The sequence below is a fragment of the Carcharodon carcharias genome, chromosome 6 (assembly GCF_017639515.1).
Source record: "Carcharodon carcharias isolate sCarCar2 chromosome 6, sCarCar2.pri, whole genome shotgun sequence".
Classification (NCBI taxonomy): Eukaryota; Metazoa; Chordata; class Chondrichthyes; order Lamniformes; family Lamnidae; genus Carcharodon; species Carcharodon carcharias.
In genome coordinates, this window is record NC_054472.1 from 33,407,648 (window position 1) to 33,479,736 (window position 72,089).

Below are 72,089 nucleotides of genomic sequence, written 5' to 3' on the forward strand. Positions count from 1 at the left end.
ATGCTTCCCCTACTCCTGTCTCCCCCAAGTCTCTGTGTTTACAAGTTCAGGCAGCCTGGAGGCTTTATAATTCTTCCCAATCTTGTCTTTATAAAAGTTGGATGAGTGGTAGACTCTGTTGTACTGGGCAAACCTTGTTGAATAGGAGGTTGCTTTGAATGTAGTCATTCTGGAAATTGGTTAGTTGTCTTCTATTCTCTTTTTGTTTTCTTTAGAGTTGAGCCACTCCTTGTCAACTTTCTTCTGATGTTATAGATGGTCATTAGTTTATCCCATTCCTTACAGGAAGAATAAACTCCCAACCCATCTGTAGTGTGCAGCCTGTGTTTCTTCCTTTGTGTGGTGTGCCATGATGCATGTTGGATGGTAGATGGTTCTTCCTATTGTGTGGGCTATGTTTTATCAAAGGGCTCACCTTGCAGCTTGGCTTTCTGTGCAATGACGTTCTCTTCAGTTTGCTTCCTTGGCTCACTGAGGAAAATTACAGTCAATTGATGGCTCCTTCCCTGTTCCAGCATCGGCCGGCAAACAGCTATATTAGTTCAAGTTGCAGCATCTGTGTCGTGGTGTCAAAGGGCATTGTACCAACAAATGTTGGAGCCAGAGGTCGATGCTCTTCTTGCTGCTAATGTTTCATGTCTTGGTTGCCTTCCACTTGAGGCATTGTGGGAACCATCTGAATGATTGGCTGGTCTAACCAACAAGGAGCAAAGAAAATGGATAAACTGGCTCTGCAAAGAGTGAAGACAATTCAGAGTTGAAGTCCCAGTCAAGAATATCTTTTTTATTGGGGCTCTTGGGAACTTGCAGTTCTGTTTAATTGACAAAAGGTTGTTTTGACATCTTCTGCTGTTATGAGAAGATTCAGGGCTACACGGGCATCTCTGCTCAGAAGAGAAATAGACTGGTCAAAGATGACATATATGACTTTTTTGCCGCCATACCTTAATGGTTCCAGAATCATGCCTATAACCGGATGTTAGATTCCTCCAGGACCATAGAGTGGTGTGTCTGTTGTTCGTAGCCAGACCTCACCCAAGAAGCATTGTTGTATCGCATCTTGTGATACCGCGACCTTGTGAATCATCTTGGGACCCTCTGTGCATCTAGCATTGCATAGCTTTCCGAAGTGTCCTGAGTGGTTGCAATTAAAACTGAGATTGCTGGGTATTAATCATGCCAGTGGGGTCGCTTAGCTCCGGAGTACTGGCATGGTTGTCCATCCTCTAGTGGTCAGTTAGGGTATTGTTTCCCTTAGCCTGGACTGCCCCTGCTCTTTTGCTGTTTTACTAGCTGGACAGCGGGTGTTGTTCCATACCATGGCTTGCTTTCTTCCCTTAAGATGGATCTGTGCTGTAAATGAATTTCGGATTGCCCGATAATTTAAATTGCCTTTCCAAGGATTAAACCTTCCTTAACTTTAAGCATGTCAGAGAGTGCATTGTCTGCCACTCCAACAATAATTCTGTCCCTGATTATCTTTGACTTCAGGTCAGCATTGTCACAGCCTTCAGCCATTATGTATAAGTCACTAATGAAGGAGTCAACAAGTTCTCCTCGCTGTTGGACACATCTGTTAAACTTTGCTCCCTCGAGGACCTTGTTACTTCTCAAATTAAAATATGTGTCAAATGATTCTAAAACTTTGTCAAATTTTGCTGAGGATTCATTGATTCTTTGTCTGGCTATTATGTCATTGGCTATTGGACCTACGGAATAAAGCAGTGAGTTAACCTGTTCAGCTTCTGTCTGTTAGTCTAGGCCTGAAGTAATCATGTATCATTCTCCAAAGTCCTTAATTTTGTGACTGGTCTGGGCTCGGATGAGTCCAAGCTGGTCTGGTAAGGTAGAATTTTGATCCATAGTCAGTACGTATTACTTGTGTTTACATATTTAAATGCCATGAGGAAATCCAAGGTGATGCTGTGTAAACTTGTTCACATTGTGGTTTCCCATGCTTGCCAGTCTTGGCAGACTCCTGCAGTAATGGCATTCATGATTTCTGTGTTTTAAATTTTCAGTAGCAACTCTCTGTGTTGACCTTTGTGAGTCTTCCTCATAGTAAGTATTTTTGGGTTGTGAAATCATTGATTCCCAGCTTCTGCTGGATCTTTCAAGTGCCAATTATTTGTTATTTATTTCGATTGAAGCAAGTATAGCTGCCACGTGTTCAGATGCCGATTTGGAATGCAAGGCAGTTTGCGGTGCTTTTAGAAACTGGCAACTCTGACTGCTGCTGATTTAAAAGCTTTTTATACTCATTCTGGCCAAGAACTTAATTTTTTTCAGCTCACCCCTGCTAGTCTTCTGACTCTGCACTCTTTGGGTATTGAGGCTGGACTGCCACAGGATTCAATGGAATCTTCGGTACAGCATGGAGTTTTATTTCTGCTTTCTGCTTCCAATCCTGCTTTGGACCTTTTTTCTGGTGATCTCCTTCTGCACCTTCACTTCTGGTGCTTTTTCTCAGGTGAGAATGCTGCTCTTTTAATCTTCCTGCTTTTAAATTTATTCTCCAGCTTCTGTGAAGTTCTGAGTTTTTCTGATAGCTGCCATCATGTTGCAAGATGTTATGTCTGGCTTGGTAGGTCTCACAAAGATGTTCCGAGTCTTGCGTAGTTTAACAGTATGTGTTTATCAACTACTAGTAACTATATACATATATACAGCATAAGATCTAAGCTATGAACTTTCTCCATGCTTGCTTCTACACATGTCTTTGTCCAGTCCAAGATTGCCTTCGAGACTCAGGTGATGTTTTCCTTTGCATCACAATGTGGGCTGTAGTGTACCCAGTCCCACGCTAATCATTCCTATTCTAGATCCTTATACAACACAATTATTTTATTTTATATGGCTGTCAGTTTTCTCCTGTAGCCTGGCCCATCAATATAGTCATCTGAGTCCCTCACAGCAGAACTGGGAAGAAAAAAATATCGAAAGAACCTGGTGAAATTGACCGTCACAACCTCTGGATGTCTGAAAGACCTTTACACAGATAATGAAGCATAGCTGAAGTTTAGACACTATTAGAAATGTGGTAGCCAATGTGCACAACAAATTCCCACAAACTGCAGAGATGTGAATATCCAGTTAACCTGTTTTTGGTGATACTGCTTGAGTGTGACCTCACCCTCTAGTCAGCCTTTTCCCCAACCTGGCTCTTGCGAAGGTGTTCCCAGTAGATGACCACATGCAAATTCCTCCTCTATGCTAACCTTTGATATCTGTGCAGTAACAGTCTCTGAATACCTTTTGTGGATCTGAAATGGCAAGCGAACAATGCTTAGGTTGTGCTGTACAGAGGGGAGAGAGGAAAAAGTGTGTTGTGACAGCATCTGCAGCTTCTCATTTGGAGTGTCTATGCTGAGGGTGAAGTGAGAGGAGAGGAGGAGGAGGAGGCCATGATCATTAATCCCTCCAGTGATCCTACTGACCACACCCTCTGCAATGCCCCTCCCCATAACGACCAGGACTGTCTTTTTCATGGGGATAAGTCTATGAAAACACACTGTGCCACCAGTTGCAGTCTGCTGTCTCTAATTATGTGCTGTCTTCTCCTACAAACAATAGAATTGTGTTAGTGAGTGATTTGTAATACATATGGTGATATGGTTTAACAGCTGGCAGTGAGTATGAAATGAGGCTTGTAAGTATTAAGTTTTCTATAATACTGAGTGGGTGAGGATCAGGTTAAATATATCACTTGAAGTGTTCAGGACTGATTGATAGAGATTAAAGCAAGCGGACAATGGGGTTGATGTAAAACCAACAGTTGATTAAAAAGCAACAGTTGATGAGACTTTGGGCACAGGTGTAATAAAAATCTGTTTGCAAATGGATCTTACCTTGATAATTCTTGTTGGATCAATGAGTTTTTCCAACACTACATCCAGGTATGTGGAGCCATACTCATTGCATTCATCTCAATTGAAACCTTCTCCCACTTTTTCCTCATCACGTCCTGGGAATGTTTATGCATCTCCAAAGAAGAAATCCTGTCACTCCTCTTCTCAATCTCCAGTGCCAAGGCCTCAGGTGCAGTGTTGGAGAACCTTGTGCAGACTCTCTCCAGCTTCAGCTATTTGACTGATAGGTTTTCCACAGTGGAAAACAATGCTTTTTGCTGCCATATCCTACCTCCCCTTTAAGACATGCTGGTTGCCCTCAAAAAGTGTTCTGCACTCCCAGATTTCAAGTCCCTTCCTGACACTTACACCAATCATTGAGATCAAAGGCAGCATGGATTTGCATTGAAATCAATGGGCAGGTTAATCATGGTGCTCCATCCATGGATCCCTAATCCCATTATATCAAATTTAACCTCCAGAACCATCCCTATAAATGTCCTAATACTAATGAAAGAAATTGTTAATGAAAAACATTAATATCAAAAGAATCAGTATTTCTCTTTAAATAGCATTTTACTCATCAGATATGCAACATTGTATTTGCAGGGTAATGCAGTCATCTACTGCACAAACAGCCCTCTGTATAAATCTATTATGAAGGAATTAAATCACGTCATTTTAATATATTCACTCATTAAAGTATTTTGGTTTGCCTAAGGCCAGTAATAAACAGCAATAGCTATATTCATTGATGGCATTTTATCTGTAGTCATCTCTTCAAGCAGAGCCGAAAATGAGCAAATGAAAAATGCAACTTCGTAATCGCTTTGAAGATAGGACCAGTACAGTCATGGAATTTACAACTGTAATGCTACTGGAGATAGTGCTACAGAAGCCAAATGCTCCCCTAGTGGTATCCACTGTGCCACTCTGGTGTGATAAGGGCATTCATGCAGGCATCCCCTGTGTGTGCTGGAAGCAGCTGAATGGTGCTATCTTGGTGTCATTCAGCCATACCAGCTGATGTGATGTCCATTTTCCAAATGTGATCCATGCAGGTCCATTCAACGAATTTGCTTGTTGCTTGAAGCAGATCAACCGTTCCGCTGCAAGAGGAACCCAGTACTTGTGTTACTTAGAGAACCAGACATCCAACTTACAGGTAAGAATCATTTTGAAAGACTTTTGCTATTGCAAAACCTCTGGAACTAGTCTAATCTGTTTTTGGAAGTGTTGTGGTGAGTGTCAGGTTTTGAGAGGGAGTGTTACTGCATTCTCAAAAGCGGGCATGGTGGGGTGTGGGGCTGTGCTTGCAGTGCCTTGGGGTCTGTAGGATGACAAGGAGATGGAACAGAGGTAGTGGAAAGGGCAAGTTCTGTGCCATGCCTTCTGCCATGTTGAAGTCAGACACCTCGCTGCATGATAGAATGCTGTCTGACAGATCAACCAATGCACCCTGCATCCTTGTCTGGATACCTATTCAGTGCTCTCTTGGATGCCGCCCCATCAAAGTCCTCATCTGGGTTACCTGGCTGCAGCCAAGGGAAAGTTGGGGCAAGGGAAGGAGGATGGGTATGAAGTGAGAAGCCCATGGTCATACCTGTAGTTCGCTCATCATGAAGGATAGCAGGGTGTGGGTGTGCTGGGAATTGAGAAAGGATATAGAGCATGAACATACCATCTTGCTCAATGTTCTCAAATGTTGGGTGCCACAGGCACTGTCACAACTGACCCCATGATGTCTAGGGTTCAAGAGACACATGTGTCCTTGTCTCTGGCCAGTCTGCTCTGCTTCCTTCTCTTGTGTGTCACCTTGCCTTTCAAGAGAGAGAGTGGAGTGTGAGTGTTGATTAGCACTGTGTTTGGGTGATGTGCCTGCCATAGCTGAACAGCTGGAGGGTGGGGAAGCAGTGGGAGCTGGGTTTTATGTTGGCATGCGTTTGAAGGTGAGGTGGAGTGCCTAGATGCTAGGTGAACCCTGATTGCTGGTGTATGAGTGTTGGGGATGTGGTGCATTCAGCAACATGAGCAGTTGGTGGAGCAGTTGGGAGATGTCACATGAAGATACATCTGTGTGAGGCCATTAGACTTCTAGTGATACTGCTGCCAGGTCCTTGGATCCAGATGTTGAGAACTGGCCTCCCTGACCACCTGGTCCCACACCTTTCTAAGGGTCCTCTTTAACAGCCACCTACCACCACCCCCCCCACCCCCCCGCCCCGCCCCTACTCCCCTTTTGTAAATATGGCATCTTTCCACCCCTCCGCTATAAAAGACAGCATTATTTTAATCAAAATTTGTGGTTGAGACTTGCAAGATGATCCAATACAGATATGTTGATAGTTTAAATTAAACACAGAAGCATAGGCTGTATACAGGGTGTAACAGTTGCAAGATGCTTTCAACCATCACTGATTACAAAATTAGTCAGCTATAAAATGTACAAATTATACAATGTTGAGCAAGAAGCAAAAAAAGTCAGAAAATAAACCAAACTAATAAGCAATTGTGTTTAAAACCAATGCTGCATTTTGGTGTCAAGCTAGAACTTTGGAGAAGCTTTATATTCGCAAAAGGCTAGAGGCATTGGGCTGGATTTTCCCAGTCCAGTGCAGGGCAAACCTACATCAGATGGGCAGAAAAAAAAGGGAGGTGGTCCCACATGTAGAATTCCTGACCCCATTCCTATCGCTTGCAATGTTGAATGAGGTGGGAAACAGGATGGTACATGAGCCCACACCTAGCACTCCTGACATTTCTGGTTCTATTGTGGGAATGGGCATTTTATACCTCCTGCATTTTTGATGAGGTCAGGCCAGCTTCTGAAGGTGATATGGTTCACCCCAGCTCAGAGGTGGCAAGAGGCACAGGGGAACCATAGACTACAGTCAGGGATCTTTTGACAAATAAGTTCAAAAGGTGTTGACAACTTTACATGTTAGATGTTATATGTTTTTGATGCAGTGATTGATGATAGGGCTTTGCTCTTAAAATATAAATTCACCAGCATTGTGAAAGTAGAAAGAGTTCAGATGCACCAAAGCAAGTTATCCAGTGGATAAAGTGTTCTTCTGAACAATAGTAATATTCAGAATTGACTGAGTCACTTGTCCCCTGTGATTTAATCTTTTCATTGAATGACAGCTCAAGTATCTGTTCCTCTGCTTTAAAGCTTGAACAGATGGCTGAGCTCTTTCAATTACTTCAAAAGCTTTAATTATTCAGCTCTAGAAGTTTTGTTGACAAAGTTGTGCAATTGAATCCCATTATGAAAGATTGGCTAAGTTCAAAACCCCACTAATTGATTCCGCTCACCAGAGGTTGTTGATACAATCATTCAATAGAATCTCATTTTGAATGCTTGGCTGGGCTCCAAACCCCACTAATGGATTCAGCTCATAAGCGGTTGTTGATAAAGTTATCAAGGAGGCTAAGAGTTTTTTTTTATCTTGGCAGTATAGTGAACTCCTAATTGGATAATGTTTTTTTCTAACTAGTTACTGATTGACTAGTTAACTTGACAGTTGTAAGAGCATCTCAAAGACTTTCCAATGTTATTATAGGGCTCAAGAGTTCTATGCACAGTGGATATCAGGTGAGCACGGGGAATATGGGGAACATGGATCAGAAATGGTAGATATGGGGTTACAGGGATATGGAGGAGAAATAAGAGAATTGGGGGAATGGGGATAATGAGGAATGGGGGAAATGGAGAAGATATGGGGGACAATATGAGGCATGGGAGTATGAGCAGGAGCAGCGGGTGAGGGGCTATGGTGGTTGAGAGTTAGCTGGCTTCACATGCACCTGCCGACAATTAAAAGGCCTGTTGAGGGCATTAAGTAATCAATTAAAATTTTTGCAATTTTTTCGAAACCTCACCCACGGGCAGGATGAGGTTTCCAATAGCAAATAAGTATAAAATAAAAGCCTTTCATTAATAACATGTCCCTGCTCATGTGACAGAGTGACACAAGGGGACATCTTTCATTACATTTTTTTCTTTCTTTTATATTTCTTCATCTCCCTGAGGCAGCTCTGTACCTTAGGGAAATTATGAAATGCTCACTTGCGCTCATGTGAGAAGTTTGCGGTTGCCTGGTTGCCATCCTCCTGCCCCCCCCATCCCCGCACCTCCCACGCGTAGGCATTGCTGAGACATGAAGCTCGCATTTCATGCTGCGTGGGCCTTAGTTGGTCTGCCAGCATGAAATTGCGGCCTGATGCTGACTGCGGGTGGCTTACCACCCACCACCGCCAAGCAACCCCCACAAAGGACAAAATTCTGCCCATAAGATAAGAGGCGGAATTTCACGTTTCCTAGGCAGGTGCGCACGCCAGACTCGATTGGGTGTAAAATCGTGTGAGATGATGTCGGGCAAGTGTCCCAGCATCATCCCCGCATGCAAGCAACCTTCAGGTCGGCGGGGGTGTCAGACCCGTGCCCTCCATCAATTAAAAGGCCGCTTAAAGCCATTGAAAAGGCAGCTGTTTGCGATTTTACATTGCCCGTGCAAATTCGCGCAGCCTACTTTTTACAAAAGCTCATCCAAGGCCAGGATAAAAAGGGTCTGCAGCATTGCCAGTGTGAGCAGTGAGGAGTTTAGGAGAAAGTCTGTTGCTGGTTGCTTATTTGAAACTGACAGCTTCATGTCTGTTCGGGTCTTCGTTCTTAGCATTTCCAGGCTTCATTTCCGGACTCATTGGTGCCTACAAGGCCCCCAGAGGATTTTGACTATGTGGACCCTTCCAGGTATCAGACAACCTTCTATAAACCTGGTAAAGGGGATCATGTACTCTGCTGGTGGCACCTCCTCTGAGGAGGAAGAGAGGGGCGGTAGGGAGAGGGGGCTGGTGTCCCAATGCAGCTTCCAGGGGAGCGACTTATGGGAGGAGACACACATCCACAAGGGGCACAGGGCTGGCAGGCAGTCCAAGGCAGAAGGGGCTGCAAAAAATGCCACTATCCTGCTGCCAGGGTTTACAGGCAGCGATGCAGATGCCTCAGTATGTTCGAGGCGCAATGCCGAAGGAGGCTCCGCCTCTCCAGGGAGACTGTGACCTCCATTTGCCATATGATTAGGCCTGAGATCAGCTCAGGCTGCGTGGGTGGACACCCCATGCCAGTGGCTTTGAGGGTCCCAGTGGCCCTCAACTTCTACGCCTCCGGCTCTTTCCATTGGCAGTGGGGGATCTGTGTGGAGTGTCTCAATCAGCTGCCCACAGATGCATCAAGCTGGTGACAGAAGTTCTGTTCAGACGGGTATTGACATTTATTTATTTCCGTATAGACGAGGTCAGCCAGGCGGTTTCTGGTTTCCCCCGCATCCAGGGTGCTATCGACTGTATACATGTGGCCATCAAGGCGCCAGCGGGGTAGCCTGGTGCCTTCGTCAACAGGAAGAGCTTGTACTCCATGAACATCCAGGTAGTTTGTGACCACAAGATGCAGGTTCTGCAAGTCTGTGCAAGTTACCCTGGCAACTCCCATGATGCTTATATCCTCAGACTCTCTCAGGTGCCAAGGTTAATCTGTGCTCCAGCCCGACTAAGACGGATGGCTGCTGGGTGACAAGGGCTGTCCATTGAAAAGGTGACTGATGATGCCTCATCACTACCCAAGAACAGAAGCAGAGCAGCATTATAATAGGACTTATGCTTTCACAAGGGCGGTGATAGAGAGGACCATAGGGCTTCTGAAGATGTGCTGCAGATGCCTGAACCATTCAGGGGGAGCAATACAATACCCCCCAGAGCAGGTGTCACTGATAGCAGTTGCGTGCTGTGCTCTCCATAACCTGGCACTGGTAAGTGTGGGACACCACAGGATGGAAGAGGATCTTGAGGCAGCTGCACAGGCCACAGATGATGAATCCAGCAGTGAATCAGAAGAGGAGCACGGTGAGGAGAACGCTGAGGGTGTGTAGGCAGACCTCTGTATCCTTCAGGGAGGCAGGGACGCCTCGATCCAATGCTCCTTTAACTAGGCTGCTAAAGACCTGCTTCCACCTCATGCCAAGGCAGCTGCCTCCATCCCAGATGCCTAAAATGACACTTTCATTTGAACCCAAAGTTCACTCAGTGCCTGTGCAATAAAGTTTAGAGCCACTCAGGTCCAGTATTAGATACTGGCGTACCCTGCACCTACAAAAAAGATGAAGCATACTCAGGCCATTAAGACAAAAGCAAATTTATATAATTATGACACAACAACTGAACATTACCATATCCGGTGTTAATGCCCACACCAGTAAACATATAAACAAAACATTGCAGAACAGAAGATCATACGTGAACAGTCCCCCTTGTGCTCATGGTTCCTTAAACTTATGTTTATGAGTGCTGCCTCTTGCTGGCAGCAGCACTGGAAGCAGCCTGCTGACTCTGCCGTCTTGTTGACCTTGATGACCTTGGCAGTCGTCCTCTGACTAGTGGAGCCTGTGCTGGCCCTGCTTGTGAGGGAATGGCCAGTGCCACGGCCGGCATCATCACAGTCACCGCAGCCTCTTCAGATGCCACAGCCATTGGCACAGAGGCAGAGGAGTCGCTGCCATCATCCAGAGCATCCTACAGGACCCCGCAAAGACAACAAGCACCAATGTGAGGTCATTCTGGACCTCCCTGCTTCCCATTGATGGATAGGCATCCAGCTGGGACACTGGGTGCCTCATCCACCCCCCACACTGGCACTGACCTCCTGAGGTCATTGCTTGTGTGAAGGAGTACAGCTCTGAGTGCAACACCAGGAATCCCTGATTGGGTTCCTGGAGCTGCCTTTCCATGAGAGTTGCCACTCTCTCAATGGAGGAGGCAGTGTGCTCGGCGATTAGGGTCAATGCAATGCTAATGCTCCGCATGGACTCCTCCAGAACAGAGACGATAGCATGCATAGCCTCATGAATTTCCACCAGATCCTCCCGCACATCCCACTGGACATCCAGCATCTGCTGCCTAATGGACAACTCCAGAGACTCATCATTAGCCTTCAACTCAGCACCATCGTGGTCCCCAGCAGTCCTCCGATTGCCTCTGCCTGCTCCTCAAGCGAGTGCTAAATCCCCTCACCACTGTGCACTGATACTCTAGCCAATGTTCTAACACCCACAGAGGTTCTGGTATCTAATTGGTGCCTGGCTCAGACAGCGGATGTGACGCAGGTGCATCTGAAGCCTAGCGGTGCTCTGGCATCAAGGATGGCTTTTCGTGGTCCTACAATTGAGTGCGTGCTGGGGAATCTAAGGGAGAACAAGGGCATGTCATTAGTTTAAGTCACACCCTCTGACTGCATGCCAGGTACCCTGGTGAGACAATGGAGATCTGCATCATGGTACCATCATCTTTCAATAATCAATGGGGACTCCAGGTCTGAGGCTCCTATTAATGATGAGACTACACAAGAATGTTTGCACAGTCCAACACTCTCACCTCTGTGCACTGCACTTTTACCGTTATCAGAGACCCCTGCCTCTCCTGACCAGCTGAACAATGTGGTTGGCAGCACTCCAGCTCCAAAGGATCCATTTCAAACCTCACCATGATTAGAAGCCTCCAGCTTGTCCTTGACCTGTCTGTGTTGCTATAGCTCCTTTTCTCCTGAAAGAACAGAGGACCATTGATTAGTCCACTGTCTACCCACAGTGCCATTGCAGCCTGGGCAACTCCATCTGAGGAGCACGTTGCAGGGCACATCTGAGTCGTGGCCCTCGAGCTGCAGAGCTCTCAGTTCAGGCAGCCAGGGCTCACCCCCTTGGCTAGCTCCAACGTCATTGACAGTTGGCAGTCAGACTCTAACACCCCTCAGCTCCACAGGGCAATGGCCAGCCCTTGACACTTCCCCACATTGATCCATGCCAACATGATACTCACCCTTGCTGAGTGTGGCAGGTCGTTGAACTCTTTGCGACACTGCACCATGTGCACCACCCAATGTCATGGCTGCTGACCTCGGCTGCCACATCCTCCCAAGCTTTTTTGGTCTGGTACGGTGGCCTCCATCTGCCATCCCTAGGAACAAGGGTGTCCTGCCTGACACCCACCTCCTCCACGAGGACTGTGAGGCACTCGTGTGAGAAATGGGGGACCAAGTGCCCACCTGACTTGCCCTCCCGCCTGACATTTCCTGCTGCTGGTGAGGCCATTGCTCCAGTCTCCTGACCAAAGAAAGATTCTCCCCTGGCAGCCTTCATGGAGCTGCCTCTGCCAATTTTAAACCACCTGCTGTATTGCCATTGGATCCTGCACCTGACAGGCCCCCACCCCCCGCCCGGCCCTTCCTAACCATTCAGAAGAAGTATTTCACGCTGGGTGGGCCTTAATTGGCCAGACAGTGTGAAATCGCAGTCATGGATCAGTCATGGACCCGGGCCCACCAATCGCACGTGCCCAATAAGGGAAAAGTTCAGGCCAAGGGATTAATATGTTTTAAAAATGCTAATTTGGGTGCTCTTAAATGTTTTGAAGGCTTTGAGCGAGAACACAAACTGATGTAGATTCATAATAATTCCTTTGAAATGTGGAGAAATGAGCAGACATGTTTCGTTTATCTGCTTTGTCAGGTCAGCTTTTTTTCTAGTTCTTCAAGCAACAGTTTGTAAGGAGTCAGAAACTAAATTGACTTCATTGTCCTGTGACTAGGAAAAGAAGAACTGATGAAGACCTTGCAACAGCCATGACAATGGGAAATTTCTGAAGGAGAATTTGAACATATGCTCATTGTCAAAAAGTGTCTAATATTGTGGTAGGATCAAAGAATTGGACAGTTCATTGGGCAATCGTAGCTTAAGCTTGATTTTGATAGGACAATAAAACCTTGTCAATGAAAGATCCTGCCCACATTGGAAAGAAGAGTATAAAGATTGTTGCAAAGGGTGATCCAGTGCTTATTCAAAGAAGGAGCTACCAGCAAGTGATTAACTGCTCATTGTTGATCATATGCAAGATTCTTTGTGACATATTTGTGACTAATGGGTGTTTTGCTAACGGCTATATAGTACTGGGTAACTTGTATTGTCAAGTAGTATTCCTGCCAATCTAGTAAAGACATTAGTGTTTAATTTGAGCTTTTAGTGTTGTCCCGTATTTCTTGTCGTTTTCATGTTCGAACCATAGAGTAACCTGTCAAGTGTTTAAGATTACTTCTTACATCAACTCCATCACTAAAGCCTCCAATGTTACACCTCTGAACATGGAGTCCCCTCTCTGCCCTTGGTGTTCCATTTTCCTTCTATCAGGAGTTGCAGCAGCAGTATTCAGCAGATAGTGGATTATAATCCGAATCAATTTTGGGGCTACACCTGATCAGGAGCACTTCCTTCATTTGAGTTCAGAATAGCCACCCCCTGCAGACTGGGATCTGAATAAATGGACTACTTCTCCCTCAAGGAAGGTACCCATCAATAAATATTACCTTCTTCCGGCTAACTTTTTAAAAAATAATCATCAGCTAGCTTATAATTGCCCGGATATCAGAAGGGTCCAGAGGTGTCTCGTCGTAAAATGTATCTCTCCATTTAGGAGTATACAGAGAGGGGTTCTTTAAAGTCGTATACAGAATACTAAGTGAAATGTTATAATTTACTAACATGTTTACAAATTTATTAAAGAACCATAACATGCAACATACATTAAGTGGCTAAGTACATTGCAACATTAAAGATTATAGGAAGGTGGGAAGCATAACCTTAGTTCTAATATAGAATCCAGCAGTGGTTTAAAAAGATTCTTACAATGCTACAGACAAAAATATCTTATAATAGCCATCAAATATTCAAACTATTACCTTAAATCCCCAAGTGGTTTAGCTGTCAGTTTAGTAGGACACCATTTCTCTCAATCAAAATTAAAGTGCCCAGCTACTCAGCCATCCTGAGAAGCATTGATTTGAAGTTTTCTCAACACTTCTGAGTTTCAATGGCAAAGGCTTCTAACTTTATACATTATTGAATTGAATTACTTCATCCTTAACAACTGTGGGTGCTGCTTCTTAGTTTAATTTCCTCCCTCTTTGATCATCCTGTTCAGGTTTTTATCAATCTCTATTATTGATAATTATTTAATTGTTGAGGATTGCCTTTTCATGCTAACACTATGAGCATTTACCTCGTCAATAAATGTTTGTAATGTGTTCTAATATCAATTCTAATTAATTTAACTTGTTTCTGTATTTTCATCAAATGATTTTTAAACTACAACACGTAAATGGTCATTTTAGAAGTTCTTTCTCTTGTAGATCATTTAAAGGCTGCACTCTCACAGCATCTGTCCTTTGTAAAAGGTGGCTGATAATATTCAATTCTGATTGGTATGAGCCCACCAGTCTTTGATGATGCCCTGTACCAAAGTTTAAGAATTCTTTCTTAATAGAAAATACTGCCAGGTTTGTAGCATGAATTCTTATTATTATTAATAGATGTTACTACCCTTTTAACATTCCTTTGCTAAGGAATAAGGCAGTTAAAATCACGAAAAGATAGTCCTTGTCAATACCAATGTTCTAAAAAGGGCTTTCTAAAATTCCAGTGGATTCTACAAACATGGAACAATGTCCAACTATCTTTAATTAAATTCAGGGCTATGCCTTTTTTCTGCAACAGCTTCTTAATAAAAAACCTTTTCTGCATATTAACAAAGAGTAACCATTTATTCAATTCTTAAGTATAATGCCCTAATTATATATGAATTCTACCTAATATTTATATTTTACCTAACTACTCTATATCCCTTACAAGCCTCTTGTCATTCAATTCATTGTTGCTTTAAGGGGGCTGGTCTGCCTTTAAGAAAAAAATTCAGGCTGCACCACAATGCTAAGCCCCTTGCTGAGTTCTGAAGCTATCAGCAGCATGGGAGCTGCTCAGGCTACCTCCACTTCTACAGGCACAGGAAGGTCAGGAATTGCAAAAGCTCACACATTAAAAACGTCAAAGACCAATTTCCAGCCTATCTGTTTCATCTAAACAAATTGTTCAAGAGAATCTATCTGAAAATAACATCTGGGGTTTAATTTGCTTATTTTATTGATGAGGTTGGGGGTGGAGTGGTAATTAGTTTTGATTGAGAGTTGGACCTACTTAACATTGTGCTGCACTAATCTGAGGAATGCTAAATCAAGTAAACTGGAAATTCATATGTTCTATGCTGCTTTATGATACTATTATATGCCACAGTTGACATCAACATTTCTGCTCCAAGGAAGGGAAAATTGATCCAGGCCTCCTGATTGTTATCCATCAGGTGTGAACAGCATTAATCTCAGATCTGTGCTTTCACAGTTGAATAACCTGCTGATACTCACTACCTAGCTTTATACCTGAGAAATGTTCACCTTGTCAGAAATCAGGGAGCTGCCAACATGTGTTGAGCTCTACCACAGGAAGAATCAAAATCCATGGAAAAGGAGGGGAGAGAAATAGAAAAATTAGGGAGGGTTGCTTGGGTAAATGAGAGACAAATTTTGTTATCTTATTAGAGCCATTTCAGTTTGATATAAAGCATTGAATGTTACGGGTCAATCAATTATTCATTAACTTGCTAGCTAATTCTCCTTCTTGTCAGCTATCAGGTAATCAATCTGAATCATGTTTTTTACACAGCTGTCCCAAGGGCTTGCATTTATTGGGTACTTCTTTCAAGATTAAGATTAAATTAAAATGACTTTTTTAAAATTATAGATCCAAGGAGGCAAAAGCATGAGAATTTAAAGGATCCCTGTCATCACTTTTGATGAGTTTGGAAAAAGCAATAATGTAACCTACTCAATGGAGATCTAATATACAGATACTACCCTATGGGTATATATTTAGGGGCGGGCTAGAAGACACTTGCACAGTGCTTAAGTTTGCAAATATTTTGCATCTGCAAATAAACATCATTGAAAATTTGCAGGAAGAAGCTTTAATAAATTTGCTAAAGGTTCTTGTATGAATGGCTTATAAAATAAACCAAACAAATTCACTTTTACATAAGGAAATTGACACCAGAAATAGCAGGATACATGATATGTATGAAATACTAAAATATTAGTAATGCTTTGTACAAGTCACAAACTGGATCTGCAAATTTGTACAAACATTATGGAGTGAAATCTTCTGAGAAATGGTAGAAATTTCTTGTATAACCTTTCTTATATATCTTTTCCGCAAAATCCTCATCTTTTATTGTTTGAAATCCAGTCTAGTCATGCATTTGCACAGTGGTGTCTCTAGCTTCAATACACAGACAAACAAAGCTTATTAATGAGAAGGTACGATTTGTACAGTTTGTTAAACAAAGTGCTGAAAAATGTTGATAATTTCATTGCAACAAAGGTACTTTATCTCAATATATATATTCTTTATGATTTAGATTGTAATATACATTTTACAACCTCTGGAGGTACTATGGTATCTCATGCAAGTCCAATGATGAAGTGTTAATATTCTTATGATCACACAACCGTGTTTAGCAAGATCGCCTTTATTCATGACATGGTGCTGCACACAAAACGTTTGTATATCTATTAAAATATGAAGTAGCTTCACACCAATAGTTTCAAGCAGTTCCTTGTACAGCACCTCACTGTTTAAAAACAAAATTCTTTCACAGCTCTATGTTTATTTTCATTTGCTCCAAACGACCATGTGCATAAAGATTTTCAAATTTGTTAAAGTTTGTTAATGAGGGTCCATTGCAGCAGCAGGTTAGATTGTATTGGGATCTTGCTGACTGACAATTGTAATGTTTTTTGAATGAGTGTCATTATTAAATTAGAACGCATTGGTATTCACTATATTTTGAAGAGCTACAGATTATTGCTTAGCAGCAAATAGAATTACAGGAGCTTCCAGCAGCAGATAATTTCCTGGAAATGGTAAAAACGTCATACAATGCCCTGGATGTTCTACACGTTTGTGCTGTTTACCTGTACTATTTATCAGAAATTGAACAAACCAGCAGTAAATATTGATGAACCTTAAGTTCAAGTTACATCTGGCGTAAATCAACATTCTGTAATATTCAGTGCTGGCTTTAAAAAACATCACATTCGTTGTTGTACTATGCTGATAGCGCTGATATCTTTTAGGAGCTCCTAATGCTGCCAACTATGTTGTATTATGGTGTGCAGTGCAGTCTTCATGATGAGATCTTGAGACTTGTGTATTTAAACATTAATGATTAATTGATAACCTTTAACAATTTACAGATCCAAGGTATTGTATGGTGTTGGCATCTTCATGCAGGCTGGTTCCAGAGTGTTCTTCCTATACACTCAGTCCCTCAGTCTATTACCATGTGACTCTATACATCATACCATGGGTGGTGCTCTTCTCCAGTCCTATATTAATCCTTGCTCTGCTGAGCACCTTTATATTACAAAGGAATGCAGGCACATCATGAAACATCCCCCTTTCTTCTCCTAAAAAACTTTCCCTTCCAAAGGAGTATAACTATTTGTAATACAATATTTACTTGGTATCCCTGCCCCCCCATCTCAAGTCTCTGAATTTGTAAATTTAGATGGTCTTGAATCTTGACAGTTATTCCACATTTTGATCTGTCACATTTGAGGAATTGTTGTAGTAGTCCACGTTTCTGGTACTTGGTTATCTGTATTTGATTCGTTTTTAGTGCTCCTTAGCGTTGCATTTTTCTCTATCAACAACCCATCTGTGTTTTTTGTACACTGGGGCTTTGGCCTGCTCTTCTAAAGGGAATGTGGACTTTGTTCATTCCGAGAGTTGTCTCAATTTTTTTGTTTTCCATGGTGTCCGCTAGACCTTGACGTTTTGCAAATGGAATTTTCATTTTTACTTGCTTCAGAACTTCAGCCAAACATTTGCGTGGTGTTTTATTTTCAAACCATTTCGCAAATTTATGAATCCTTTCATTCAGCTCAGCTTTTTCTTCTTGTAGCGTCTTGTGCTTCAGTGTCAGATTTACATTTTTCAATCTCATTTCTGTCTTTTCTTTTTCTGTCTGTAAGAGAACTTTGTCCTTGTCCTTCATTTTGGTTTCACTGTTAGCCAGGGCTGTCTCTGGCGAAGTCCTAACCTGCGTTCAGTTCTGCAATTGTGCTACTCATGGCTTCACAGTTCAGAAAGTTCTACAGCTTTTCCTTTCAATGCCTCCTTTTTCCCATTCAGCTCTTCAGTTTGTTCCTTGTAGCTTTCAGCTTCCTCCTGGAATATTGGACATGGTTGAGCCTTCTCTTGTCAACTGGTTCTTCAGTTTGTTCAGAGTGATGTCAAATTCATTTTTCTTCTCTCTCATTCTAGGAATGAATGGAGTCCACATTCCCTTTAGAAGAACAGGACAAAGCCAAAAAAAGAGCAGACAGGTTGTTGATAGAGAGGAGCGCTAAAAGCAAATCAAATGGAGGTAACCAAAGAATAAACTTTGTCCTAAGGGATTTTTGTAACATGTGAAGGTCTTTCAACAGGTTTTCCTTTTCTTTGCAAAGCTCACTTGCTTAATTTTGAATTTTCCTGTAATTCAGCATAGTCTCCTTGAGTTTTATATGCTGTGCTTCCATTCTGCTGTTGAAGACAGTCTCTAATTCTTAATGTTGCTAAATGGTTATGCATTCCTTTTGCATTTCATTTTGAAGGACAATAAATTATTCTTTCAACTGTCCTCTTCCTTGTTGATCTCTTGCTTACTCATTCTGGGCTTCAGTGCATTGTTTCATTGTTACTGATAATTCCAACTCAGCTTTTTAAGAGGTGATAGTCAGCATTCTTTTTAGCTCCTCATGTTTTTCCATTGCTACATATTGATTCTTCAAGGAGTCTTTCAAGATTGCAACTTCTTCGTGTGCCTTTTCTGCCTGCCATTTTGCCTGGCTATATCTCTTGGTTGAACTTTCCCAATTTCTGCTTTGACTTGCCAACTGTGGAATTAAGGGTCATTATCTCCTTCTGGTACCTTTATGTATTTGTTCAGATTTTGAACAACTTGGCTTATTGAAGACTTCAGTTTATCTTGTGTTTTCAAAGGTATATATTCAGCTTGAATCTTGCACTTTAAATCTTCCAGTTCAGCTCTGATGTGAACATTTTCCTGTAGAATAACTTCATTTTTTTGCACATTTTGAGGTACCTCAGGTAGCTTTCCTTCATGCATAGCCATCTGCTTACCCTGCACTACCATCTGTCTCCCTTGCTCTGGGACGTTTTGGCTCCCTCTCGCTAGGGTTGTCTTTCACCCTTTCTCTGGGGTCTTTTGTTGCCCTCAGTGGAGTTGCCCTCTCTCTGGGGTCTCATGTTGCCCTTGGCAGTGTTGCCCTCTCTCTGGGGTCTCTTTCAATTTTCTGTCCATGGCTATTTTCCTTTCTTTTAGTTACATCTTTAAATTGTGTTGCATCTTTAGGACTGCAAGTACAATAAACATTTTTTTCTCTCAGGCTGTCTTGCTAGGATACAGTTGGCTTCTCTCTGTCTTTCTTTTTGAGCCATGTTGCTAGGGAGAGGTCTGGTTCAATTTTTGAAAAAGAACAACTTTGCTGGCATTATATTCTTCAACAAATGTGTCAAACCACGTAAAGAGTATTCCAGCTCTTGCACAACACTGGGCTTGAAGCTTGAATCTGCTCTCCTTATTTTGAAGTGAGAGTATTTGAAGCTATGTCCTTTCAGCTTATGGTGCTTTTAAAACTGATATTTCAACATTTTGCTCTGTGCAAGAAGATAGGGACCCGACTGAAAAGGGTTCCCTTTCTCTTAAACTCTGCAGACTTTTTTCTTTTTTTTTTCTTACTGTGCTTTGCAGGTTTCTCTACTTAACTCTGCCAGCCATTTTACTTTACAGATTTGTTTTATTTTAAAACCTTTGTTTTTTTTTCTTACAGCTCTCTTTCAGCTGCCCTCTGTATGCTGAGCCCTTGGAACCACCCACCACCTATTCTAACATGTAAGTAGGACTACTTTTTTTGTATATTTAATCACCACCTTATGAACTGTGTCACCAGGTTATTGCAATTTTCTCTCATGGACTTCCACTCACACTAGTGGATTCCTCACTCCTAAGTCTGTAATGAAGATTTGTTAGCTGTCTCTTCAAATTTTCTTCTCAGGTGTACATCTCCCTAGTTAGGTTTCAGTTGTTTTTTATGGTTTTATATCTTGGGATACAGTTCTGGGTTCATGCATTTAGATGCCACCTTTCATATCACCACAGACCACCATGTCGAATTATGGTACTACCTCTGGTGTGATAACTTGTAAAAGCTCCCATCGATACCAACCTCGTAATACTATGCTGATAACACTGATATCTTACAGGAGCTCCCACAACTGGCAGCCACGTTGTATTATGGTATGCAGCAGTATCTCAATGCTGAGATCTTGAGACCTGTATATTTAAACAGGAACGCTTTGTTATTAACCTTAAACTATTTACAGATCCATGATATTGTCAATCATGGTTCTGTTACCTCCATGCAGCTGTTTCCAGAGCGTTCTTTCTAGACTGTTTTCTCAGTCTATTACCATGTGACTCTCTACATCATATCATAGGAAGTGTTATTCTCCAGTCCCACATTAAGCCTTTCTGCTGAGCACCTTTATATTACAATGGCATCCAGGCATGTCATTGAAAACTGGGAACTGGCCCCACTCTCAAAACTGGCCATGATCCCAGGTAAAATAACGAAGATGATGTGTATCTGCCAGTTGTGATCATTTGTAACCATTTAAGAAGGCTCTTGGAATGAAGCTGTTTTGTTTTAAAGCACACAACATATTTTGAAAGTTTTTTTAATATTAAAGAATATTTAATTTATGAAGAAACTGGCTAGTGTACACAAATGAAACTGATAAAAAATTCAGTATAAATTTTTTAAATCATTTTTGGTGATCCAAAATCACTCAGGTGGTGGACTAGGTATTTAAAAAAACACATTTTTTTTTTTTGAAAATGCCATTTTCCATTACATTGATGAAATGGCATCAATATACAATGCTGGTTCATGGTAGTTTTCAAAATACCAGTGGAAGATTATGAAAGAAACTGCTCCTCCAAAACAGGCTGTTCCTCTCCCGCATTTGCTGCTGATAGGTACGCTCATGAGCCAATCAACAGCAAATATGGGATAGAAAGAAGAGTCTTTTATTGGAGGAGCAGCAATACTGGTGGCAGTGAGCGGGCACCCAGAAAAGAGGTATGGGCTGCTGGAAGGCTGCCATGCCAGGAGGTGGATGGAGAGACTCACTGGCGTGGCATGCCGTGCCATACCATGCCATTCTGTGCTGGGAGGGAGAGAATCGCTGCCGAACTGGGCCAGGTTGGGGAGGAAGGGACTCGCTGGCATGGTGTGCCATGCCTTGCTGGATGAGGGAGGGACAGAATCGAAAACAAGCTGGGCTGTGTGGGGGAGGGAGAGACTCGCTGCCGGGCAGGGATGGGCAGGGCATTGGGATATTTGTTGTCAGGCTGGGCCAGGCAGGCGAACGAGAGATTTGCTGCTGCGCCAAAAGAGGCTGGATGCGAGGGGTGGGAGGTAAGGATGGGGGGATTGGTGGTGGGTGGTGCAGTGAGGATGAGCAGACTCGCTGCCCAGGGTTGTGGGAGAGAGAGAGAGAGGGAGTGAGTGATGAGTGTGGGAGAGGGAGAGAGTGTGGGAGAGGGAGAGAGTGTGGGAGAGGGAGAGAGTGTGGGAGAGGGAGAGAGTGGGAGAGTGTGTGTGAGTGTGGGAGAGTGTGTGTGAGTGTGGGAGAGGGAGAGAGTGTGGGAGAGGGAGAGAGTGGGAGAGTGTGTGTAAGTGTGGGAGAGTGTGTGTGAGTGTGGGAGAGGGAGAGAGTGTGGGAGAGGGAGAGAGTGTGGGAGAGGGAGTGTGGGAGAGTGTGTGTGAGTGGGAGAGTGTGTGTGAGTGGGAGAGTGTGTGTGAGTGAGAGAGTGTGGGAGAGTGAGAGAGTGTGGGAGAGTGAGAGAGTGTGGGAGAGTCTGTGAGTGTGAGAGAGAGAGAGTGTGAGTGTGAGTGTGGGAGAGAGAGAGTGAGAGTGTGTGAGTGTGAGTGTGGGATAGTGTGTGAGTGTGAGAGAGAGGGTGTGTGAGTATGGAGGAGAGAGAGAGAGTGTGTGTGTGAGTGTGCCTGTGCTTGGCTCACACACCGTTTCCAGATTCCCACTCACCCTCACCCCCACATGCAAACACACAATCACAACTGATCACGCAGTGCGTGAGGTGAGTGAATGAGCATCAAGGCCAGAAGTTTACATATCGTGGGCAGGAGCGCACCCGTCAACAAATAAAGGACCATTTAAGGCAATTAAAAAGGCAATTGATCCCAATTATACATTGCCCGGGCAATTTCGTGCTCATTGCACAGGCAAAACAGGCAGGTGGGCAGCCCGCTTTTAATGAAACCTCATCCAAGGGTGGGATAAAAAGGGTCTACAGCATTGCTATTGTGAGTAGTGAGGAGTTCAGGAGATAGTTTGCTGTTGGTTGCTTATTTGAATTTTACAGTTTCATCTTTGTTCTGAGCTTCAGTCTTACATTTCTAGGTTTCATTTCTGGACTCCTTGGTGTCTCCAAGGCATCCGGAGGATTCAGACCATTTGGACCCTTCCAGGCACCAGACAGCCTTTTGTTACCCTGGTAATGTGGATTGTGGTCTCCGCTGGTTGCTCCTCCTCTGAGGAGGAAAAGAGGGTCAGAAGGGAGTGGAGGCCAGGTGTCCCAATGCAACTTCCAGGGGAGCAACCTGTGGGAAGAGAGGCGCAGGCACAAGGGGCGCAGGGTCAACAGGAAGTCCAAGGCAGAAGGCACCACTATCCTGCTGCTAGAGTTTACAAGCAGTGACGCAGCTACTTCAATATGTCTGAGATGCAATGCTGAAGGAGGCTCCGCCTCTCCAGGGAGACTGTCACCTCCATTTGTCAGATGATTGGACCTGAGATCACCTCCAACAGAGTAGGTGGACAACCCATGCCAGTGGCTCTGAAGGTCACAGTGGCCCTCAACTTCTATGTCTCTGGGTCTTTCCAGGGGTCAGTGAGGGATCTGTGCGGAGTGTCCCAATCAGCTGCCCATAGTTGCATCAAGTTGGTGACAGAATCTCTGTTCAGGTGGCTAATGACATTTATTCATTTCCATATGGACGAGGCCAGCCAGGCTGAGCAAGCCAGAGGGTTTACAGCAATTGCTGGGTTCTCCCACACCTAGGATGCAATTGACTGCACACATGTAGCCATCGAGGTGCCAGTGGGTCAGCCGGGTGTCTTTCTCAACAGGAAGAACTTCGGTTTGCTTAACGTCCAGATGGTTTGTGACCACAAGACGCAGATTCTGCAAGTCTGTGCAAGGTAACCTGGGAGCTCCCATGATGCTTATATCCTCAGACACTCATAGATGCCAAGACTGTTCACTGCTCCAGCTTGGCTGGATGGGTCGCTGCTGGGTGACAAGGGCTATCCGTTGAAAAGGTGGCTTATGACACCTCTCTGCCACCCAAGAACAGAGACAGAGCAGTGTTATAATAGGAGTCATGCCTCCACAGGGGGTGATAGAGAGGACCAGAGGTCTTCTGAAGATGCACTTCCAATGCCTGGACCATTCAGGGGGAGCACTACAATACCCTACTGTACCCTAATATATCACTGATAGTGGTTGCATGCTGCGCTCTCTACAATCTGGCATTGGCAAGGGGAGATCCAGTGGAGGAAGAGGATGTTGATGCAGCTCCACAGACCAGAGAGGAAGAATCCAGTGGTGAGTCAGAAGAGGAGCCCAGTGAGGTGAATGCTGAGAACATGGAGGCAACTCTGTATCCTTCAGGGAGGCAGGGACACCAGGGACACCTTGATCCAAAGCTCCTTCTGCTAGGCTGTCAAAGATCTGCTTCCACCTCACGCCAGGGCTGCTGCCTCCATCCCAGATGTCTGAAATGACACTTTCATTTGAACCCAAAGTCTACTCAGTGCCTGTGTAATACAGTTTAGAGCCACTCACGTCCAGCATGAGGTACTCGCATGCCCTGCACCTAAAAAATAAGTGAAGCATGCTCAGGCCATTGAAACAAAAGCAAAATTTATATCATGTCGGCATTCACATCAAATGAACACAACTACATATGGTGTTAATGGTCATACCTATAAGCATAATAACAGAACATAGCAGAACAAAAGGTCACCCGTGAAAAGACCCTCTTGTGCTCATGGTGCAGGTGCAGATAAAGCCCAAAAGTCCTCTGGCATCAAGGGTGGCTCTTCAGGGTCTTGCATCTGGTTGTCCCCCAGCCTCACTGGCAGCAGCTGACTCTGCTGTCCTGTTGGCCTTGATGATCTTGGTAGACATCCTCTGGCCAGTGGAGCTTGTGCTGGCCCCGCCAGTGAGGGCGGCTGGCATCTCCCCAGCCCTTGCAGCCTCATTAGTTATCACGGTCACCGGCAGAGGGCTGGAGGAGCCTCTGCCATCACCCAGAGCACCCTGAGAGGAGCCAACAGAGGTGACAAGCAGCTTGTGCGCCAATGTGAGGTCACTCTGGATCTCCCTGTTCGCAATTGATGGACGGGGCACCTCGCTGGGATACTGGGTGCCTCATCCATCTCCCACACTGACACTAGCCTCCTGAGGTCATTGCTTGTGTGAGGGCTTGCAGGTTGGAGCACAACCCCGTCACCCTTGATACAGTCACTGGAGCTGCACTCTTTTTAAATTATCAATTTATTGCTGACGGCGCTTTATTTTTGCTCAGCAAGTTGCTTCTTTTCTTTATACTTCAACTTTATTTTGAAATTCACATTTAATGCTGTGCCAAATCTTATCTTTCTGAAATTTGCTCATCAGCCACTTGAGTGAGAATAAAATGGAAATGTGCCCCCCCCTCCAAGTTAAAGGTTTGGCAAGCCTGGTGTAGGCACCCCCACGATGCTGGTAGGTAGGGAATTCTATGATTTTGACCCAGAGGAATGAAGGAATGGCAATGTATTTCCAAGTTGGAGGGGAGCTTGGAACTGGTGCTATCCCTATATGCACTTGTCAGATTAGGTGACAGAGGTCACAAGTCTGTGAGGGCTGCCAAATAAATCTTGATGAATTGCTGCAGTGCATCTTGTAGATGCTGCATCCTGAAGTCAAATTGTGTTGATGGTGGAATGACAGGATATTTATGGCACTGGATGGTGTGCCAATCAAGCCAGCTACTTTATCCTGGGTGGTGTTGATTTCTTGAGTGTCGTTGGAGCTGCACTCATCCTGGCCCCACTTCCACCCCACTTCTGACTTGTGTTTTGAAGGTGGTGCAAAGCTTTAGGGGAGTCAGGTGGTAAGTCACAGATTTCCCAGCCTCTTGACATGCTTTCTCTGGCCTTGATATTCCTGCAGTCCAAAACTGCCTTTTTGATTCTTTATACTTTTGACAGCAAAATTCCAAGAAGGGGCCTGCTAACACCTTCCCAGGGCAAGTATGGATGGGTGGTAAATGTGTGAAAATAATTAAAGCTTGCACTGAATACAATGACAGCTCTAATGGACTTGATTTTCCAGACAGGTTTCTCATTAGAAACGTTGAACTTTATTTACAGGCTGCAGCAGCAGTTACATGCTTTCTTCAAGCTCCACAACTAGAAGAAGAACCCCCACTCTAAGGTCCCCCATGCTTAGAGCCTATTCATTCACACTGCCATGTGATACTATACAATACAATAAGTCTTAAAGCTATAGCCACTTCATTCCTTAAATAATTCCTTAAACAGTAACTAAATTCATCTAACTTCATGACACAACAAATGTATGCCCAGACCATGGAATTATAAGTTCAGTCTCTTAGGTGGTTTCCTGATCCGGGTGGAACCCCGTAGTTCCATGACTTTCGAGCCTCTTACAGGATCCACATTATCTGGAACATCAGGTACCTCTTTAAGCACAGGCAGTTCAGTGTTATCTACTCCAACAGAAACATTTGATATGTCTATCCTTGGTTGAACAATTTCAACAGGGACGATGGGTTGTACAAAGGTTACAGATGGAACATCATTTTATTGGAGTATCTCCCTTCTTCTCAACTGATCCACGTGCTTTTGGTTGATCCGGCCCTCCACTTCTAAATGGGACAACAAGGGTCCAATCACAGAAACTATTACACCACGTAAACAACTTGATCCATCACTGAAATTTTGTATACATTCTGCTTCACCAACAGTAAATTCTCACTCACAGCTATGCAAATCATGACTCACCTTTTGATTCCCTTGAAGAAAATACCCTTCCAAATTGGGGAGCACTAGGCTTAACCTCATTCTAAGGCATTGTTTCATACCTAGCACAAAGGAAGATGGTTGTGGTTGTTGGAGGTCAGTCATCTCAGCTCCAGGACATCACTATAGGATTTCCTCAGGTAGTGTCCTCAGCCCAACCATCTTCAGCTGCTTCATCAATGACTTTCCTTTCATCATAAAGTCAGAAGTGGGAATGTTTGCTGATGATTGCACAATTTTCAGCACTATTCTCAACTCCTCAGATACTGAAGCAGTCCATGTCCCAATGCAATAAGACCTGGACAATGTCCAGGCTTGGGCTGACAAGTGCCACACAAGTGTGAAGCAATGACCATCTCCAACAAGAGAATACCTTACCATCACTCCTTAATGTGCAATGGCATTACCATCACTAAATACCCCACTATCAACATCCTGGGGGTTACCATTGACCAAAAACTGAACTGGAATAGCCATACAAATACTGTGGCTAAAAGAGTAAGTCAGAGGTTAGGAATGGTGCTACGAGTAACCCTCCTTCTGACTCCCCAAAGCCTATCCACCGTCTACAAGGCACAATTCAGGAATGTGATGGAAGACTACCAACTTGCCTGCATGAGTGTAGCTCCCACAATATTCAAGAAGCTTGACACCATCCAGGACAAAGCAGCCTGCCTGATTGGCAACCCTTCCACAAACATTCACTCTCTCCACCACCAACACACAGTGGCAGCAGTTTGTACCATCTACAAGATGCACTGCAGGAATTCACCAAGGCTCCTTCAACAGCACCTTCCAAACCCATGACCACAACTATCTAGAAGGACAAGGGCAGAAGATAGATGGAAATACCACCACCAGAAAGTTCCCCTCCAAGTCAATCACCATCCTGACTTGGAAATATATTGCCGTTCCTTCACTGTCACTGGACCAAAATCTTGGAACTCCCTTCCTAACAGCACCATGGGTGTACCTACACCATAGGGACTTCAGCGGTTCAAGAAGGCAGCTCACCACCAGCTTCTTAAGAGCAATTAGGGGATGGGCAATACATGCTGGCTCAGAATATATGAATGAGTAAAAAAAAAGTAACTCCATAGGTGTTGAACCTCTAGTAATGTGGGGTTTTGTTCTGTTGTGAAACAGGAAACGTGATCCTTCTGATATTTTTTTCATCCCAGCTTTAAAAGTCCATACTGCTCTCTCAGCTAATCCATTAGACGACGGATGAATGGTGTATTCTTTACATGTTTGATACCATTTAGGCTTGCAAATCTTTGAAATCCAGTGCTAGTAAATGCAGTACGGTTGTCTGAGATGATTACTCCTGGCAACCCTTGTATAGAAAAGCTTTTCAATTGTCACACCTGACATTGGTGACCTAACCTCGCTTGCATGTAGCCATTTGGAATGTGCATCATTTATTAGTAGGAACATAGTGCTGGAAAAAGACCGATGTAATCTATGTGTGGTCTCACTCAGGGCCTACTAGACCAATCCTACAGGTTTCGCGGGGTTGCAACAGGTGACTTATGAAGTTATTGCCATTGTATACAGTGTTTAACCACTTTCTTGACATCACCGTCCATGCCCGACCACTCAATGTAACTTCGAGCGATCATCTTCATTCTTGAGATTTGTGGATGTCTGCTATGCAACTCCTCTAAGAGTGATTCCCTTCCTTGTGAAGCAACAACCACATTTTGACACCAATCCTCTGTGGATGATTCGAAGAGGTCAATCTTGCCAAAATATGGCAAATATGGTAAGTATGTCTTACTTTTCTCCTGTTTAAATAAGATACTCACAGTCCCTGGGTGAGGGATAACGCCGGACCTTATTTATCCTCATTGGCAGTTTGTTATGGACTTGATTTTCCAGACAGGTTTTCATTAGAAACATTGAACTTTATTTACAGGCTGCAGCAGCAGTTACATGCTTCCATCAAGCTCCACAACTAGAAGAAGAACTCCTACACTAAGGTTTCCCATGCTTAGAGCTGATTCATTCACACTGTCACGTGATACTATGCAACACAATAAGTCTTAAAGCTACAGTCACTACATTCCTTAAAGCTACAATTACTACAACAACTCTAAAGTCTTTTACAAATATATGAATAAAAAGAGTGTGACTAAGAGTCCTGTCCCTAAGGGCAGAAGTAGGCAATATTGTAATTGGAAAACAGGAAAGCAGACATAGTAAATAGTTACTTTGAATTGGCCTTCGCAATATAGGATGGGGATTAAAAGTCAAAATTAGAAGGAAAACTAAAATAAATCAAAGGGAAGGAACCAACTATATCGAACAAAATTGTGAATGAGATTCTAATGAGTTTACAGATAGAAAAATTCCCAGGACCCAATGGTTTCTACCCCAGCAATTAAAAGAACTAAAGAAAATGTTGATATATTAGTTCTGACCTTCCAAAACATTCTCAATTCAGGAATTGCCCCAGTGGATTGGGAAATAGCCAAAGTTCCTTCACTATTTAAGAAGGGTAAGAGAGACAAATAGGAAATAATATACATATTGGTCTAATGTCCGTTGTAGTGGCATTTCTAGAATCAGTTATTAGGAACAAAATGCATACATTTGGACAAATATGAGTTGAGAAAGAGAGCCAGAATGGATTTTAAAAGGGTAATTCGTGTCTAACGAACTTTGTAAAATTTTTTGAGGATATAAATAATATGGTAGTTAATGGAATGACTATGGATGTTATCTTATCTGGACTTCCAGTAGACGTTCCTCAAGATTCCACTTTGAAGCATGCTCATAAAAATGAGACCACATGGAGTTGGAGGCAAACTATTGATTTGGATAGGGGATTGGTTAGAAGATAGGAGACAAAGTGTTGAAATAACAGCTTTACCTGCTCCTCCCCCCTTAAACTAATGTAAATTCCATCACATCTCTACTTCTCTTTAGTTCTGAAGAAGAGGCTTACAAATTCAAAATGTTAACACAGTAAATAATGTAGTTAGGAGCAGAAACTTGAAAAGAGGCATTGATAGATTAAGCGATTGGGTAAAAGTATGTCACATGGAGTTCAGTGTGGGTATGTGTGAGGTTACCCACTTTACACCAAAGAGAGATCGATCAAAGTATTTTCAAAATGGCGAGAAGCTAGGAACTGTGGATAAGCAACAAGATTTAGCAGTTTAAGTAGATAAATCACTAAAAGCTAGTGGTCAAGTACAAAAGCCTAATGGGATATTGGTCTTTAGCTCAAAGGGGCTGGAGTACAAAGGGGAAGAAGTTATGCCATAGATGTATAGAACTCTGATTTGACTGCCATTGCATTCAGCCTGACACTGCACCTCAAGAAGTATACATTGCAGCAGAGTCTCCAAAATGATAATGTGGTTAAAAGATAAATTATAAGAACAGATTGTATAGACTAAGCTTAGATTCCCTTAAATATAGAAAATTAAGGTCTGGATTTTTTGGATGATGGGGTTTCCCATCCCACCATCCAAAGAATCAACAGGGGAACACATCCTCGCTGATCACAGCAGCCAGTCACATAGCATTGATTGGCTTTTTTAAAATTCATGCAATGTGGGCGTCACTGGCTAGGCCAGCATTTATTGCCAATCCCTAATTGCCCTGGCTCAAAGGGCATTTAAGAGCCAACCACATTGCTGTTGGTCAGGAGTCACATATAGGGTAGACCAGCAGATTTCCTTCCCTGAAGGACATTACTGAACCAAATGGATTTTTACAACAATCGACAACGCTTTCATGGGGAACACTAGACTTTTAATTCCAGATTTGCTTATTGAATTCAAATTCCATCATCTGCCATGGTGGGATTTGAGCCCAGGTCCCCAGAACATTAACAAAAACAAAATTACCTGGAAAAACACAGCAGGTCTGGCAGCATCGGTGGAGAAGAAAAGAGTTGACGTTTCGAGTCCTCATGACCCTTCAACACAGCTGAGTGAATATAAGGAGAGGGGTGAAATATAAGCTGGTTTAAGGTGGGGGGGGGGTGGGGGAGAACAGGGTGGGTGGTGTGTAGGGACAAGCAAGCAGTGATAGGTGCAGATAATCAAGAGATGTCACAGACAAAAGAACAAAAGAACACAGAGGTGTTGAAGGTGGTGATATCTAAACGAATGTGCTAATTAAGAATGGATGGTAGGGCACTCAAGGTACAGCTCTAATGGGGGTGGGGTGGAAAGACTAGCGGGGCATAAAAGACTTAAAAATAATGGAAAGTGGGAAAAGAAAAATCTATATAAATTATTGGAAAAAACAAAAGGAAGGGGGAAGAAACAGAAAGGGGGTGGGGATGGAGGAGGAAGTTCAAGATCTAAAGTTGTTGAATTCAGTATTCAATCCGGAAGGCTGTAAAGTGCCTAGTTGGAAGATGAGGTGCTGTTACTCCAGTTTGCGTTGGGCTTCACTGGAACAATGCAGCAAGACAAGGACAGACATGTGGGCAAGAGAGCAGGGTGGAGTGTTAAAATGGCTAGTGACAGGGAGGTTTGGGTCATTCTTGCAGACAGACCGCAGGTGTTCTGCAAAGCGGTCGCCCAGTTTACGTTGGTCTCTCCAATGCAGAGGAGACCGCATTGGGAGCAACGAATGCAGTAGACTAAGTTGGGGGAAATGCAAGTGAAATGCTGCTTCACTTGAAAGGAGTGTTTGGGCCCTTGGATGGTGAGGAGAGAGGAAGTGAAGGGGCAGGTGTTGCATCTTTTGCGTGGGGATGGGGTGGTGCCATAGGTGGAGGTACAGCACCTCATCTTCCGACTAGGCACTTTACAGCCTTCCAGACTGAATATTGAATTCAACAACTTTAGATTTTGAAATCCCTCCTCCATCCCCACCCCCTTTCTGTTTCTTCCCACTTCCTTTTGTTTTTTCCAATAATTTATATAGATTTTTCTTTTCCCACCTGTTTCCATTATTTTTAAATCTTTTATGCCCTGCTAGTCTTTCCACCCCACCCCAACTAGAGCTGTACCTTGAGTTCCCTACCATCCATTCTTAATTAGCACATTCATTTTGATAATATCACCACCTTCAACACCTCTGTGTTCTTTTGTTCCTTTGTCTGTGACATCTTTTGATTATCTGCTCCTATCACTGCTTGCTTGTCGCTACAACCACACAACCACCGCCACCGTTCTCTCCCCACCCCCCACCGCCCCCACACACCCCCCCCGCCACCCCCCCGCCAACATTAAACCAGCTTATATTTCAGCCCTCTCCTTATAGTCACTCAGTTCCGTTGAAGGGTCATGAGGACTCGAAACGTCAACTCTTTTCTTCTCTGCCAGTGCTGCCAGACCTGCTGAGTTTTTCCAGATAATTTTGTTTTTGTTTTGGATTTCCAGCATCCGCAGTTTTTTGTTTTTATCCCCAGAACATTACCCTGGGTCTCTAGATTGCTAGTCTAGTGACAATACCACTATGCCATTGCCTTACCTGGAGATGGAACTTCTGCCCCTCACCCAGGCGGATGTCACACCTCAGAGAGTTGCTGGCCAATCTGACTGACCAGCAGGGCCAGGACGGGGATTACAAGCAGCCTTGAGATCTTAAGCCTCAGAATTCAGGACCAGGTAAATATAGGGATTTTCAAGGTGGAGAGGGGAGGTGAGGCCATGGGGAGGGGGGAAAGCTGGGGGGGTACTGGGGAGAAGGTCTGGGCTTCTTGATGGAGAGGGCACAGGAAGAGGAAGCACCCACAAGTTGTGGACCTTTGGTGGGCACCCAATGTGGAAAGTGGGCCCTTGAGGATGGCCCCCCTCCCAACATTACCACCCAAGACCCATGCAGGATAACCTGCCGGGCTTACCCCCACCTCTGAACTCCTCCCACCAGCATCAAAATTGAGGCTGGGTGGGAAGTGGTGCTTACGTTTAAGGGCTTTAATTGGGATGAGGGTGGGAACCATAAATTTCTGCCCCAAGAGTTATTTAATAGAGGTGTATAAGATGATTGCAGGGTTTTATGAGGTAGAGAGAAGCTATGGCAGAATCTAATGCCTGGTAGGCAGTTGAGGCCCATAAATGGCAATTTAAGGGCCACTTAATGGCCTCATCACATTACCCCTGCTATTCAATCAGCAGCAGGTCACGGACTCACCATACGGGGAAACCACCCAGAAAACCATATTGGATTAGCCTGTGGCCTTTTGGGAAAAGGTCTCATTCACAAGGCCTTATTGAGGGACACACATCAGGAAGTGGAGGCCTGCAGGGAACCACCACCCCTGCTCTTGCTGTCAATGCCCCGCAGTCTGGTGCCCCCCCATTACCCCCTGCCTCTCCATCCACTTACCTGTCTCAGCAGGACCCACTGACGATCCTCTGGATAGGCTGCAATGCAATATCAACAGTTTTCTGTCTTACTGGGGCCCTAATTCAGTGGGAAGCCGACACTGTTCAGGTTAAGTGCCTGGTTAGCTTGAAATAACGTCGGGCCTTCTGCAGAAAGGTGATGCGATGCTCCCAACATTTTTCCAACTGGTGGGTGGGACCCATGTCACTGCTACTAAATTTCACCCTGTGTATTCTGGTGAGGGAACACAGAACAAATTAGAGTGAGGCTATTCAGGGGTGATTTAGAAAGCACCTCTTCATGCCAAGGGTAGTGAAAATTGGGAACTCTCTCCCCAAAAACTAAGTTGTGGTTAAGTCAATTGAAAATTTCAAAAATAAAAATAGAAGTCATACTGAATTGACAATACCTTCAGGAAAAACAAGTATGGGATTGGAGATGAAGCAGTCACACAATAGTAATTATGGGACACCCTCCACAATTGATAGCTGCATGCTCCAGCTTTGAAAGCTAACAATGAAAGAAAAGAATAATGATAAAGAATTATGGTTCCTATTGTGTTTAAGTTCTAGTTAGATGAGCGAATCTACTTTACCTAGTAACTTTAAGTTTGCCGTTTTGTTAACATTATTTTGAGCTATTTACATACTTTGAACTCAGGCTAAACTCCTTCATTGCTTTTGTTGGAAAGCATTATAGCAATCACATGAAAGAATCTTTTATGCTTTAACGAGTCTTCCAACCCTCACTCAAAATCAACATATCATTATCATATTGGTAGCTTGCTTTACTGCTGGGTACAGTGTAGAGTGAAAAATGTGAACAGCTGGTAAACTGCAGAAGAAAGCAGAACATTAGTTTTAATAACACCAGCTAGCAAAATAAAACTTCAACTTGTATATCAAGTATATGAGCTTGTTGATTGAAAGCATTAATTGCAGACGATGCTATCAGTTGCAAATAGAATTTCCACTTTGCAATTCTTTCGCGAAGGATAACTTTTTTTTTCTCTCTTTTTGAATATTGTACCTTTGTATTGTATTCAAACAGTAATGAAGGTACCTCTAGTAGAAACTGAGTAACGATAAAAGACTTCAAGTGATGGATTCATTCCTTCGTCCAACCTCTTATAATCAAGTTCCTAGTATAATACATTGGAGGAGCGTTCTTTATGGCTTCATTATTTAATTGTTACTTATTGATAGGTTTCTTAAATTCAGCTCCAGTGTTCTAAGATCCGAATGGGTGTTTTTTTTTACTTTAATATAAGGCGGAATCATCCCAGATTTGCATTAAGTGCAGTGGCGGGTGGGAAAAATGATGCTTTACCCATCGGCCGCAATGGCGGGTTTTCACACCTATTGACAATTTCCTGTCTCATTAATTATGTAGCCACAGGAAAAATGCTGTCTCGCTGGCAGGCAGTCTCTGAATTGCCCCACTGTGCCATAACCTCACCATTTGTTCACCCTGGGTGCCATAGCTAAACTGCAGCCAAGCACACAGTTCTCAATGCTTGCAGCTCAGGACTGCTCCAATGAAGACATGGCCCTGAAAGCCAAGAAAAGTTCAGTGACCCATCACTGGAATGCCTTTCAGAGACCCACTGTGACATCCTCTACCCCACTCTGGCTGCAGCAGGTCTAGAAATCCCGCCACTCCGGCTTGGGAGGCGGTGGCAGTAGTGGTCAGTGCCAATGCTGCGGAGAAGTTAGCCATCCAGTGCAGAAGGAGGATGAATGATCTCATCCAAACTGCCAGGGTAAGGCAATCATCTCATCACTCTAAACTAACACTCACAAGGCCATTACACATTCAATGGCATCTCACTCACTGCCAGCTCAAGGGGCATCACCACAGCCTTACATCTCAACGTGGCCTCATCTGCTCTGGAGACCACTTCTTCAGCCCTCACCACTTTGACGCCACTTGCACAGATCAACCTGTGTCCCCCCACACACCCTGGGATAAACCCAGCCCCAGTACAGCCCTCACCCTGCAGTCTCTTCCCTTGCCTGAGGCCACTTCTCCCATTTCCTCAAGCAAACCCTAGCCGTGCAGCCATTGAAAAGCATTGTGGCAGGTCTGGTAGATAGAGACCTGCCCATGAGCCCCCGTAAAAGTGATGTGGTGCTGCCTGCGAAACCTGACAATGATGTCCATGAGTGTTGCCTGAAGCAAAGTAGACAAACAAACTTCGAAGTTCCGAACAAAGCGCAGTTTGCCAGGTGCTTGTCGCTTACGTACAGTTGTGAAACACGTCGGTGTGCAAAAACGCTGATGTGCCTGGATGATCCAGCAATGGGGGATGATTTCGGCAAGCAAGGCTTATAATTATAGCAGATGTATTAAAATGACATTCCTGATCTCCGGCGGTGGAAAACAGGGCTTGCCATTGGTGGGTGGAGCGGACGATCGCAAAGTGGTTTCACGAAGGCAGATTTCCCGCCATATTGTCTGCTCATGCCCACCATGATGCTCGACGCCAATGGGGAGGGAAAGTTCTGCCCGTGGACTTTGCTGTTCAAAATTAATGAATTCCATAAATGTATAATTTTTGTGCAAAACTGTTTGATTTATTATGTATCCTTGCCGAAGTTTCTTTAGTTCTATTACTTGAGATGTTCTGCAGCATAATTAACTGTTTCAGACTAACACAATTTGAAGGTCATTCAAATGTAATTTAGGAAGATTTCACATTATGCAACACACTGTTAAATATATTGTCTGAACTTCATGCACTGTTCATGCAGAACTATATTGTGTGGTGTCACTTGTCAATGTCTTTAAAGCACATATGTCAAGGACATGCAACGGTAGACATTTCAGGAAAACAGTAATGAAGACATTATTGTGCATTGAGATAACATGTGGTTAAAAAATAAAGTATAAATTCTAAGGCTTCAATTCAATTAAATATACACCCATGTTGCTGAGAAAAAATTCAAGCAATTTTATGGAATTGCTCAAGGTTCCCACTGGATTAAACACAGAACTTGAATCACTAACTTGTCACAGCAAATTTATGCTGCAACTGAGTTAATGAGATGAGTGATTTATCTGGTTTACACCATGAATTCAACTGAACTCCAGCCCCATAAATATTAATGTTAATTCATTCCTGCTAAGACCAATTTCTGCTTGAGACCAGATTTATATAATTATATTAGAGTTGTATTATATCATGTTTCTTTAATTAGTGAATCATGTTCTCACTTGAAAATCATTGATGATTTATAATATAGGACTTAATCTCACATATTTAAAATGCATTTCTTTAAAAGGGCGTAATGAAACAGAGTCTTTAAATAATAGTGCTTTAAAACCATTTATCTGCTCTCCCTCCTTTTACTATTTAACCCTTCCCGCATGATCTTAATTTACCTCTTGGTGAAAAAAGAAATTCATTGTGACCAAGCTTTTAAAAATACTGTTTATTTCATTCAAAATGTTTGAAAATTAAAGAACAGCAGTTGCTTACATGGTTTCTCTAGTTCTATTTGTATCTATCTACACCATATTGAAGACTCATAAACTCAAAAATGAAGAAAAGCTTTAGAGTGTTAGAAGCAGCATCTTTCCAGAATGCAAGAAAAGGAAATGCAGCGCCAACACGAAAGGGTTGGTGAGTTACTGGTATATTTTTATTTTTTATTCGAAAGCATGAAGAACTTGGATCCAATTGTTCCTGGTTCCGAGACAAAGCTTGGGGGCAAAAAGGACTGATTTCACAGGGCTGCTTTCCACACCCCAAAGAAATACCATATTGGGTCACATGATTTCTCACCTGCCTCTGACAGTCGCCTAAAACAAGTGCTACGTGCTTTGCTGATGTTAATAAGGGACAATTTTTTTGGGAGATCTTCCTGACATTGGGCTACTCTGAGCAAAGCAGGCACCAACCATGCTTCAGTTAGGTCCTGTAATAGATACAGCCTGACAAGCACCCACCAACAAAATGGAAGGCCCAGATTTTCACTCCCAGGTTGGGTGCACAGAGGTAGAATTCCCTTACTGGGGCTGGAGGTGGGGATTGCGGGCTGAATTGGAAGTTGGGCCCGCCAACCCTGAAATGAATGCAGACGTTGTCGGATGCAGAGGTGGGTTGGGCTGGAGGCCTTCCTCTGTGTTCCACCACTTTGTTGAATTAAATTTAAAAAAAAACACAAAGTGCAGCCCTCACCCGCCATGCCCTGTCACTCCTCCATACACTCCTCATGCCCCATCCATGCCAATCTATGCCATCTCATGGTCTCTACCCACCTGGATGGCCCCTTCTTACCCTCTATGCCAACCCCCATGGCTTCTCATATGCCCATGGCAATCCATGCCCCTGCACCCAACCCCTTGGCCCTTCATACCCTCTGTGTTCCCATATTCCCATAGCTCTTTAGAGCCCATATGCCAGCTTCATACCAGCTCATGCCAGCTAATGCCCTCACCCACCACCCTTTTCCCTTACCCGCTCCATGCCAACTCACCTAATATCCTTTGACAGTTCCTTAACATTCTTGACAGCTTGACAGTTTTTTGACAGCTTGACAATTCCAATGACTTTATGTGCTTTTTACACACAATCATGTTGATTTTAAATAATCTTAAAGAGTGGCTTACCTCCCCGAAAGGGTGCCTTACATCCCCCAAACGTGGCCAAGGACTAGGTCCAAAAGGGTAACTTACTTCTCCAAAAGGGCACACTAGCTATCCGAATGAATCCGCCAAGTTCAGACCTTCTCTTACCTAGTCTAATCTGCACATTCCAGGTTTCACACTCCTGGCCTACCAAAATCCCACTGCAGTGGAGGCAACTGGTGACTTAAAATGAGCTGCTTCCATGAACAGCACATACGTGAACGCCAGCCCAGCTCCAATCCCGCCCTACGAAAGTACTACGTGCCATGTTCAAGGCTGGGACTTAAGATTTCCGACCGTTTCCAAGACCTGCTCCTCTCCATCTGAACCAAAGGTTTTTTTCTAAAAAAAGACATCTCCTATGGAGTTAGATGGAGCAGGAGTTCTTCACCTGGCTCCATAGCACCTCTGAGGGATTTTTTTTTTCTGATTGCCCATCACCTCCAGGGTTCTTCTTCCCATTCCAATGTCAAGCCTTACTGGAGGGTCATCCCCAGAGAGTCAAGTAGCCCAAATTGGTTGAAGGGAAAACACAAGTTGCCTCTAGAGGTGTGAGCAGTGTTGGCAGCTTGTTGCACTTATTAATAGTAGACCCAATTTCTGGTCAACCTCCAGTCTCCTGGCTTGAGCTGAGTTTGTATCCTCCGTTATGAGTCTGATAATATGCCCAAGCAATTACTCCCCTCAGGATGTTCTCCATTAAGGTTGACTCATCAGACGTTGAAATATTAGTGTTTTCGCTAAGTATTTTCTTCAAGCATTGTGATTGACAGATTTGTGTGGCCACAAATGTACAAATAAATCTCAATATTCTCTTATTCCAATTTTCAAATTATATGATATTTATAGCATAAACAGGATCGGAAAAAGGTGAATCAAATAATGAGAGCAGCAAAGGGTAAACACACAAAGAAGAAAGCGACAGAAATATGAAAAGAGCACGATGGAAATGAGGATTTAAGAAAATGAAGTAAATTTGAATGAATGCTGCAAAACAGCAGACAATAACACTGGTGCAAGGTGACTACAGGGAAAAATGAGGTGTGAATGCCATTAAAGTGTATACAGGTCAGAGAAGTGATTAAAAGCCTTATGCATAAGCTAGGGGAATTCACAGTCAGACTGAGATCAATGCATAGCTTTCATCTCAGGCCTGTTAAGGAGATCCAAACTCAAATTAAATTGATAATATTTGTATAATAAAGTAAAGTAAAATGAAACAGATTAAAATGAATAGAATTCGATTCAGATCTTTAAAGTGTTGAGATAAATTAATTCTGGCTTTTGAATGGGCAGCTATCAAAATTAGCAGCCCCCACAAAGCTGAGAAATAATAGTGGGGGACAATTCCATGGACTGAAATTCGCACTCGATGAGTGCGTGTGATTGGCAGGCTTGGAAGCACTGCAGTGTCCGCTTCTGCCCACGAATGTTGGAATAACATGATTTCATGCAGGCTGGCCAATTAAGGGATGGCCATCGTGAAATGCGCCTGGATATTGGTGCAGCGCTGTTGGCAGGGGCAGGAGCACGGCAGGCACCAGGTGGTATGGTGAGCTGGATGGAGTATTAAACAAGCCCAGGCAGCTCCCTGAAGGCTGCCAAGAGATGGGGAGGAGCCTAACGGAGCTGCCAACCGAAACTGGAAAGCTTGGCATAGGTGATGGCTTCAGCACCTGGTGGGCATGGCAGGCAGGATGGCAATATTCCAATACAATGCCAGTACAATGCACTTTGCCCCATGACTCTCAGACAACTGCCTGCATGCTCAAGTGGAGGCAGTGAGGGCCCGGCATGAAATACTCATGCCGGGGGGTGGTAAGAGGAAGCCACTCCACCAGGTGAAGAAAGTCTGAACAGAGGTGGCTGTCTGGGTGAGCGGGCATGATGTGGTGTGCCTCACTTGGATCCAGTGCTGGAAACAGTGCAATGATCTGTGCTCCTCAAGGATGAGTACCAACTTGGCACGGAAATGTGTATAGATGGCTTGGAGGGTGGCTGTAAGTCACAGCGCTCAAGGGTGTGAGATCCATAGTACCAAATGGCACATGTCCCTGTGCCTGCCGATTGTGTGAGATGTTGCTGAACACCCTGTGTGTATAGAAGCGTGAGGAGTGCCAATCTGACGGGCAACTGAAGCTGAGTCTCCAGGGGGTTGGGTAACGAGGCTGTTATAGTGATGCAGGCAGAGGATGGAATAATGAATGCACTTGTTTATGTTCAGCAGAAGAGAAGTCATAACGTGCTGGAGCTCACACAATTAGGTGGTGGGGTACCCACATCCTGATCCTATCTAGGTTTGAGATGGACGCGGAATGCGAGTGAGGAGTAAGGTCCACAGGTCTCAGAGAGGTAGAGGTCTCGGAGGATGGTAAGAGTGCAGTGGGCAGATGAGCAACTGGGGGAGTGTGCAAGAAGGGCAGTGTCGTGGCATCTCCAGTGAGAAGTTCAAATCCAGAGTAAAAGCTGCTTGGCCACTCACAGCACCTCAGTGAGGCATGTGTCAGTTTTGGCAAGAAACCGTTGTGCTTACACAGACACTTAATGATGATGCTCTTAACTGACATATTCAGTTTCTCCCTCAGAAGCGCCATCCTCATGACACGCTGCTGACCCCGAGGACCCCACCTTGACACCCGAGGAGGAACGACTGAGTTATGCACCCGCGTCACATCTGCTCTCTGTGCCAAGCACCAGCGTAGATAAAGGCACGTTGGTGGCCTCTGGCATGTTGGCTCCATTTGGAGTGTACTGTGGTGAGGGCACATCATACTCACATGTGGAGCCGGTGGAGGCAGAGAGTACCCAGGGCACCAGCAGTCGGAAAATTGCTAAAGACCAGGACCATGCTGAGTCCGAGGCAGATGACAGGTCCCTGGAGTCATCCAATCAGGTGGCAGATGCTGGATGTCCAATGGGCTATGTGAGAAGATCTGTCAGAGATCCTGAGGGGTCTGCATGCCATAGTATCTATCATGGAGGAAGCCATGTGGAGCATGAGCACAGCGTTGACCCTGAGCACTGAGCATACTGCTTCATCCATTGAGAGAGTGGCAACTCTCATGGAGTGGCAGCTCCAGGAAGAGAGTCAGATGTTCCAGCTTTCAGGGAGCTTCCTGGGCTCACTTTATGCTCCCTCCAGGTCACCATTCCACCTGGCGCCCGCCATGCTCCCACGCCTGCCAGCAGCGCTGCACCAATATCCGGGCACGTTTCACGATGGCCATTCCTTAATTGGCAAGTGTGAAATTGCATTGTTCCAACACGCCTGGGGCTGCGCTCGGACCTCAGTTTCTCTGCTAGGTCCCTGTTCATTAATGGTGAGCAGGGAGGTCCAGACGTACTTCATGCTGGTGGATGAGCTGCCTGTTATCTCTGTGGGCTCCTCTCATGTCATTCCAGATGAGGGCGGCAGCTCCTCCACCCCTCTGCCAGTGACTGTAGTGTCCTCTGAGGCTGTGACGACTGAGGAGTGCCCAGCCATGTTGCTGGTCGCACCCTCCTGCCAGCCAGAGGACAAATGCCATGTTGCCCATGCGCCAACCAAAAAATCTCACGGGCAACGTAAAATTGCCCTTTTAACTGCCTTAAATGATTAATTATTTGTTGGCTGGCACGTTACCAACTCACGGGTGCACCCGCCACCCGTGACATTGCGTCAGTGCGCGATGATATTGGGATACACACCTGACATCATCATGTGCGATTTAACATTCTTCCAGGTCGACCACATGCCTGAAACTAACACACAAAATTCTGGCCCATAAGTTGTTGATGACCAGTGGGACTAATCGTCCATTAAGTTTGGCAGCTGCAGCACATGTTCTGTTGTGCATGTATACATAATGTATTTAAATGTTGTTCTGTCCTGTAGATATCATAGTAGGTATTTGCTGGTACAGTGCAGCTTTCAATATAAATGCACCTAATTTTTCAAATAGAATTTTATGGTTGACAAAAGTGGAATGTATGCTCAGCTAGACCATTCATATGTTACACTAGTTTACTGACATCATTTTCATCCATAAAAAATTGCTGACAGAAATTGACCATCCTTGACTTAGCTTTGACTTCTGAATTGTTTTAACAAATCAATCTATGAAGTACGACTTTAGTACTACCTGACTGATGCAAAAGAACATGACCTGTGTTGCGGGCATTTGAAGTGTCAAATTATTAATTCATGAACACCCACAAAGCATAATTAGCTATGGTATTAAAAAAGAGAAGCAGGGGGTTATCTTATTGTCCTGGCAAGCACTCCTCCCTCAAGTAACACTACATGCTTATGATTAATCTCAATACTGTTCCAGTATAAAAAAATGGATGTCATATAGAATCATAAGAACTTACAGAACAGAAGAAGCCCATCCAATCTGTCATGTCTATGCTGGTACTTTGGAAGAGCTTTTGTGCCTAATCCCACGCTCCCCCTTTTTGCCTGCAACCCTGCAAATGCCTCTTTTTCAAGTACCCTGCCAACTACATTTTCTAGAATCATGGAAACTTACATGATGTTTGCCTTTGCAACAATAGTGAATACATTTCAAAGTGAATACATTTCAAAAAATGAATTGTAACTGAAAAACTTAAGGGTGTCTCGGATGATGATTTATGACATTATTTAAATGTTGCTGTCAGCTGTGACTTAGTTGGTAGTGCCTTTGCCTCTGAGTGATAAAGTTCCAACTTCAAGTCCCATTCCAAGGCTTAACCACGAAAATAATTGTTAACACTCTGGTGCAGTACAGAGGGAGATGTTGGGTGGAATCTTGCGGAGGTGACGGAGTTCTTGGACACTGGCAGGATCACTGTGTCACCTCTTTTCAGGAAGGCGGACTGCCTCTTTGAGTCAGGGGGATCACCACATCACCTCTTTTCAAGGAGGCCCAGTGCATCTTGTACCATTCAGCCACTTGGCAGGCTAGCAGCGGGTCTGCCCGCGGGATCAAGGACCCTGGTGCGCAAGTCCCACCCACCGGGAGCTAGAGCCAAAATCCTCCATGCTCCTTGACAGTGACAAGAGCTCATGGGGCAGACCAATGAATATGCCCAGCATCTTGTTGTTCATTCTAATCAGTGTTCTTTTGTACACTGCCACAATGAGTTCCTCATCTGAGCCCCCGAAGCAAAGTTTATCTGCACTTATTGACTTTGATCACCCATGTGAAGTTATTTCATTTCTTATGACACTGCTGCAAAACCCCAGGGGTTGACCTCTCTGGCCACCTGCTTCCATTCATTTCTGAGAGTTTTCTCAATGGTGAAGTATCCTGGAAAATAAGGTGTAGTTTTACGGGAAAACCAGGGCCTGGCAGGAAGACCCGGGGGATTGATGGTTGTGGGTGTGAGTGGAGGGGGTGGTAGCACAGTGGGTGTGGAAGCATTGCTGCCGGGATAGCCACTGCAACTGGGCCATAGATAGAGCACCGATAAAGAGGGGCCCCATAACCCATTGGGAAGCCATCAGTGGTTACCTGTTTGTCTCCCACAAGGCAGCAGGCCCTCTACATGCAGGCAAAAATATACATAGGGTGGTTGGGAAATGGCTTAATTGGCTGCTCAGTAGGTGACCAAGTGACTGAACTGTGCACTACTGTGTTTCTATCCGTAACTACTTACAAAATAATCAACATTTGAACAAAAACAATCCTTTCAATTCAAATAATTTAAGCAACCGCAGACATTATTTTAACCAAGTGTTTTTCTTTATTACTCAAAAAGAATTTCAAAACTCATTTGATCTCCAATTGTCATCAACAGTACATTTGTCTTTTCCCACCTTCCTCCAGTTTATTAATTATCCACACTGGCTGTCCAACATAGCCTAGAAATTATGTTTGTGATATTAAGATATAAATGATTAATCTGCTGCTATGCTATTCTTCTGTCTACCATTTTAAAGCAGGTATCAACCCGTTTATTTAAAAGATGTAATACTTTCAGAGGTGTTTGCAGTTGAACATTTTTCGTTTTCTCCCAAGTTCAGTAAGCAAATTAAATTATCATTTGCATATCAAATTTTATTATCTTTATTTTCTATAATTTAACGCTGCTGTTAAAACAGTAGACAGAAAGAGATCCTTCAAACTCTTGGCTTGGCAGCAACTGAATTATATGTCTTGACAATCCATATGATAAAATATTAGACTAGTCTGAGCATTATTCACTATAATTAGGTCATGTTTTACTGCATCAGGTGACTTGTTATTATTTAAATCTGCTCAGAAACTCATAGTATCACTACCTCTGTTGATGTTTACTGCAAAATTGTAGTGGCAGTTTAAACAGCACTAGTGGTAAATGCAAAGATTTGCAGGGTGTCACACATCAAGTCTCTTGATAAGACGATCACATCACTTTCAGGCATCTTAAGTCCACCAATTTATTTGTTATATTGGAAAACATTCCGAAGTATGTTGGTGTCGAATTTCTGACCCTAAAGGCAAGCAACATAAACCATCAACACATCAAAGCAAAGCTTATTGGTTTCTATATTTAATAGTAGCTGTTATTTTTTTTACTGTTTTCTCTTAATCGTGCCAGGATACAATTCCAGTAATGTTGCCTTTTTGTAGAAGAGGAGAACATTATGGCTTAAGTTAAAGGATTAATTCTTTCAAATCAATTAAGCTACTACTTCTGGGATGAGGGGCTTACCTTTATGAAGAAAGTTGAACAGGTCGGGCCTATAACAATTGGAGTTTAGAAGAATGAGAGGTGATCTTATTGCAATATATAAGATCCTGAGGGGATTTGATAGGGTAGATATTGGGAAGATTTTTCCACTTGTGGGAGAGACTAGAACCAGAGAACACAGTTTAAGATGCAGACGAGGAGAATTTATTTTTTCTCAGACAGTAGCTGGTATGTGGAATTCTCTTTCCCAGAAAGCAGTGGAGGCTGGCTCATTGAATTTATTCAAGGCAGAGTTAGACAGGTTTCTAATAGACAAGGGAGTCAAGGTTTATTTGGTGGGGGGGGTGGGGGGGGGCGCGGTGTGGGTGGGTGGGCAGATGGCAAAGTGAAGTTGAGACACAACCAGATCAGCCTACTCCTGCTCCTAAGCCCTATGTTCCTATGTTCCAGTGGAACTGTGGAATCAAAAGTGATGAACAAGTGAAATAGCCAAAACAACGGGGTTTACTTTTCTCTGGCCTTGATAATATAAAATTTTAATGGTTTCTACCTAGATAAAATAATGTCCCACCCAATGAAAGGCTTTCTGCTACAAAAGCAAAATACTGCGGATGCTGGAAGCCTGAAATAAAAACAGAAAACACTGGAAATACTCCAGTCAAGCTGCCTTTGTGAAGAAAGAAACAGAGTTAGCATTTCAGTTCCATGCCATTCATTAAAACTGGGGAAAAAAACTAGAAATATAATAGACTTTAAGCAAGTGAAAGGGGGAACGATTGGGAAAACAAACAAAAGCGAAGGTGTGTTTTAGGGTGTACAACAGGAGAATTAAATGACAAAAGAATTGGTGGTGCAAGGCTAAAGGGAGTAATAATGGGGCAAGTAGCGAAACATAAGAGGCGTCTAGGAGGTGTGAATGGCAGACTGATGAAGAGGTCCTCATCCGAAAGCAAAACGAGAGAAAAATGAGAGTGAAAACAAGACCTGCAGAGAAGAAGGAAACAAAATGATTATGGCCTGAAATTGTTGAACTCAATTAAATTCTGCAGATGCTGGAAATACTGGAAATAAAAACAGAACGTGTAGGAAATACTCAGCAAGTCTGGCAGCATCTGTGGAGAGAGAAACAAAGCTAACATTTTAAGCCTGTTGTTACTCTTCTTCGGAACCGATGTTGTTGAATTCAATATTGAGCACAGAAGGCTGTAAAGTTCCTAATTGAGAGCTGCTGTTCCTCAAGCTTACCTTGAACTTCGTTGGAGCACAAGCACGAGGTTGAGGACGGAATTCAGCATGAGAACAAGGTGAAGAATTGAAAAGGAAGGGTAACTGGAAGCTCAGGGTCATGCTTGAGGACTAAATGGGAGATGTTCGCAAAGTGAATCTAATTTGTGTATGGTATCCACAGTGAATAGTAAACCATAGTATGAGCAATGAATGTTGTATACTAAACTGAAAGACTTATACATAAACCATTGATTCACCTGGATGGTGTTTTTGGGCCCTTGGAATGTGAGGAAAGAAGTGGTGAAAGGATGGGTGTTGCAACTCCTGTGCCTGCATGGAAAGGTGTCGTTGGAAGGAGAGGTGTGGTTAGAGTGATTTAGGAGGGAACAGGATACCAGGGTGGGAATAATTCCTTCTGAAATTCTTCTATCTTGTCTTGTGGTCAGTAACAATAGGGCTTCATTTGATACACTTTTGGTACCTTTGTCTAGCTCAGTAAAGATAAATTTAAAGTTCATTCCCCTGGTCATGTGGCTAAGAACACTATTTGAAAATTTAATGTCACTATTATAAAACATTGGTTGCTTTTACTTAGTCAACTGATCAATGGAGCTAACAATACAGTCATGGAAATAGCTTAATAATTGTTGGAATATTGAATGTCATGTCGGTGAGATCCTCCAAGCATGTAAATAGTTAACAGACCTTTGCAGTACTGCATAGTACTACTGCCTCTGACAGTATAAATGAGCCATGATATGGAATGACTTGCGAACCTGAAAAAAACACAAATAACACCTTTACATGTAAATGGTAAGTTCTGACCTAATTCTTCCGGTTGCTGTCATCAATTCAACATGAGTGAGTGCTATGCGCCAAGAGGTGGTGTGATAACTAATTCTGTCACTTGATATTTGGGAGACCTCCATCCCTCTATCTCCAATGGCATTAATGTCTTGACACTCTGCTGATCTCCAGTGTGTCATCCTCCAGAGGGGCCAGGAGATTTTCAATTCAATTTTCTTTAAGTCGACCATGAACAGCATTTTTCACTCATAGTTTTGAGCCCTTTCACACCGGGGGAGATCAGCAGTGGGTCAGGAACCCAAACCATCATGGAGAGAGTTTTGTCATGACACTTAGCTTAGCCACAACATTAGCATTCCCCTTATGGAATTCCCGAACAATCAGAGCACGTGGGCGAGATGTCAATCCACAACTGACTGTTGAGGCTTCAGGATTTAAAGGGATCCCCAACAAGGAATAGGATGGATCCTATCTACAATTGTCAGGCGAGAAACAACAACTGCATTAATGGAGTCTCAACATGACAAGGCTGTACCCCGGTTCTCTGATGCATCCCTAAAAACATGCTGTGTGATAGAAGGGCCTGCAGGGAAATATTATTCATACAAATGGGAGGAAGAGGTCAGTCTCTAAAAACAAGTGGGTGTGACTGGAAGTCACTGAGGAGGAGAGCAGCAGGACATGAGCCCACTGTTTATCGATACAGTGGCACAAGAGGTTCAATGACCTTATCAGGGCAAGAAAGGTGAACAGCGTGCCACCTTCAAGAGCCAACCCCCTCATTTTGATTTCCCCAGCCTCCCCCTACATAGTGTTGTTCAGGCCAACACAACTTGCAGCTCCACCTGTTCCTGTCTTGAGAAACCCCTTCATGTACCCATCTGAACAGCCAGCACTGTAATCACTCCCATTTTATTGCCATCTCACATCCATCCCTCAAAGCCATCACCCACAAATGCTGTCATTCCATCTCTCAACACAATTCCATTTCTCATACTTGTGCGAGAAAAGAGCGTAGAGAATGAGGGAGAAGCAAAGAAGAGGGGTGACTCTCCAGCTATCATCCCCTGATGGCTCTGGAGGAGGACATACTAGAGGTCAAACTCAAAGTACATTCTTCAGCAGCGCAGATACACACACTTTGGGTAGGGCCTCTTAGGCATGTACTTGGGTTGTCAAATGGTGAACCACACATCACAAGTAAGCAGGAGCAGGTATTGGAGACAGGGATCATCAGTGGAGCGTTTCCATTGTGGGTTCCAGGACCCTACTGGTTCTGGACAGAGGTGCTTTGCTTTGGAGGTCATCAATGAAGAGAACGTTTCTGGAGCAGCAGCATAAAATGTGTAAGGTGCTGTCAGCACCCTTAGAAAGAGAATGGAGGAGTCCATCTCTGGCTTGAGTGCCAGAGTCTTTACATTGATATCCACCTCCATGGACAGAGTGTATGGAATATCAGACACAGCAGGCAACCAAGTACATTATAGTGTTCAGTAGCTCACACAGTCATTCTGCCAGTTTAAATAGGATGGAGAAAAGCCTCATCCTGGCTGTCCAGTGTCGAACTGAAGTACAGCAAAGTGCTTTCCAGGTCTCAGCTAGCAAAATTATGGGTGGGCCATGTGAGAGAAGATGGAGAAAGGGCCCATGGAGTGGGGACTCTGCTCAAGGTGCTACCACTGTCTCCCTCAACAGCCCCTCCTCCTTCATTGCTAAAGATACTGACTCCTGTCATGGTGATCAAGCCTGTCCTGGCACAGCTGCATGTGGAGCAGTCTTTGAGAGGGCTCTCATGGGCTCAAAAATCCTGATGACAGCCATGAGCACCTGCGCAGTCAGAGCAAGGGAACAAGCAACCTTTCTCTAACTCTGCTGAAACCACAGAGGTAGCAGTAAGGAAATGAAGAGAAAGAGTTTGTAATTTTACAAGGAAAATCACATTGGTATTTGAAAATATTTTAAGCTGTTACTTTTATTGTCAATGTTTATGCACCATAAACTTTATTTCAAATCTCCATTGTCCAATCACCTTCATTGCAGTCTCTGGCTACAAGTTTCCATCAGCCTTCAGGTAAATGGTGTGACAAAAGTAGAAGACAAGTTGGGTGTCAGTTAGGTGGAAGGATTACTGAAGGATTATTGAGTGTGCTATGCGTTGTGCTGAGTCACGGGAATGGGGTGGACAGTGGATTCAGGATTGATGTTCCATATGGCTGTACAATCTCAGTTTAGCTGAATCATATTTCTCAGAATCTGTCCCAACCATATCCGGAAATAAGTCAGTGGCTGTGGGGAATCTGGTCCTTTAGGTTCCTCCTCCTGCTCTTCCTGTTGCCCCTCCTCATCCTCATTCCCCTCCTTTTGAAGATGCAGAGCAGTTAACTCCTCCTCCTGCAGTTCCAAATCCTCCTGACAGTGATATGTTGTGTACGGCACAGCAGACTATCCTGGAGAAGCTTGCTGGTACATACTGAAGGGCACCTCTAGATCTAACCAGGCACCTGGATCACAACTTTGTTTTTGCTAAGTGACCACTCTTTTGCCCATGTTGGTCCTTCAGGTCCAGTTGTACCTTCCCTGGGCATCTATGGTGGGGTTCCCCACAAATGTTGACACAAATGTCCTCAACGGGTGGACCTTGTCTCAAAGAACCCATCCACTGACTCTGCTTGGAGGTGTGAAAATTTGGGGGAAACTTTTCGAGTGCAAAATGAAGACACCATGGACATTTCCTGGATACCTAGCACTGCCATGCATCATCATCTTCCTGTGGTTACAAAACGGCTGAACATTGATGGAGTGAGATCCATTTTGATTGGCGAATCCTGCTTCTTGACCTGAGGACACTTTAATTGCCACATTGGTGGAAACTATGGCTGGGATTTTCAGGCCCCGCCTGCCGCCGGGATCTCCTGGTCCCGCCAAAAGCCATTGGACCATTGGCTAGCCCTCCACACCCCCTGTAGCGGGTCCCTCCACGGCTGGGCTGAAAAATCTGGGCCTATGACTTCTTGGGCCTGTGGCAATCCAGGCAATGCAACAAATCTGAGGGTCCTCTCTTTCAGGAGTCATCAGTAGCAAAGTGGATATAAGTGGCAGGTTTGCCCTGGCAAACATGGCATCCAACACTTGTGTGATGCACTTGCGGGCAGCGGATTGTGAGATTTGATAAATGTCACAAGAAGATCCCCAGAAGGAGCCACAAGCAATTAAGTTAAGGGCTGTGATAACCTTGACAGCTACAGGTAATAAAGGCCCACCTGGTTCATTTAGAATGGGGGTCTTCTTTCAGGAGGATGAAACTGTCAGTGGCCACCTATTGGGAAAATCTGAGCCTCTTGAGGCCCTGGAAGTCAGGCATGGCCAGAAAGCTTATCCTCCGCCTGTACGTTCTGTGCAAGGGGGTATTGCCCTCTGTGGCTGGAGCGCAGTGTTCATCCTTCTTCCTGTGGGATGGCTGGTGGCTGAAGAGTAGGCAGCTGCACATGGTGCTGCACACCTTGTTCCCCATCTGAGGTTCTAGGCTGAGTTACAAAAGTTGCTCCCATGCTGCTGAGCGGGCTGCCAGTTGCAAAGTGCAAATCAAAGTCAATAAAGTCCAGGGTAGCAGGAATGACCTCCAAAGCCCTGAGAATCGCCTCCGGAGCAATGAAAGCTCATTCTCAGGACAGGAAAAAACCTTTCACTTAGGAATAGAAGCAGCTGTCAGAGCTCTGCATTTAAATGTTTTCGGCCCGTCAATTACTCAACCTGTTCAACTCCAGTTGAACCCAATGAGTTTCAGATAGCTCCAGAAACCCATACACTGACAGTTAAAGCTACAGTCCAGGGTTAAAGCTGCAGTTAATTGACGTTTTGTCAATTACGGGGGGAAGTAGGTGGATTTTTTCCAAGTTCTTGACACATTTACATTTTTTTTCTTCTTTAACCTCCCACACCACCAGCACCCACCACCAATCCTAACCTCCCCCACTTGCAGGTTAAAAGTTTGCCTGCATCAGGCCAAACGTTTGTGTATGCCAGAGCCACACTTTTGTTCAAACATGCAATTTCCAACTGGGGCCTTAAAATAATTAAGTATTTGATTTTTTTTTCTCACTCTTTCCAAAGGACGCTTATTCTTGCTGTGATGCTGTTCCAGAAATCATGTCCTTTTTCATCGGAGAGGTTCAGGTTGTAGGTCTAATTAGAGGGGTATAGTGATCTGCATCGGTGATAATGTTTCATTTTTACCCTCATAGTCATGGAAAGGTGAGATGATTGTAATATTCCTCTTTCCATGCTGGTTAGCTCAGCACAGGTCAGGGATAAAACCTGGTCAGTAAAATTGAACATCACACAGGATAACAGATAACGAATACAGCCATCCCGTGGGCCACATTTGATAGATTTATTGTAGGATTTTTTCCCCTCCGACCTTAAATTATTTGAACGCCCCTCCAGTCGTACAATGCTCCAAGATATATCCTGTCCTCCAGTTCAGATCTCTGAGGCATCTCTTCGCTCCAGCATTGGCAGTCATACCTTCAGCTGCCTCAGACCAAAGCTCTGGAATTTCCTCCCTAAACCATTCTCTATCTCTCAATTTCTCTTGCTTCCTCTATGACCCTCCTTAAAACCTACCTCTTTAGCAAAGCCAAACAGATTTCAAGAAAATTCATGCAGACTCAAAACATTAATCCTGTTTCTCTCTTCACAGGTGCTGCCAGACCTACTGAGTTTTACCGACATTTTCTGTTTTTATTTCTTTAGCCAAGCTTCTGGTCACCTGTCCTATTATCACCTTGCATGGCTCGGTGTCAAGTTTTGTTTGAGAGCATTCCAGTGAAGCACCTTGGTATATTTTGCTGTGTTAAAGGTACTATGTAAGTGTCTTTTTCCTTTTGTCTGTGACATCTTTTGGTTATCTCCACCTATCACTGGCTCTTTACCTAGCTCTTCTTGTCCCAACACCCCCCCACCCACCCCTTAAACTAGCTTATATTTCACCCCTTTCCTACATTTACTCAGTTCTGTTGAAGGGTCATGAGGACGCGAAACATCAGCTGTGCTGTTCTGCACCGATGCTGCCAGAACTGCTGAGTTTTTCCAGGTATTTGTCTTTTGTTTTTGTTTTAGATTTCCAGCATCCGCAGTTCTTTGCTTTTATATTACTGATGTTGTTGTTGATTTGTTGTTACTTTGTTGCAATGTTTATTTTTATCTTATATTGCAGCTTGGCTGCTAGCATGAGTGTCTCACCCAATGCTATTGTTTCATCTCTAATTTATATGCTGAATTCTTGAACTCACTAATTAGTCATTGACATGATTTATTACTTGTCTGTTTATGCTCCATTTCATGGTATTACAGGGTCAATTGGTTTTGTAAATGATGTCAAATTTATGATAAATTTGAATAATTTTTTTTCTATTCTTTTGGTGTGCAGCTGTCAGAGTGAGAGATGAGAGTGACAGAGACTGAAACATTTGCACCCATTGGCAGTGTATTAAGTACTCAAAGGCCAAGTATAGCAGGACTCAAAATGTGAACCTTGATATAACAAGAATAATTGTCAGTGGATTAATCCTGCAGTACAGAGGGATCTGACTAAAAACATGTAAGTGAACTTTCAAAACTCTTTAGACATTGATGAATTGCAAACTGGAAGATCCTAATTATAAAGTATGCCTGGCCCTAAATGTCCTCCAATTTTCTGCCACTGCACCACTAAAAATTTACCATAAGTGTAGCAGAGGTTGTGTTTATGATTTAATCGGATTTTTGCTGCATTTCTACTGAAGTTATAGCACTGCAGGGGCTGAAAGTTCCAGGCAATACATAAGGCCTGATTTTCTGGTCTCTCGATATTTGGAGACCAGACCCACCCCTGGGAGATGCACTACAGGACCCCTCGGAAGTCCCAACGGAATGACTGCAGGAATTGCCTGGGAAGTTTGAACTTCCGATGGGCAATTCCTCTGCTCCCCGGGACCCTCCAAAAAAATCTCCAACTCTGTGTTAGAGTCGGAGATTTCAGAAGATTCCAACTTACCCGGTTAATTACCCAAGAAAAGTATGACAGAAAAGTCCTAATCTAACTCCTGGTAACCAAACAACTGACTCCCCTCACTCACACTGATCCCCTGACTACCCCTTGACGCCCCAATGACACCTCTAACCCAACAACTGTTCCCCTGAACCTCCAACTCCCCCCCAACCCATACCAATCCAACTTTACCCGGCTTGACCAATTCCGGCCCCCAACCCTCCTGACCTATCCCAAGCTGACCAGCCCCCAACACTCGACTCCCCTGAGCCTCCCCGACTCACATCTTACTGCGTCCCCGATCCAACCTGATTCTGCCCAACCTGACCTGACTCGTCCAAACCCACCCACCCACTCATTTACCTGCCACTCTACCCAACGGCTACCCTACTCCCATACCCACCCTACCGCTTTACACTTACCTTACCCACCCTACCCCCTTACCCACCCTACCGCCTTACACAGTTATCTTACCCGCCCCACTCCTTACACACTTACCTTATCCACCATACCCCTTTACCCACCCTACCGCCTTACACACTTACATTACACACCATACCTCCTTACTCACCTTACCACCTTATATCTTACACACTTACCTTCTCTCCATATCTGTTTCCAAAGCAGCTTTGGGACTTTTAAACTCTTTACTTAGCAGAATACGGCAGCTAGTGCATAAAAGGGGGGTGCGGCCTCTGCACAGATTCCCTGCACTGCTCCCTACGAGGTTTGCTGCACTGGGTCAGGTGTGACGGATCCTCCATCAGAAGAACATTAGAAAAATCAGAAGAAGGCAACTTGTGAATTTTTCTGTCTGATTAGGGTGGGAAATAAGGTTTCTGATCCTGATTAGAAGATCTGGGCCATTGCTTTCTTAATCTACAGTAATGTGGATTATTATGATAATACAGTGTTTGTGGTTTTAGTTCTGTGCCATTCTTTATGATAAAATGATGCCAAATGTTTGCTATAATGCTACGAATTGTTCCATTATTCAAATGGCTAACAGTAAGAGCAAGGAAAAAGCTGTTTTTTTTTCAAACTGTGTATCAACTGCAGATATTTTACAACAGAAGAAGATTGCCAGCGCAAAGCACTGTGAAGCGTACATTGACATTATGACAGCTGTGATATTTATCTCTGTCCACTGTTCACTAGAATGATTAGATCACAAAAGGAGGCCATTCGGCCCATTGAGTTCAAAAATCTAGCTATTTCCACTTCCCACCCTTACCCCATAGCCCTACATCTTTTTCCCTTCATAAATTTAACTAATTCCCTTTTGTAAGTCATGACTGAATCTGCTTCGACCACCTTTTCAAGCAGTTCATTCCATATTATAACCACTCACTGTTTAACAAAAGGTTTTCCTCATGTTGCCTACGATTCTTTTGCCTATCACATAAACTCAGTACCTTCTAGCTCCATCAACAGGAACAGTTACTTTCAATGCATTCTGTCTAGGCACCTAATGGTTTTGAACACCTCTATTCAATCCCTCTCAACCTTCTATGCTAAGGAGAACATCCCCAACTTCTCCAATTTATCCTGGCAGCTGTAATCCCTCATTTCTAGAATTATTCCAGTAAATCTTTCCTGCACCTGCTCAAATGCCTTCACATCCTTCCCAAAGTACAATGTCCACAATTGGTCTCAATTCTCCAGCCGTGGCCAGACATTATTTTATAACATTTCATCATAATTTCCCTGTTTTTTTTACTCTAAGCTTCTATTTTTGAATCCCAGAAATCCTGTATGAGTTTTAAATTGCTTTCTCAACTTGCCCTACCATCTTCACCAATTTATGCATACGTATCCATAGGTGTCTCTGTCCTTGAACCACCTTTGGAATTGTCCCGTTTAGCTTATGAAATTCTTCCTTGCAAAATGTGTCACTTTGCACTTCTCTGTGTGAAATTTCATTTGCCATGTGTTCTTCCAATCCACCAGACTTTCTATGTCCTCTTGAATTCTATCACGAGGCTTCTCATGTTCACAATAATTCCAAGTTCTGTGTCGTAAGAACATAAGAAATACAAGCAGGACTAGGCTATTCGGCATTTCAAAACTGCCATGCTGTTCAATAAGATCATGGCTGATCAGCCCCAGACCTCAACTCCTCTTTCATGCCAGCCCCTCATAGCCCTCAACTCCCTGATATTTCAAAAATCTATTTACCTCTTCTTTAAATACTTTCAGTGATCTAGCCTCCACAACTCTCTGGGGTAGAGAATTCCAGACATTCACTATCCTTTGAGAGAAGAAATTCCTTTGCATTTCAGTTTTAAATGAGGGTCCCTTTATTCTCTAACTGTGTCCCCTAGTTTGAGATTCCCCCACTGGTGGAAATGTCTTCTCAACATCTACCCTGTCAAGCCCCCTCAGAATCTTGTACGTTTCAATAAGATCACCCCTCATTCTTCTAAACTGTAATGGTTAAAGTCTTAACCTGTTTAGCTGTTCTTGATAAGTCAACCCCTTCATCCCAGGAATCAGCCTAGTGAATCTCTATTGAACTGCCTCCAATGCCAGTATATCCTTTCATAAATATGGGGACCAAAACTGTACACAGTACTCCAGTTGTGGCCTAACCAATACCTTGTACAGTTGTAAAAGGCTTCCCTATTTTTAAACTCTGACCCCCTAGCAGTCCAGGCCAAAATTCAATTTGCCTTCTTAATTATTTGCTGCACCTGCATGCTAACTTTTTGTGTTTCATGCACAAGAACACCCAGATTCCTCTGTGCTGCACTGTTTTGGAGTCTCTCTCCATTTAAACAATAGTCTGCCTTTTGATTTTCCCTACCAAAATGCATGACCTCGAACTTTCCTATATTAAAATCCATCTGCCAAGTTTTTGCTCACACATTCAACCTATCTATATCCCCTAGCAGTTCCCTTATGTCCTCATCACAACATACCTTCCCACCTATTTTTGTACATTCAGCAAATCTGGACACATTACATTCTTCCCCCTCCTCAAAGTCATTAATATAGATAGTAAATAATTGAGTCCCTAGGACTGATCCTTGTGGCACTCCACTAGTCTTTCCAACCTGAAAATGACCCATTAATCCCAACCCTCTGTCTTCTGTGTGGTAACCAGTCCTCAATCCATGCTAATACATTACCCCAATACCTTGAGCCCCTGCCTCATGCAATAATCTTTTATGTGGCAGCTTATCAAATACCTTCTAAAAAGTTCCCCTTTATTAATTCTATTTGTTATATCTTCTAAGAACTCTAGCAAATGTGTCAAACATGATTTCCTTTTCACAAAACCATATTGACTCTGTTTGATTGTGTTAAGCTTTTCTATATGTCCTGCTAAGTTTTCCTTAACAATGGACTCTAGCATTTTCCCAATGACAGATGTTAGGCTGACTGGCCTATAGTTTCCTGCTTTTTGTCTCCCTCCTTCTTGAACAGGGGCATCAAATTAGCAGTTTTTCAATCCACTGGGACCCTCCTGGAATCCAGTGTGTTCTGGGATATTTCGAGCAATGCCTCCACTATCTCTGCAGACGCTTTCTTTAAAACCCTTGGAGCAGGCCAGCAGGTCCTGGTGACTTGTTTGCCATTAGTCCCAGTTTCTCAAATACATTGTCCCTCGTGATGAAGACTGTTACAAGATCTTTCCTCCCATTAGCTCCTTGCTAATCTGATATCTTTGAGATGTTGATAGTGTCCTCCACCATGAAGACTGATGCAAAATATTGGTTTAAATTATCTGCATTTCCCTGTTTCCCATTATCAATTCTCCAGTTGCATCCTCCTAGAGTCCCACATTCACTTACTTACTCTCTTTTCATATACCCACAGATGCTCTTGTTGTTTGTTTTTATATTTGTGCCGATTTACTTTCACAATCAATTTTCTCCTTCTTTATTAGCTTCTTAGTCATCTGCTGCTGGTTCCTAAAAAATTCCCAATCCTCTAACCTACCACTAGTTTTCGCTGCATTGTATGCCTTAGTTTTTGTTTGGATACTCTCCTTGACCACCTTTGTTAACTACAGGTGTTTCACCCTCCTCATCGAGTCCTTTTTGGCCAGTATAAATCTTTGCTGAGTGTTATGAAATATCTGCTTAAATGTCTGTCACTCCTTATCCACTGACCTTCACCTTAGTCTATTTTCCCAGCCCACGTTAAACAACTCTTTCTTCATATCTCTGTAATTGCCCTTATTTAAGTTGAGGACACTGGTTTTAGACCCGAGTTGCTCACCCTCAAACTGAACTTGAAATTCCACCATGTTGTGATCACTAACCCCCAAAGAATCCTTAAATACAAGATCTCTTATTGATCCTACCTCTGTACACATTACTAGATATAAAATAGCCTGTTCCTGGGTAGGTTCGGCAATGTATTGCTCTAAGAAACAATCTCTGGTGCACCCTACAAATTTGACTTCCATGTTACCCCTGCCAATCTGATTTGTCCAGTCAGTATGCAGATTAAAATCACTCATGGCAGTTGTAGCATCCTTCTCATACACCTCCATTATTTCCCGATTTATACTTTGTCCTACAGTGAGACAACTCTTTGGGAGCCTATAGATGACTCCCACCCATGAATTCTTCCCCTAGCTATTCCTTATTTCCACCCAAGCTGATTCCACATCACAATCTATTGTACCCATATCACTACTCACCACCACACTGATACCATCCTTTATAAATAAAGCTACCTCACCTCGTTTACCTGTTTGCCTATTTTTCCAGAACATCGAATACGCTTGAATATTGAGTTCCCAGTCTTGGTCACCCTGCAATCACATCTCTGTAATAGCTATCAAGTCATATCCATTTATTTCTATTTGTGTCGGCAACTCATCTATCGTGTTACAAATGTTATGCGCTTTCAAATAAAAAGCCTTAAGCTTTGACTTTTTACCATTATTACTCATTCTGGTTCTAATTTTTGCTGCACTCTTCTGCTTATATTTTCTGGCCCTTCCTGTCACACTTTGATTACTGTTCGCCTCTTCACTACCCTGCACCTCTGCTCTCATGTTTCTTTTGATTTTTTAAACTTCCCTTCAACTGAACCCTCCCCACAACTAATTAGTTTAAAGTCCTACCTACAACCCCTTGTTATATGATTTGCCAGGACACTAGCCCCAGCATGGTTCAAATGAAGCCCTCCTAATGCAACAGCTTTCTCCATCCCCAGTACCAGCAAGAGTGCCCCATGAATCGGAGCCTATTTCTCCCACACTAATCTTTGAGCCAGGCATTTTCCTCTCTAATTTTACTTCCCCTACACCAATTTGCACATGCCTCAGGTAATAATCCGGAGATTACCTTTGTGGTTCTGCTGTTTAATTTAGCTCTGGGCTGTTTGTAGTCCCTCAGCAGAACCTCTTTCCCAGTTCTACCTATGTCGTTGGTACCTACGTAGGCCATGACAACTGGATCCTTCCCCTCCCACTCCAAGTTCCTCTCCAGCCCAGAAGCGATGTCCTTAATGTTGGCACCACAGCCTTTGGGACTCTCTGTCTTTGCTGCAGAGAGCAATATCCATTCCTCTAACTATGCTATCCCATATGACAACTACATTTCTCCTTTCTCCCCCCACTTGAATGGCGTTCTGTACCACGCGCTGTGGTCAGTTTGCTCATCCTCCCTGCATTCTGTGCCTTCGTCCACAACGGGAACAAGAACCTCATACCTATTGAACAAGGACACCGGCTGAAGCTCCTCCAAAGCTAAATTCTGGACCCCCATACCTGCCTCAGTCGCAGTTACACCCTCCTGTCCCTGACCATGGATCAAATTTGATGTAATTAATCTAATTCATTCATGGGATGTGGGCATCGCTGGCTGGGCCAGTATTTATTGCCCATCCCTAATTGCCCTTGTTCAGAGGGCATTTAAGAGTCAATCACAATGCTGTGGGTCTGGAATCATATGTCAGCCAGACCAGGTAAGGACAGCAGGTTTCCTTCCTTAAAGGGCATTAATGAACCAGATGGGTTTTTACAACAAAAAACAATGGTTTAATGAGTCATCATTAGACTTTTTAATTCCAGATTTTTATTTAATTCAAATTCCACCATCTGCCATGGCAGAAACTGAACCTGGGTCCCCAGAGCATTACCCTGGATTTCTGGATTACTAGCCCAGCAACAATATCAGTATGCCATCACCTCCCCCAAAGCAAAGACTGCCTCCTGAAACACAGCGTCCAAGTAACTCTCCCCCTCCCTGATGTGTCGCAGTGTCCACAACATGGACTCCAGCTCATCAGCGTTGAGCCAAAGTTCCTCAAGCAGCCAACACTTGTTACAAAATGTGGTCACCATGGATCACACTGGCATCCATCAGCTCCCACATACTACAGCTGCAACACATTGCCTGCCCAGCCATCTGTATTCTATTTAAACAATTAATTAATTAGGATGCTAAATATTTTAAAGTGAATTTCTTAGCTGTACTCTTCAGCTGTAACGTCTTCTGATATAAACTACTTGGCCAATCAAAAGAGACATGGAAGAGATACCCACCAATCACCTACCTATTTTCCTGTGACATCACGCTTCAGCTCTGACAGGTAGCAGGTTGAAGGGGCTCTCTGCTGCCAGTGTTTATCTCCTGCCACTGCTGCCCTCTTCATGCAGGTCTGGTCTCCATGTGCTGGGCTTTCTTCTCTGTCGCCAGTTTTTATCTCCCACCGCCACTGCCCTTCTCCTGCAGATCCACCCTTCACGTGCTCCCGGCTCTCGTCTCACTATTTTAAACTGTAAAAATCTCAGCCTTCCTCTTGCTGTTTTAAACTGTGACGATGGGTGTTATCTTTTTTTAATATTTTTGTGAATATGGTGGTATTCTGTAAAGAAGGCTGTGTGTGTGCATCCACAGGTAATTAAACTGGGGATGGTTAGTAAAGACAGTTTGCCTGTGGGAATTGAGAGATGAAAGGTAAAGGTGCCAGATGTATGCATTTGTGATGAGAGGCTACAGTGAAGTTGGAATTACAAGTAAATAAGTTGGGTTTTTAAATTTGCATCAGATGATAGGTAAGGACTTGACGTTTCAGCTGCTAAATTTGAAAGTGAGTTTAGGGGACTTTTACAACATACAAAGGTTTCATGAGTAAACAAGGGAAGGTTATTAAATTTTATTTGATCCAAAAGTGGGGGAAATAGGAATAAATGAAAGATTTTTATATTTTGGGAAAGCTGAGTTCAAAGAGGTGCTTAGGACAACGAAATCTAGGATGAAAGGGAAACAAATCTATATTTAAGGAAGATGTTTTGAGTTGAGCTGGCTGTGTGGGGGAAATGTCCTGAGACCTCTGTGCTGAAAAAAGTTGTGAATTTAAAGCAGCCATCCAGTTCTAAGCCAGAGAAATCCTTGTTTTCAGAAAGCAGTCTGTTTCTGAACTTCCTTGGATTTCCACAGCAGAGTGTAAGAGAGTGAGAAGTCATGTGGTATCCTTTATTAATGTGGCAGCAGTTTTTGCCTTGGGTAATATTACTGGATTTTTACAATTAAAATCCATAAGGGAGGTGTTGCCAAGTAGTTTACCTGTGTGTTCTAACCAAGTGGGTTTTCTCCAGGACAAAACAATAAAAAAAAAGTTATGATCAGAAAGACACGTTTCTCTATGGGATTTGGCTTGCTGAGCGAATAACATCAGCTGCAGTCATAACAAATTTGAGGGTTCTTTGTGGCATTCAAGATTCCTTGATTGAATTGGGATTTGTGAATTTAGTACGAGGAGAATACTGAACTCAAGAATTTTGTGTTGAGGGCTTTTAAATTGGTTGGGCTGCAACATGGCTTTGGCAAATGCTAAGACTTGTCTGGGAGTGGATGATGTAACTGTAGAATCTGAAATCTTTGACTAAAACTCAGCTGAGAGAGTTAGCAGATGAAGTGCAGGTAGAGATAAAAGCAGAATTTCATAAGGCTGATATGGTTAGAGTACTTACTCAGCATTTAAAGTTAGAGGTGACACTGAAACTTAGTGTGTCACAGCTGGTGGCAGTAAGACCTCAGTTGCAGATGAAGCAGCTTGATATGGAAAGAGATAAGGAAAAGCAGAAATTTGAATTGGAAGAAAAAGAAAGAGAAATAACAAAACTTGAATTAGAGAGAAAAGTGAAAGAGAATGAAAAAGGATAGATTAAAAGGAGTAGAAATGAACAAAATGCTTCAATGGGAAAAAGTGGAGCAGGAAAAAGGAAAGAAGAGATTGCAAGAGACAGAGATGCAAAAGCTTGAACTTCACCTTCAGGGAAAGAAGTTAAGGAGAGAGAAAAGAGAAGGAAAGAGATGGAGAGCTTCAGAAAGAGAAAGAAGCGAGACAGTATGAATTGTCTAAAGTGAAGCTTAGAATAAAGGAGGAAAAGAGAGATAGTGATTCAGATGGTGACTTTTATTCCCTTGAGGAATTTGATTTAACTAAAAATCTGTGGTTAGTGCCTAAATTTACAGAGTTCAAAGATATTTCACCTCATTTAAAAATATAGCTATAAAGTTGAATTGGCCAAGAGATCCTTGGGCTATAATGTTACAGAGTGTTTTGTGAGGTACAGCAAGGAATGTGTATGTTAGCTTTTCAGAGGAGCAATCTGAAGACTACAAGGCAGTAAAAAAGGCAATACCAAATGCTTATGAGCTTGTCCCTTAATTTATCAGTTGAAGTTTAGGACTGTAAGAAAGAGACCTAATCAGAACTTTGTAGCGTTTGTAAGATGAAAAAAAAAACTTTCAAGGATCAATGGTTTAGGACATTAAAGTTAGACAAGACTTTTGAAAATGTAAGAGAAATTATGATTATGGAAGAAATTGACATCGTATTCCAGTAACTATCAAGACGTATTTGGATGAAAAACCAAGTAAAAAGATTATGGAAGCTACTACTTCAGCCAACATTTGGGAATTTGGTTCAAAGTGGGAATTAGATGCACAGGGGAAAGAGGTGCTTTAGCTAAGGTTTACTGCAAGAAGTCTGACTGAGAATAGAGTGCTGGGAGTTGGGTAATTAAGGTAGCTAGGGAATGAAGGCAAAAAAGACGCTCTTTTGCTTTCTGCTTTCTAACTTTCTCAACCTTCAGGAAGCTGTCATACTCTGCTACAGGAGAAGAAGCTGGTTATTTGGTGAGATGAAGATTTATCTATTCCAAAGGTTCAAAATAGTCTAGCAACTGGTGGTAAGATTAATAAAATATATAAAAACAAAAGTAAAATATATAATTGAAAAAAATAATTAAGTAGTTAATTAGAACACATTAATGATGTCAGGAAGGGTGATGTGTCACAGCTGCTGCATGTGGCAGTTCCTGGATGCCTGTTTGATCCAAGGCAAACACATCTGCAGGAAGCGTTTGAGGTTTGAGCAGCTTCAGGTCAGAGTTTATGAACTGGAGGCTGAACTACAGATAGGGAGAGGGAAAATCACCTGGATTCTTTGTACCAGAAGTAAGTCACACCTCTTAGCACAGGGCCTTCTGCTTTGGTCAGTGGTCAGGGACAGGAAAGTGTGATTGTGAGTGAGGCAGATAAGGGGGCTCAGAGGTTAAGTGTGCAGGAGCTTCTGCCTTAACAATTGTCCAACAGGTTCGAGGTTTATACAGCTTGTTTGGATGCAAGTGGGGGCTGCAGGGTGGATGAGCTGGATGGCATTGGCACTGTGGTACAGGAAGCCATTCAAGTGGGGGGAGCAAAAACAAATGTAGTGATAGTAGGGAACAGTATAGTCAGAGGGATTAACACCGTTCTCTGCAGCAAAGAGCATGAGTCCAGGCGGATTATATTTATTTATTTATTTAATCCATAATCTCTAGATTATTACCTGAGCAATGTACAAATTGGCATAAGGACAAATTAGGTTAGAGAGATGAATGTGTGCCTCAAAGACTGATGTGGGAGATGTGGGTTCCAGTACATGGGGCACTGGGGATCTTTACATTGGAACGGTCTAGAACTGAACCGTGCTGGGACCGGTGTTCTTACAAGCTGCATAACTGGAGAAGTAGAGAGGGTTTTAAACTAAATAGTGGGGACAAGGGATCAAATTTTGGAAGATGCAAATCTAAGAAAGATTAAAGGTATTGTGCAAAGACAGGTAGCAGGTCAGAAGATTGGACAGAATATATGGAACAACAATGAATGACTAAAAGACTAATAAGGAGGGAAAACAATAGGGTATGAGAGAGGGCTAGCCAGACACATAAAAACAAATAGTAAGAATTTTTATGAATATTTTAAAAAGAGTTAACAAAGTTGGTCCCATACAAAGTGAGTCTCGAGAATCGATAATGTAAAATAAGGAGATGGCAGATAAATTGAACAGGTATTTTGCATCAGTTTTCACTATAGAGGATATAAGTAACATCCCAGAAGCAGCTAGAAACCAGGAAATTAAAGTGGGGAAGGAAGTCAGGAAAATTACAATCACCAGAGAAGTGGTATTGGGCAAATCATTGGAGCTGCGGGTTGACAAGTGACCGGATCCTGATGGGCTTCATCCTAGGATCTTAAAAAAGCATCTAATGAAATAGTTGATGCATTGTTTTTAATTTCCCTAGATTCAGGGAACAAGAAGTTATAGCAGGGCACTTGGATAAGCTCAAGATCATCAGGCAAGGTCAACATGGTTTTATGAAAGGGAAATCGTGTTTAACTAACTTATTGGAGTTCTTTGAAGGTGTAATATGTGCTGTGGATAAAGGGGAACCAATGGATGTGCTGTAAATAGATTTCCAGAAAGCATTTGATAAAATGCCACATCAAAGGTTATTGCAAAAAACAAAAGCTCATGGTATAGGGGAAACATATTGGCATGGATAAAAGATTGGCCGGCTAATAGGGAGCAGAGAGTAGGCATTAATGTGTCTTTTTCAGGTTGGCAAGATGTAACAAGTGATGTGCAAAGGGATCAGTGCTGGGGCCTCAACTGCTAACAATTTATATAAATGACATGGATGAAGGGATTGATGGGATGGTTGCCAAATATGCTAATGACACAAAGATAGGTAGGAAAGTAAGTTTTGAAGAGGACATAAGAAGACTGCAAAAAGATATGGGTAGGTTAATTGAGTGGGCAAAGATCTGGTAAAAGGAGTATAATGTGGGAAAATGTGAAATTGTCCATTTTGGCAAGAAGAATAAAAGCATATTATCTAAATGGTGAAAGTTTGGAGAGCTCTGAGATACAAAGAGATCTGGGTGTCCTAGTGCATGAATCACAAATGGTTAGTATGAAACTGCAGCAAGAATTAGGAAAGCTAATAGAATGTAATCATTTATTGTGAGGGAAATTGAATACAAAAGTAGGGAGGTTATGCTTCAGTTGTACAGGGTACTAGTGAAACCACATTTAGAGTACTGAGTACAGTATTGGTCACCTTATTTAAGGAAGGAACTAAATGCTTTGGAAGCAGTTCAGAGAAGGTTTACCAGACTAATACCTGGAATGGGTGAGTTGTCTTATGAGGAAGGTTGGACAGACTAAGCTTGTATCCTCTGAAGTTTAGAAGAGTAAGAGGTAAATTGATTGGAACATATAAGATCTGAGGGGTCTTGACAGGGTGGATGTGGAGAGGATGTTTCATCTTGTGGGAAAATTTAGAACTAGGGGTCATTGTTTAAAAATGAACCATTTTTTCCAGAGTGTCATGAGCCTTTGGAACTCTCCATGAAAAGACGGTGGAAGCAGAACCTTTGAATATTTTTAAGGCAGAGGTGGATAGATTTTTGGTAAGCAAGTGGATGATATGTTATTGGGGTTAGGTGAGATGCAGATTACAGGTTACTATCGGATCAGCCATGATCTTATTACATGGCGGAGCAGGCTCAAGGGGCTGAATGGCCTACTCCTGCTCCTGGTTCATATGTTTGTATGTACATACGTTCATATGTTAATACTTATGATATTTCACACAGACAGGTGAGTGTACGAAAAGGATCATATGGGAGTAAACAAGGAAATTGAAGGTATAGAAAACATAGTGATTGTAAAAGTGTTAATAATAAGGAACCAGTTGAAAGACACCAGTCTATTAAAGATGGAAAGGTAGAAGGCAAAGGTGAAGGAAGAAAAGTATGTTACCATTTTATGAAGGCTGGACATACAAGATAAAATTGTTAGAGGTTAAATGAGAAACTGATTGCAGTGATAGGAACTTAGAATAATTATGTAAGTAAAAGTGCTGTAGGCTTTGAGACCCAGGTGCAAGGCAGGCCAGTGGCCTTTGTATAGGTGAAAAAGGAAGAATCAGTATTAGCCAGAGAGGCGGGTATGTATTCACTACCTACCCAAGGAAGTTCTGAAGGGCAAGTTATAGAGATGTTTAAAGATTTTATATGCAAAGGGAAAGTATATCCATGGGTTCCGGGAAAAGCAGGAAAGACTATTAAGATTTTAAGAAGTGCAGGGACAAACAAGCCATTAATGTTATGGGATAGTGCCATCTGCAGCCCAGAAGGGTTGTTGAAGGAGAAAGTGTTAGTTAGTGGAATTCATGAGTATTCAAGCCTATTTCATCATATAAAGTAAATTTAAAGACTTTTGGAAGACTATCTACATTGTATCAGCTGCATTTCCCTCATCAACTCTTTCATTTACATCATCAAAGACTCGGCTACATCAGTCATGGCTCAATTGGTAGTACTCGCGCCTCTAAGTCAGAAGATTCCAATTTCCTATCCCAATCTAAGGCTTGAGCACAAAAAATCTGACACTCCAGTGTAGCACAGGGGGAGTATTGAGTTAAACGGAGGCCCATCTGGTTATTCAGGGCATATAAATGTTTCCATGGCACTATTTTGAAGGAGAGCATAGAAGTTATTACTGGTGTCTAGCCAATATTTATTCCTCAATCAACAAAAATAAACAAATTATCTGGTCATCATGACATTGCTGTTTGTAAGAGTTTGCTGTGCAGAAATTAGCTGCTGCATTTCCTACATTACAACAGTGACAACATTGCAATATGGCTGCACAGTGTTTTGAGACATCCTGTCAATTGGGAAAAGCGCTACATGCATGCAAGTTTTCTTTTCTTTCTAATCAAGTTAGTTAAACATGATTTGTCTTTAACAAATCCATGTTGATTTTCCTTACATATTCCACATTTGTCCAAGTGACTCTAAATTTTGTAACAGATGATCATTTCTAAAAGTCCTGCCACCATTCAGATTGAACTGACTGAGTTTATGAGCATGTTTTTTTTTATTCGTTCATGGGATGTGGGCATCGCTGATAAGGTCAGCATTTATGTGCACCTTAATTGTCCTTGAGAAGGTGGTGGTGAGCTGCCTTCTTGAACAACTGCGTGCATGTGGTGTAGATATACCCAGAGTGTTGTTAGGGAGCGGGTATGATGATTTTGACCCAGTGACTGTGAAGGAATGGTGACATATTTCCAAGTCAGGCTGGTGAGTGTCTTGGAGAGAAACTTGCAGGTGGTGGTTTTTCTATGCATTTGCTCCTTTTGCCCTTCTAAGTGTTAGCGATTGCGGGTTGGAAGGTGCTGGCAAAGGAGTCTTGGTGAGTTGCTGCAGTGGACAATTAAATAACTCACTGGAGGAAGCTCTACAAATATCCCCATTCTCAATGATGGGGGAGCCCAGCACCTCAATGTAAAAGACAACACTGAAGCATTGGCAGCCATCTTCAGCCAGAAGTGTTGAGTGGATGACCCATTTCAGCCTCCTTCTGAAGTCCCCAGCATCACAGATGCCAGTCTTCAGCCAATTCACTCCGCATGATATCAAGAAACGGCTGAAGGCACTGGATACTGCATAGGCTATGGGCCCTGACAACAGTTCAGCAATAGTACTGAAAACTTGTACTGTACTCCAGAACTAGTCATGGCTCTAGCCAAGCTGCCCCTGTACAGCTACAACACTGGCACCTAGCTAGAAATATGGACAATTGCCCACATATGTCCTGTCCACAAAAAGCAGGTCAAATCCAATCTGGCTAATTACTGCCTTATCAGTTTACTCTCCATCATCACGGAAGTGATGGAAAGTGTCCTCAACAGTGCAATCTTACTCAGTGCGGCACTTACTCAGCAATAACCTGCTCACTGACATTCAGCTTGGGTTTTGCCAGGGTCATCTGTTCTTGACCTCCTTACAACCTTGTTCCAAACAGGGTGAAGAGAGCTGAACTCAAGATGTGACGTGAGAGTAACTGCTCTTAACATCAATGTAGCATTTGAGAGTGTGGCATCAAGGAGCCCTAGCAAACTTGAAGTCAATGGGAATCAGGGGAAAATATCCACTGATTGGAGTCATACCTAGCACAAAGGAAGATGGTTGTGGTTGCTGGAGGTCAATCATCTCAGTTCCAGGACATCACAAAAGGTGTTCCTCAGGGTAGTGTCCTAGGTCCAGCCATCTTCAGCTGCTCGATCAGTGATCTTCCCTCAATCGTCACATCAGAGTAGGGGATGTCCAAGGATGATAGCACAATGTTCATCACCATTCACGATTCCTCAGATACTCAAGCGGTCTATGCCCATATTCAGCAAGACCTGGGCAATAGTCAGGCTTGGGCTGATTTGTGGCATGAATGTTACTTTTCAGTTAAATGCCAGGCAGTGACTGCATCCAACAAAGGAGAATCTAACCATGCCCCCTTGCAATTCAATGGCATTACCATTGCTGAATCCCCCACTATCAACAACCTGAGTGTTACCATTAACCAGAAACTAAACTGGACTAGCCATATAAATACTGTGGCTACAAGGCAGGTCCGAGACTTGGAATTCTGCAGAGAACAAATCACCTCCTGACTCCCCAAAGCCTGTCCACCATCTACAACGCAGGAGTCTTATAAAATATTCTCCACTTCCCTGGATGAATGCAGCTCCAACAACACTCAAGAAGCTCAAAGCCATCTAGGACAAAGCAGCCTGCTTGATTGGCACCCTATCCACCACCTTCAACATTCACTCCCACCTCCACTGATGCATAGTGGCAGCAGTGTGTACCACCTGTAAGATGCACTGCTGTAACTCACCAAGTCTACTTTGACAGCACCTTCCAAATCTGTGACCTCTATCACCCAGAAGGACAGGGCAACAGACACATGGGAACACCACCACCTGCAGGTCCCCCTCCAGCCACACACTGGCTTTTCCTCCACTGTCGCTGGGTCAAAATACTGGAAATCCCTCCCTAACAGCACTGTGGATGTACCTACACCACATGGGCAGCAGCGCTTCAAGAAGGCAGCCCACCACCACCTTCTCAAGGGCAATTAGGGGTGGGAAATAAATGCTGGCCGAAACAGCAACACTCACAATGCATGTACAAAAATTTTTAAAAAGAGGGAGTAGAAGGGGGGTTCTTCACAGAAGACCATATCTTCCACAGTGATTTCTGAAAACATTTCGCATTCTTTTATCTGAGCCAGGAGCAATGCTTGAAGCAACTCAGGGTCACCAAGCATGTGGTTAGAGAACTGTCACCTCCTTTAGTACTACCTGGGGCCTCACACCAGAATAAAGGCCATACTGCGAGTGGCCGTAAAGGTCACCATGACATTATACTTCTGTGCAACCTAAGCTTTCCAGGTGGGAGGGGATGATATCCAACATCTCCCAATCCACTGTCTATCAGTGCATCCAGGCGGTGATGAAGATCCTATATGCCAAAAAAGACATTCTCTCTAAGGAGGGAGAAGTAGGAAGAGCAGGCAGGTGAGGGGGTGGGTATGGAGAAGGAGCATAAAGTAATTGCATACCATTATCCTGAATGCTCTCGATGACATCAGATACTAAAGATCCTATTAAACCATCAACTCCCTGCACGGCTCAGGGGATGAAGGTGTATCTGCCCTCCGCTAGTTCAGCTTTTCTCCCATCTATTGTGAGCAACTTTGTCCTGCAAGAGAGGGGGCAGAATGTTGGTGATTAATTTTCACTGTGTTGTGTTGATGTGTTTACCATAGCTGAATATGTCAGAGTTGATAAAAGGGCATTGACCACAAATGTAAACCTTGTTTCTCTCTCCACAGATTCTGCCTAACTCACAAACTATTTCCAGCATTTTGTTTTATTTCAGACTTCCAGCTTCTGCAGCTTTGCTTTTTATATTGGGACATTGTAGTGTACCAGTTATGGTTCTGAGTTTAACTCCCAGCCTGATAAATCTGTGGATGTGTGAGATAACACCAGGATAAAAATAAGCCCATAAAAACTCCAGGATCACTGTAAAAAGCCTCATGGTCGCCAGTCTCCTTCTGAAAAGAAAACCTAGTGTCCTAACCTGTGACTCCAATCTGACAGTATGTAGTTGACTCAAACATTGAATCCCTTGTTATTTTTTGTTTTCTGGATTCTATGCCTTATCTGTACCCCTATTCTGGGCATCATTATAGTAAAGGCAGTTTTCCAGGTGGCCCTGGTAACCCCAGAAAATGGGCATTAGGCCTAAGTTAACGAGGAGCCTAATGCCTGATTAAGGATTCTTCCAGAATTTGGACAATGCTGAATATTACTTGTCCTAAACGCAGCCTGAACTGCAAAGCTTAAAGAGACCGCCACCAAGACTTCAGTTTTAATTTTACTCATTTTCACATGAATGTGGCATGGTACCAGGAGGAGCAGATCTGGGGCAGAGGTGTTTCAGTACCCTAGTAGTTGTCTGGGCTATCAGCCATGCCTCATTATGGACGTGGTTTGTGTTTTTTATTCTTGATTTTTTGAAGAGTCTGGATGATTGACAATTTTGTTGCTAATAGTGAAATGTCTATTTTTTCAACATAGGAGAAAGTTATGAATTAATTACTTATTTTAAAAGGTTTGTTATACATACCACCATATACTAAAGGTTCATTGGTTCTAGACAGTGTGTAGTTGGCCAATGGGCATGGAAGTGCTATAATTAAGCATATGGGGCATGAGGTGCAATAGAGGGAGTATGGAAGGGCAGAGCTTGTCAGAGGGGACCATGAGGGGCCATAGGGGATGGGTGGAAGAGCAGAGCCTGGCATTAGGGGCATGATGAGGACCTTTTGAAATGACCTTTTAAAAGATCCCCTCCTGCAGACTAGGGTTCATGGCTCCTCTGAGGGGAAAAGAACCACAACTCTTTAAAAACCTGGCCCAACTGCATGAAAATTGCAGAGGAGTAGGACATGCCTATCTCTGCATTGGAGACAGCCAGGTCTGGAGTGCCAGATGCGGGCTTTTGACAGGAACCAGCCTGCAGCCCTTAAAGGCACTCCTGGAAATTAGATATCCTGGGAATGGGATTGGGATTTCCGGAATTGGGACCAGCCCGCCATGTTTAAACTCGAGGAAAACCCAAACCAATGAGAGGGAAAGAAAGATTGGAATAAGAGAGAATGAAAACATAGCATGAAAAAGTAATTAAATATTTTAATTTATTACTTTTAAACCTGCAACAACAATAAAGATTTGAAATAACGTATCTCTTCACTTGTAACAGTTAATTGTCAGTGCCAGAGTTGACTGGCAATAATGAATACTTCTAATGTTGTAAAAGGGTATTTAGTTATGAAATGACTTGAATCAATTTTCTGTGGTGAGTTTACTTCATATCCATAGTACAAGTACAGCAACTTCATTCTGCTTAATGTATTTGAACAGGACCCAATTAGTAAGATGCTGTTTTCATGAGGCTAATAGCAGAGCAGCACATCTCTGATGGCAAATTTTGATTTCCACTTGTAATTACACATCTGCCCTCACTAAAAGTTGCTATAACTTTTGTGCATAAATGATAGTGAACAGTTAATAGCCTCACCATTACTTTGACAGTAAATTTTGGGCTACGCTCTTGGTTATTTATACTTGTTTAGGGCCTTGGCTGGACCACACCCGGAGTATTGTGACAAGTTTTTGTCTCCATACTACAAAAAGAATATAGAGGCACCGAAGAAGGTACGGGAGCAATCTATGAGAATAATACCAGAACTGAAAGGTTACACCTATCAGGAAACAGATTAGGGTTCTTTCTCCAGACAAGAGAAAGCTGAGAGAAAATCTGCAGAAGTCTTCACAGTTTTGAAGGGTTTGATAGGATAGACATGAAGAAAATGTTTCTGCTTCAGGAGAGACCAAGACTCTGGGCCGTAAATTGAAGGTTGTCGTTAAGAAATCCAATGGGGAATTCAGGATAAACATCTTTACCCAAAGATTGGTTAGAATGTGAAACTTGCCACCACATGGAACAGTTCAGGCTACTGACATAGATTTATTTAAGGCTACAAAACCACATGAAGGAGAAAGGAGTAGAGGAATACGTTGGGTGAAGAAGGATGGAAGGAGGCTCATGTGAAACACAAACACAGGCATTGATCTAATGGGCTGAATGGTCAGTTTCTGTTCTGTAAATACAATGTAACCAGTGGGCAGAATGTTCACTGAGTTGACATCCACTTTTACATTAAAATTGTACTTTCTAATGAATCAAAGCTTTGCACTTCAGCCTTGTTTTTCCGTCATATACTCTCAATTTGTTCCTTCATCCACAGGAGGTGGAAATACACAACAGGGCTTGGACTTGAGCCCTGGGTAATATAATAAATGGTTTGGCAGAGTGGTTTGGAGAATTGCTGCAATAAGTTCAAGGTCTTTTCAACAACTTGTTGAGAGAGTTGATTTATAAAATGCTTTTCAACTGTTTCATCATGAAGAGTACTATTGCAGATATGAGACCAGGCACAATGCCGATTTGGAGTGGAAGGATGGAGTCACAATGGCTGTTCTTAGTTTTAATGAGCACAGTGTGTACCAGAGCTTAATAGCAAGCAGAGTACTATTTATCGATCCAACGTCCGCAGAACTAAGGCCTGTTACCAGAATTATTCTGTGAGCTACTGTCCTGGATGCACAACAGGATCAATCAGGCATTGTTAAACTGCTCATTCAATGGTAATTATAGCCCATGCCTAAGGTACTACTTGAGTATCTCTTTCCTATGTGCATCTAGGCATTAAAGCAAAAACAGAATTACCTGGAAAAACTCAGCAGGTCTGGCAGCATCGGCGGAGAAGAAAAGAGTTGACGTTTCGAGTCCTCATGACCCTTCGACAGAACTTGAGTTCGAGTCCAAGAAAGAGCTGAAATATAAGCTGGTTTAAGGTGTGTGTGTGGGGGGCGGAGAGATAGAGAGACAGAGAGGTGGAGGGGGGGGGTGTGGTTGTAGGGACAAACAAGCAGTGATAGAAGCAGATCATCAAAAGATGTCAACGACAATAGTACAATAGAACACATAGGTGTTAAAGTTAAAGTTGGTGATATTATCTAAACGAATGTGCTAATTAAGAATGGATGGTAGGGCACTCAAGGTATAGCTCTAGTGGGGTTTTTTTTATAATGGAAATAGGTGGGAAAAGGAAAATCTTTATAATTTATTGGAAAAAAAAAGGAAGGGGGAAACAGAAAGGGGGTGGGGATGGGGGAGGGAGCTCACGACCTAAAGTTGTTGAATTCAATATTCAGTCCGGAAGGCTGTAAAGTCCCTAGTTGGAAGATGAGGTGTTGTTCCTCCAGTTTGCGTTGGGCTTCACTGGAACAATGCAGCAAGCCAAGGACAGACATGTGGGCAAGAGAGCAGGGTGGAGTGTTAAAATGGCAAGCGACAGGGAGGTTTGGGTCATTCTTGTGGATAGACCGCAGGTGTTCTGCAAAGCGGTCGCCCAGTTTACGTTTGGTCTCTCCAATGTAGAGGAGACCACATTGGGAGCAACGAATGCAGTAGACTAAGTTGGGGGAAATGCAAGTGAAATGCTGCTTCACTTGAAAGGAGTGTTTGGGTCCTTGGACGGTGAGTAGAGAGGAAGTGAAGGGGCAGGTGTTGCATCTTTTGTGTGGGCAGGGGGTTGTGCCATAAGAGGGGATTGAGGAGTAGGGGGTGATGGAGGAGTGGACCCCCACGGTTGTTGACAGGGCCCTCAACCGTGTCCGGCCCATCTCCCACGCATCCGCCCTCACGCTTCTCCTCCCTCCCAGAAACATGATAGGGTCCCCCTTGTCCTCACTTATCACCCCACCAGCCTCCGCATTCAAAGGATCATCCTTCGCCATTTCCGCCAACTCCAGCATGATGCCACCACCAAACACATCTTCCCTTCACCCCCCCTTATCGGCATTCCGTAGGGATCGCTCCCTCCGGGACACCCTGGTCCACTCCTCCATCACCCCCTACTCCTCAAACCCCTCCTATGGCACAACCCTATGCCCACGCAAAAGATGTAACACCTGCCCCTTCACTTCCTCTCTACTCACCGTCCAAGGACCCAAACACTCCTTTCAAGTGAAGCAGCATTTCACTTGCATTTCCCCCAACTTAGTCTACTGTATTCGTTGCTCCCAATGTGGTCTCCTCTACATTGGAGAGACCAAACGTAAACTGGGCGACCGCTTTGCAGAACACCTGCGGTCTGTCCGCAAGAATGACCCAAACCTCCTTGTCGCTTGCCATTTTAACACTCCAC